The sequence below is a fragment of the Triplophysa rosa genome, linkage group LG18, assembly GCF_024868665.1.
Source record: "Triplophysa rosa linkage group LG18, Trosa_1v2, whole genome shotgun sequence".
In the NCBI taxonomy this organism is placed as follows: Eukaryota; Metazoa; Chordata; class Actinopteri; order Cypriniformes; family Nemacheilidae; genus Triplophysa; species Triplophysa rosa.
The window spans coordinates 10253365-10314312 of record NC_079907.1 but is presented as its reverse complement, the minus strand read 5'-3'; the positions used below and the strand labels follow the sequence as shown (position 1 = coordinate 10314312).

General features: G+C 38.7%; 1 protein-coding gene, 2 long non-coding RNA genes and 1 other non-coding gene across 4 annotated transcripts; 2 read left to right on the top strand and 2 right to left on the bottom strand.

Annotated features, from left to right (window-relative positions):
• The first annotated feature begins 1414 nt into the window (after positions 1-1414).
• trnai-uau (transfer RNA isoleucine (anticodon UAU)) lies at positions 1415-1508 on the top strand. Its single transcript has 2 exons — positions 1415-1452; positions 1473-1508. It is a non-coding gene; the product is annotated as a tRNA-Ile (tRNA).
• A 24214-nt stretch (positions 1509-25722) lies between these two features.
• On the bottom strand, positions 25723-42736 carry LOC130568836 (uncharacterized). The gene is made up of 3 exons (XR_008964758.1): positions 42449-42736; positions 42081-42192; positions 25723-26174 (listed from the first exon to the last, which is right to left on the bottom strand). It is a non-coding gene; the product is annotated as an uncharacterized LOC130568836 (long non-coding RNA).
• Positions 35329-55990, top strand: LOC130568837 (uncharacterized). Its single transcript, XR_008964759.1, has 3 exons — positions 35329-35456; positions 35741-35778; positions 55837-55990. It is a non-coding gene; the product is annotated as an uncharacterized LOC130568837 (long non-coding RNA).
• zfp36l2 (zinc finger protein 36, C3H type-like 2) lies at positions 50130-52973 on the bottom strand. The gene is made up of 2 exons (XM_057357927.1): positions 52725-52973; positions 50130-52500 (listed from the first exon to the last, which is right to left on the bottom strand). The coding sequence occupies exons 1-2, from the start codon at positions 52764-52766 to the stop codon at positions 52144-52146; spliced, it is 399 nt and encodes a 132-aa protein (XP_057213910.1). The 5' UTR covers positions 52767-52973; the 3' UTR covers positions 50130-52143.
• Positions 55991-60948: the final 4958 nt, after the last annotated feature.

Here is a 60948-nt window from a genome sequence, read left to right as displayed (position 1 = left end):
GTCCCAAATTGTTGATTTGGCCACTCTTAATGTTCCTGGCATCTTTCTGACGGATGTGTAGTGTTTTTAAAATCTAACTGTTTCACTTGCATGGAGATCTCCCTGAACCCCATGATGTGGGTTCACAGCAACAGCTTCCAAATGCAAACACCACATGTAGAATCAACTCCAGACCTTTAACATGCTTCATTTATGAAGAAATTATTTAAGGAAAAGCCCATACCTGTGAATAAAACAGCTTTTTATTCAACTGTCCAATTACTTTTGGTCCCTTGAAAAAGGGGGGCGCTACATATTAAAGAGCTGTAATTCCTAAATCCTTCAGATAATCTGGATGTGAATACACTCTAAATAAAGCTGAGAGTGTGCACTTTAAGACAATATCTATTATAAAACTGTAACTCGAAAACATATTGATACACAGCTAAAATAACAAAAAATGGGCCTCTGTCCAAATATTTATGGCCCTAACTGTATACTTCACGAAAGACGTACTGTAGTTCTGTCAGATGTTAAGGCAACTCTAAAAGATAAGCGCATTATTGTTGCTGCTGTTCTTTTTTGTTGTTGTTCTGTTGTATGTATCAATGAATTGCACATTTTTGGCTGCCGTGGTGTGTGAATGAAGTTCATGAACGAGTGGAAAATGCCCACTAAGCTTTCCGAATCCGATTAATTATAGTGAGCACTTTTTGTACAAAATGTGATTTTTGAGGGTTAAAGTCATTGGTTAATTTCTTGATTGTCTTTGAAGTGGTTTCTAGACATATTAGTCATATTTTCTAACTCTCTTTAATATGTTTGATCCGTTTGACCTGTTTTCCTGGTTTAATTATATTTTTTTATCTTGTCATAGTTCGTTTTAAGGAGGTAAAATGGACATTATCATCGTTGATTGACATTGCAATACATTTCTATCACATTATTTTGGCAGTTTAAATTTGGGCTGGTTTTTGTTGGAGCGGGCGGGTTTTATTGAGTCTTTGGGTTGATCTGGCAACACCGACAACTGTAGGCGGAGTGTTCTTCGTATGATCAGTAACGTTACATCTCGTTCAACAGAGCAATGCTTTTTAACCCTGTTTCGCTAACATTCCATATAAAGCACCCCGAACGAATTATTGGTTACGATCATATTCCATTTACAAGGGCTTATTTCCCCATTACACAAACGTTACTCGCATATCAAAAGAAGTGTGGAAATGACTTCCTTTTAAAATTTTACTTCAATACCATGGATGTCAGAGTAACGTCCTTATGCCACATAGCATTGTGGAAAGCAATATTGAGAACAGGCAGAAAGCATAATACTTTGATTTTCGATTTTTTTTAAAGACAATTAAAAACCAATGATGAACACGATGTATTGCTTTGTCTTCACTCTTGAACTGTTTTATTGTAGTGAGACACTGGAGCTCCAGTGGCGCAATCGGTTAGCGCGCGGTACTTATACAGCAGTACAAAGCAGAGCAATGCCGAGGTTGTGAGTTCGAGCCTCACCTGGAGCAGTGTTTTGCGCGGTCATTGTTCAGGGAGTAGCTCAGTAGAAATTACATGGGAAATGAGTTTGCTCTTGGTGTGAAGAAGAGCTAAATCGAGTAAACACTAGGGTCCATAAAGTTAGTGCTACGTAACACAATTTTGAATATGTGGTGGGCATACAAAGTACGTTGTGTGATAACAAGAAGGCAGGTACAGTACGGTAAAATTAGCAGTGTAGCAAACATCTGTTGCTTTTTTGTTTATTTGATTCAAGTTACCACTAGGGGTCAGAATTGCCTCGGTTTAAGCACAAAGTAATTTTACTTCAGAGAAATTCACCACGTGTTAAAACAATTGTGATATCTATTCTTTTGAGGTGTTAGAGAGACAAAATGTGACAAAAATGTATACAGTTCAGAGGTATACAGTTAATTGTACATTTTTGCCATTACTGTTTCAAATGCCCTGTTTTTAGTCATGCAGTCTGTTTTGGTCTGCACGTGGTGAGAGGTTTGTTTTGATGTTTATGTCAGTTCTCCATGAACATTTGATCTCATTACATGTCTTTGGCACATTGCTGCCTTCACCTGCTCTCGGAAATTCTATAGTTCCCGCTTCAACCCGGAAATAATTTATGGAACGGTGCCTTTTTAATGTTAACATACTTGCAATGTTTTAATGCTACTGAATCGTTAGTAACACTAAAGTTTTAATGTCGCTAAATACTCTGAATGTTACTAAATCCAGACGTTAATTCCGCGTATATCCCACTTTTGAGGTGTCTTGAAAGCAGCATATTTACATATAACACAAAATACCTAGCAAATCTTTTAGCTTGCAACAGGTTTTACATCTCAGTCCTGCCATGTTTTACCTCTGAAGAAATAAGGTCAGTTCAGATTCTGAATGGGGGCTAGCTAGAGGATGGGGCCTTTTGTATGAATAGGTCCCAAAGCTTGTTTTTATTGCATGTTTTGTATTTGTTTTAGCTTCCAAGCTTGGGCTTGGAAATGATCTTTGTAAGATGAATTTTGGTGTTGTTGCATTAAATACTTTAGCAACACAGTTCATGGGTTTGATCCCAGGGTCCACACATACTGATAAAATGTAGGCTTATACCTTGGACAGACTGTTAGTTGCTTTGGCTAAAAGTGTTTGCCAGATGTAAATGTTAACAGTAATCAAAACTAATTCATTTATACATTTTTAACCCGTTAATACTGAAGATGAGAAGCATATGACAGATAAGAGGGTTCAAAATCCCCTGGGAAAATTATAATACTAACAGAACATTATTTATTTATTTGCTGTAATTAGCTTTATTGACTTTACATTGAATATTTCTGTTCTTTTTAGGGCGTTGTATTTATACCAGGAAAAAAGGAAAAATAAACCTTCCCCCTCCGCTTTTATGTGGCAGAATAAACGACCATCTTTAACTTCTCAAGTTTTATTTTATTGCCTTGTCACGGCTCATGGGTTACCATTAAAACACAATCAGCGAAAGAGTCTGTATGAGCGCGATGTGGCGCTTGTAAAGTGTGTGTGAGCATTATAGTGAACACGTAAAAGTAATCAGTGGTCGAAGAACCAAGAAATTTGTGGGAACAAAATTTGATAGGTAGATTTAAGCACATTTTTGGAGAGATTATAGTAAGAAAGTGGATAGAGGATGCTAGATAGCAGATAGAACACACACACAATGAAGAAGGGTGAGAGGATTGTCTGGATCAGATTTCTGTGGTAATGGTTGGGTGGGTCAGTGGTTAAACTGCTCTCACAAACACATTCCAGAGCTGAGGCAGAGCGCATCTGGTGTGCAAGTGCAGACAAGAGTAGAGCCAAGAGGCTCCTTGCTGTGTAGCACCTCTCTCTCTCTTTCTCTCTCTCTCTCTTAACTAGGAAGGTTGTGTTATGCTCTGGTCACATAGCTGTCATAAGATCTTGGCCATCATAAATTTTCACTGTGAATGTAGGGCCAGTAACCAATGTTGTGCATCTTTAAGCTATTTGTGCCATTCAGTGATTTGTCCATAATGTCTGTTTTAACCAATGCATAAGATTAGAGTTGTAGGTTATGTTTTATTGTGATTAAAAGTAATACAGATGCATGGTTATAGTCAGAGTTGACCGTCAGCTTCTTTAAAGCCACAATATGGAATCATTTTGTTGTGAAATATCCAAAAATCACTTGCACAGTGTGATATATTTCATGCAGTTGTGTACTTACATTATCCCAAATGTTCCCAAGAATGTGCAAATCCAGATAAATTCCTATTTTAAATAATGGCCCGTCCCTTGTCTCCCTTGTATTTGTCGCATATCAGTGACTTAATATCTCCTGCTCCGCACTACCCTCAGTTTCCGGTTGTAGAAACTACGGCTAGGGCTGTCACGATTATGAAAATTGACTGACGATTAATTGTCTAATAAATCATTGCGATTATGACGATTAATTGTCTGTTTTAGGGCTTTGACGATTATGACGATTAATTGTCTGTTTTTGAGATTTGACATTTAATTCTCATACATTTTTGATTCAGGGATTGAAACGACCATATTGTTCTGAATACAAGACTATGTTTTTTTCTTGGAAATACATCGGACAAAATTGGGTCATCATATATTTAAGGTTTAGGCTTTTACCTGTCAATAATACAACCACCAAATACTTGTAAATTAAGTATATTGATCAGGAGGGAATTGAAGCCACCATTAAAATGGTATCAGTCATAGAAAAGCTTCTAGTCTGTTTTTTTCTCACTTGGAAGACTACAATAAAAATTTACATGTATGTTAATGAAAACATGTTGTTTGGTAGACTGGTTTTTACACTGAGATTTGCTTAAATAATATTAAATTGTACTGCAGGTAATTTGTATGGTATATGCTTTATTATATATTTTTTTAAAGTGATTGTGTTGTGGTGGTACATTTGACAAGTATTACAATGCTTTAGTTACAATATATACACTAAAATATGCAATATGCAGATGCATTACAGCTCCCCCTAGTGTCTTCTATAGAGATGTGCAATAATTGCGATGATCTGAAACCATCGCGATGAGGTCAAACAATCGCGATGAGACGATTATTTAATAATCGTCACAGCCCTAACTACGGCAACACGCAAATGTGGAAGTGGTTATACAGCATCTGGGGCATAGCATCTGTTGTTCTGTTATTATGGATCACGATTACTCTTTGTCGAGTAAAGGAAACCCAAAAAAGCGTAAACGTATGCCAAACGAGGCAAGCAGGCTTATGGACAAACGAAGAAATAAAACAAGGATTACTATTGGCGTGGCATTTTCTAAATGGAGAGAGCATGGCGACCAACTTGGACTCGACAGAGACTCCGCTCTCGCATGTGTTTTAATAAAAAAATTTTTATTGTACACAAAATACTCATGCACAGATTATTTGAATAGTTATGAGTGCAGTTACCCTATGAAATACAGTATATGTTGCACAAAAATATGTAGCCAGTAACGTTACTTGTAAATACTGTGGGTTCGTTCAAATTTACTTTTTAAACGATGACTGTATGACTGTTTTAAACAGGTAAAACTGTGTAGCATTACGCTACCAAATCAATTGACAAAGTCCAATATCAGTCGCAGGCTAACGTAGCATTACATTCCAAGTTTCTTGCAAGCTAATTAATTACGATGACAAAATAATATTTGTATCTCCATACGCATCTGGATGATGAGAACAACATATCCCATAATTCCACTCTCCTACATAACGTCATTTAGCTTCGCGTATTGTTGTTGTTTCGAAAGTGCACCATCTAGCGGTCCAAATATTCCATATTGTGGCTTTAAGGACACATGTGTCATTACCCACAATGCCATTAATTTCTTTAATATCTGTTTCATCTTGAGCAGCCTTGTGGAGTTCACGGGGAAGGTCACAGCGTGTGCGTTTCAGACTGATGATGAATAGGCCTGAATGTGTGTGATTATGTTTAGTGGTTTTGGCTTGAAACATCACTTTGCTCATTTGAGCATCTCCATATTAATATGAAACTGTTACCAGTAACTCACTCTTACTCATTCCCATTCATGCTGAAAACGTCTACGTGTCTGCAGGAACTTTCGATATGACATCAACTTCAGTTCTTTTATTTATTTATTTGACATTATCTCAACATTAATCACACACTTGTTAACACTACTTGTGTTGTGTTTGTAGCTCACCAAAAGTAACAGAACCCCTGGAACTTTTTTTTGGTTCTGTTTTTTCTCAATTTGGCATAGTCTCCGAAACAGCTGTTTCTAAGATTTGTGCATGCAACATTCTGTTCCTCCCCCACCAAGACATCCTTCGCTATTTCATAGTCTTTCATGCTTTCTCAATTGTAGAGAGTCTTGGTTGTGTCACTTGTGTGTGTGTTGCTATCTCAAAGCATATGGTTTATGTCTTCATTTAAAATGCCTGTGTTTGGCTTTTTGGTCGCTATCTTTTCACATAATAGATGAAATTCCATCTCGTCGGGGGGCATCTGGTTTTTATTTGAGGTGTGACTCAGATAAATTAGACAACTATTCAGTGGAATTTTGCATTAAAAACCTTGGCCGCACTTTTCATTCTCTCATCACGTCTCGCCGAAAAAAATCTGCCTTATTTCCTTTAATCCTAAGCGTTAAGATTTGTGTTTGAACCGCAAACGAACGTTGCTTACCAAAAAATGCTCAACTCTTGCCCAGACTGAAAACATGACACAACTTGTATCTTGTTTGTTTTATATTAACATTTTTGGAAAGCTCTAAATGCTTCCTAGCGAAAAAGAATGTTAAACGTAATCTAATATTTAAACAAGGGGTCAAAAGAGACGTGCCAAACTGGCTGTATTAAACTTTGGTTGTACAAAATGCTATTCTCTTTATGATGGGCTTGACATGTTATCATAATCTCTCTATCATCTTATCTGTTTTTTTCCAGTGACTGAACCTCCCGCCTACACACCCTTATATGAGCCAAGATAACCTGCGTCAAACAGATCACTGTGGAATATTTCAGACTTTCAAATGTAGAGAGGACATGTAACCTTTAAATCAAAGAGAGAGAGAGCAGATGATAAAAATCATCCACATAATATTACATATTACACAACACATCTCAACTGACTGGTTGAGGTCAGTACTTTTTCATTAAACTTTGTGAAAAACAGTGCAAGAGTTGTAGTGATGGCATGTTGATTTTGTGGATCAAGCGTCTCAGGCCTTTATTCTTCTTATTCTTTGCATTTCCTGTGATGGATGATGGACGTTCTTCTGAACACCCAACTGCGTTGGATTGGTTTAGACTGAGAGTGTGTGAACAGGGGTGATGTTCCTAGAAAATGTGGTTTATGTGGTCAGCAAAAGTGGGCCTGAAGTAACAATGATGTTTCCAGAGGAGGACATGCTGTTCTTGTCCCTCCAAATGCTTGGGAATGAGTAGCCGCCAAACCGTGGCTGCAACAGACCATATATTCTGCCTTTTTTCACCCCTCAGGCTGCAATTACAACTAATTTTAGATCCGCTGAGTAACAGACAGAGAGGTCAAATGTCCATAGCTCACATTTTAAGCTCTAAATAAATGTTGGTCATATGAGAAACCACAGTTGCCCAAATCTCCCTCTCTCACTAGTCTGCCATTTCTCCTCATCTCACAAGGGATATGAATGGAACAGTAACTGCGTTTCCATTACCCTTGAAATCTTGACCAATAGAAATGCATCAATTTCGCAAATCACAAAATCTCTAAAGTTTTTACGCTCACATAATGTGTTTTTACAGGCAGTTCGATAAAGGAATATAAAACTGCAATGTAAAAAGTTTTTGTGGCATACGAAACCGTCACAATCATTCTTTTACGTTGGCGTGGGATGATTGCGCTAGATTTCTCTTAACAACTCCTCACAGTAGGTGGCAGTACGCACCTCTAAAGTGGTCCGCAACCCACCATAAAACCCAAAGAAGTTTGTCAAGAATGACAAAAAGAAAAAATGACATTTCGGTCGCATAACATTGTTTCATGGAATATTATTTTTATTGTCATTTTGAAAATATCACATACGTTTTGTGCAGATCTGTAATGGAAACCAAGCTACTTTTGCAAGTCACACTTTCTATACATTCAATGTGAATTAATCTTATTAAAGTTTGCTGATATACGTTGATAAATAACAATAAGGTATAGGCATGCATTGTGTTAGATGGGATGCAGATGGGATACTGCAACACACTGGGGGGCGTGTTTCGTCTTGGTGAAGAGCAGAACAGATAAGTAGATATGAATTTGTCAGTGAATGAACACGAACGTCCTATGCCTGCCTGTCTTGCCCCATGTCTATGACTTCTGACAAAAAATTGTAAGTTATCAAAAGATCAAAATAACTTATAGAGAGTAATGATTCGTGACTGGATCCATTTCTTTTAGTTCAAGAAAAAATTGATCGGATGACAACATATTGTACTGTAATATATGTGCACACATAGCCTATTAAGATTTTCACAACTGTAATGAGTTAAAGGGGTATCTATCTATCAAATCCCCAGGGAAAGGATAAGCAAGCATCCTCTATTTACCTTCCTTTCACTAATAACAAAGAGCCTAGACGGAGACGGAGCACAGATGTGTAAACACCGAATTCAAGTGTTGTGTCGGCATGTGCCACTATTTAAACCCTCGTCATGGAATATATTCCCTTCTCCACCCTATGATCACTTTCAGGTGCTTCTGGGCCCCAAAACTGTGTCACAAGAAGGACAGTTTATGACCATGTGTTTCTTGTATGGGTTCTACCTCCCTCAAAAACGACCTATATTGTCAAATCCGCTTAGGTTGTTCTTGCCATTGGCTATATTTAGAGAACATCAAAAAGCAGTATTGAAAGTGTTTTGAAACATGGACTGACTCATGGTAATGCATTGGTGCAAAGCTTTTTACATTACATTGCGTGTCAGTCCTGAAAACCATGAACATGTCTGGAATCAACAGACTTTTAAGATGAACTCACTTGAGGTTTTTTTGTACTATCATCTGGAAAGCTTCAGTTTGTAGCGGTAGGGCCTACCCCTCCCTCCCACCTCTCCTGCTCCCATATGATACTCCCTGTGCTCATAAGTCTAGTAATGACATCACAGCACACATCCTGATAGACGTCAAACATTTTTCACCGCAACCAGCTCAAATGGAATGGTTAATGGTCTCCATATGAAGCATGCAGGCGATAGAAAAAATCAATTTGGTAAAGAGAAGGGAATAGAGCTTTTTGAGAAGCAAATGTAGCACTTTATCTATTTAGCAATTGTAATCATGATATAGATATGCAGCATAAGCATGGTCTTTTCTTTTCTTATTTACTTGATTTGAAGATGTATACATGTCTAAATCCATATAGATGATAACATTGAGGACAGTCACTAACTTGTCATGTTAGACTCCTCTATGACGACCAAGTTGTTTTAATGAGCTTAAAAGATGTGATGTGCATTCGAATGATTTTAACAGGAAAAAATATTCATAATTTCATATTTTTTATCTGTTTTCAGTTACTGACACGGGAAGTGTTACCTCAAAATGCAGATTAGGAAAGGAATTAATATTTAGTTTATGTAGACAATAACAAGAAATGTTCCTAAATTATGTTGCAAAAATTAATCTACCACCCCCCTTAAATTTTTTATAATTTGACCACAGAGTATATTGTTTACTTTAGTAAACTGAAGTAAATGTGCTGGTAAAATTGTGCTACTTATCACAAAAAATAGAACTTGATTAAAAAATAGTACTTAAATTTAAGTAGACCTAAAAACAAAAGAAAAAAAGAAAATGTACCAGTAAGATACTGGTTTATTAACATTATTGTAGATTATACAGGCATCGGTTATAGGTATCGGTATCGGCGAGTACCAAAAAAAATATCGGTACTCGTACTCGTGTCTTTAAAAAATGGTATCGGTGCATCCCTAGGTAAATAGCCTATCCATGGGACAAGATATTTGCTTCTCATAATTATTTAACATTGATCATGGTTTCAGAACATAACTTGACATGAGAATTTTTTTTAGCTGTTGGTACTCAGAATCACCTACTGTTTTAGAACCACCTCATTGACACAGTTCATGTTTATTGAGTCACTTATGAAAGTTTGTGGTTTTCTAAAAAAATGAAATTTGTATCAAAATTATTTGTAACAAAAAGACTGAACATTGTGGTTTTCTACTGAACATTCTGTACTCCACTGTCCTCTTGATTGCTACATGTTATTAAATGTCAAAACTAACAATACTGTTTTTTTCTTTTGGTCTAGATCCAACCCAAGAAAATGTAAAATCATCATTTAGCAGTTCCTTTTCTTCAGGATTACATATCCAAGTGCGTATACACTGTGTAGTTCACCATTTCAAACGCAGCAGTGTGTAAAATTACGGCTGTTGTTTTAAAGTCAACGGCACATACAAAGAGAGTTTTCAATAATTTAGTTAGTTAGAATGTCATGTTCCCATTAGCTAAATATGTGTGGGTGTTTGCTTTTATACACAATATCATTTATGTTTAATAACACAAGCCTGAGGTCTACATGCCACGTACCTCATTCATCATCATAAGCATTCATCAAGAAAAACACAGCAAATGCTGGAAAATATGAGTGTAAAGTATTAATGTAATTTTCTTATCTTTAACGTTTATATACATCTCACATCACAACGCCTCCCTTAGATTGTCAATTTAGACCTTGAAAGAAAACAACATAGTCAGTCCTCCTGAGATATAATGTGCTTGATCTTCTTTTACATACATTAGCACTGTGATATTTTATTTTATGCATTTAATATTTATGGATTCAGTTTTATTTTTTCTCTACAAGCAAGCCACAAACTGTATTTAATACCATAAAACAATCCAATCTCGACTTTTATATGAACTATTTGTCTTTGTAGCACAACCCTCATTCTTCTATTCATTGTATTTATACTAATAGTTCACCCAAAAGTGAAAATTCTTCCTCTTGTCATTTTAAACCTGTATGACTTTCTTTCTTCTGCAGAATACAAAAGTTATTTTGAAGAATGTTGGTAACCGAACAACAGCGGTACCCATTCACTTCTATTAGACACAAAACCAATGCAAGTCAATGTTGTTTGGTTACCAACATTCTTTAAAATATCTTTTGTATTCTGCAGAAGAAAGAAAGTCATACAGGTTTAAAATGACAAGAGGGCGAGTAAATGATAACAGATTTTCCCATTCAAAAGGTTGTTAACTGTTGCAAAGTCTTTGCATCTGGACAAATGTTATATTAGCATATTATTCGCATTAGCATTGTTGATAGATTCAAACTTGTTGATGGAGATTCCAGTGGATTTTGAGAAGATCCATCAATGTCTCTGCCTGTGCTGTGAATGTTTTAGTTTTGGAATGGCTTGTGTTATGGGCCACCTGTGATTGAATTGTTGTGTGAACAGTGAATAATGAGAACACATTGTGCGTTCTTTGTTACATTTGCGAGGATCACTGCAGGCTTCTGTACCATTAGTCTACATCCTCAACCATAATGGTTCTGCATAGAGTGACACACAAAAGAGTATGAGGGGAGACTATCTTCACAAACCTTTTGTCCCTCCAGAATAGTTTCCATCTCATGGCATGGGGCACTGTTGGGTCTTGAAATATACTAACTAAATGTCAGAGAATGTAGTGATATCAACTCAACTCAACTTTATTTATATAGCGCTTTTTACATATTTCATTGTTACAAAGCAGCTGTACATAAGACATATTGACTATAAGCAAAACAATTAAAGTTGTACCTGCAAAAACAAGAAAACGTTGAAAACACAGAAGACAGACATACCCACATACAAAACACTCCACACACACGTACTAACACACATAGACATAGACACACACACACACACACACACACACACACACACACACACACACACAGACTCGCACGCACACACACACGTACACAGACAAGTACGCACACACAGACACGCACGCACGCACACACACACGCTCAGTGAGAGCACACATTTAAGATAAAGGAGAGAGAAGCACACGTCAAATATAACCGACTATAAATTCCTATATGCAATATTAATTAAGTAAAACTTTAAAATTCTAAAGCAGCCCCCCCGGCCAGGCAAATAGTGCAAAAAACAGTAAGCAAATGGTGGCGAGGAACCCAAAACACTAATCGAGAAAAAAAACCTCAGGAGAACCCAGGCCCAACCAGGGGATTCCAGTTCCCCTCTGGCAAAAGCTGCTGCCTCTGCACAAGCTCCAGAGAGCTTGCACAACAAGGCTAAATAAAATAAATAAATTTACTAATAAGGTAAATTACAGTTTAAGATTATCATTCATAATCTAATAGAATTTGAAATTTTGTGGTGAAGATGTGTCAGGTGACCGCGTCCTTCTTTATCCAGCTCTATCATCTCAGCTCTTGTCAGGTCGCCGCTTCCCATTCTCCGCTCTACCATCAGGTCAGGCCATGAACTGCATCCTGCTCGCTGTGGTAACCTTGGAACAATGAGACAAGACTGGCTGAGAGTAGAGTACTGTTCTGTACTCTTTGATGCAACAAGTACATCAGTTGTGTTTTTGGTTCCGGTTGATCTAACTAATGCAGCCTAAACCCTCTGAAGATTTATATTATGGAAGAGTAGTGTATGCAAGATTAAAAAGATGCGTCTTTAGTCTAGATTTAAACTGACAGAGTGTGTCTGCCTCCCGGACAGTGCAGGGAAGACTATTCCAAAGTTTAGGCGCTAGATAGGAAAAGGATCTACCACCTGCACTTGATTTTGAAATTCTAGGTATTACCAACTGACAGGACGCCTGAGAGCGTAATGCACGTGAAGGACTGTAATACAAAAGGAGTTCATTCAAGTACTGAGGAGCTAAACCATGTAAGGCTTTATAGGTAATAAGCAAGATTTTAAAGTTAACGCGATGCTTTATAGGTAACCAGTGCAAGGTTGACAGAACCGGGCTAATATGTTCATACTTTTTTGTACGTGTAAGAACTCGAGCTGCCGCGTTTTGGACCAATTGGAGTTTTTGTAATAAGCCTGCAGGGCAACCACCTAACAGTGCATTACAGTAGTCTAGTCTTGATGTCATGAATGCATGAATTAACTTCTCTGCATCTGACATTGACAGCATATGACGTAGTTTAGATATATTCTTAAGATGGAAAAACGCAATTTTACAGGTGTTGGCGACGTGGCTCTCAAATGACAGATTACTATCGAATAGAACGCCAAGATTCTTTGCTGACGACGAGGGTTTTATGGAACATCCGTCAATAGTTAAACAGTATTCTTGGTTGTTACTTATAGCAGTTTTCGGTCCAATAAGTAACACTTCCGTTTTGTCCGAGTTCAGTAATAAAAAGTTGTTACTCATCCAGTTTTTTATATCGACTATGCATTCCATTATTCGATGGAACTGCTGTGTTTCATGAGGCTTCGAGGAAATATAAAGTTGAGTATCATCAGCATAACAGTGAAAGCTAACTCCGTGTCGCTTTATTATATCTCCTAGAGGTAGCATGTATAATGCGAAGAGCAGAGGCCCTAAGACTGAGCCCTGTGGTACACCGTACTGGACTTGCGATTTGCGTGACACCTCATTGTTTATTGCTACAAATTGAAAACGGTCGGATAAATAAGATTTAAACCATTTCAAAGCTATTCCTTTAATGCCGACGTAATTTTCGAGTCTATGTAGGAGTGTGCTGTGGTCAATGGTGTCAAATGCAGCACTAAGGTCTAGCAGCACCAATAACGAGATACAACCTTGGTCGGACGCCAATAGCAGATCATTTGTAACTCTGATCAAAGCAGTCTCTGTACTGTGACATGCTCTAAATCCAGACTGGAATTCTTCATTGATGTCATTCCTTTGGAGGAAGGAGCATAATTGAGTTGAAACTACTTTTTCCAGAACTTTAGATTTGAAAGGTAGATTCGATATAGGCCTGTAGTTCCCTAGTTCTCTAGGGTCGAGTTGGGATTTTTTGACAAGGGGCCTTATAACAGCCACCTTATATGCTTTAGGCACATGTCCTAATGTCAGAGATGAGTTAATAATACCAAGAAGAGGATCTATAATTTCTGGGAGCATCTCTTTCAGTAGATTTGTAGGTATAGGGTCTAGTATGCATGTTGTTGATTTAGATGATCTAATAATTTTAGACACCTCATCTTGATCTACGGTATAAAATAATTGCATTTTCTCCTTAAGGGCGCTGTATTTAGTTTGTTCAGCAGGTTTCACTTATGATTGCATTGTTATAATTTTTTCTCTAATATCTTGGATTTTATATGTGAAGTAGTTCATAAATTCATCACTGCTATGCTGATATACAGGATCAGAAGTCACTGACGATTTATTTTTTGTTAATTTAGCCACTGTGTTAAATAAAAACCTAGGATTGTGCTGGTTTTCTTCTTTTAGTGATGAAAAGTAGGCGGATCTAGAAGTTTTTAGGGCTTTCCTGTATTTTCGAATACTATCCTTCCATACTGTACGAAATACCTCTAATTTAGTTTTCTTAAATTTGCGCTCCATTTTTCGGGCCGCTTTCTTTAGAGCCTGAGTGTGTTCATTATACCACGGTGTGGGGCTGCCATTTTTAATCTTCTTTTAACGTAGAGGAGCAACTGTGTCTAGCGATACCGAGACGGTGGAATTAAAATTTTCAGTGGTAATGTCAAGATCTTCCACGTTATTTCTCATGCTAGCGATTTGAGACAATTCGGGCAGATTATCGAGAAACGCATCTTTGGTAGTTGAAGTTACTGTTCTACCATATTTGTAACAATGAGTTTTATTTGCAGCCGTAGGCCAGTGAAGCAAACATAATACCAGATAATGATCCGAAATGTCTTCACTCTGCTGAAGGATTTTAACATCGTCCACATTTATACCGCAAAACAGTATTAAATCTAAAGTATGATTACGAAGGTGAGTGGGTCCTGACACATGTTGACTAACGCCCATGGAGTTAAGAGTGTCTTTGAACGCCATTCCTAAGGCATCTGTAACGTTATCTACATGGATATTAAAGTCACCAACGACAAGGAGTCTATCTGCGGCCAGTACTAGTTCTGATAAGAACCTACCAAATTCTTTAATAAAATCTGTGTGGTGCCCTGGAGGCCTATATACAATAGCTAGAATCAATTTAGAAAGTGTTTTATCTTTAGTATTAGGTGTTGAAACATGAAGAACCATGACTTCAAAAGAATTATATTTAGAGTTCGACTTCTGGGAAATGCTAAGAGAGTTATTGTAAAGTGCTGCGACACCTCCCCCTCTGCCTTTTAGACGAGGCTCGTGTTTATAATAATAATCTTGGGGGACAGATTCATTTAAAGCAATATAATCATCTGGTTTTAGCCATGTTTCTGTCAAACAGAGCATGTCTATTTTATGATCTGTTATCATATCGTTAACAAAAAGTGCTTTATTAGAGAGAGATCTAATATTTAGCAATCCGAGTCGTAACAGTTGATTATCTGTATTTTGTTCATGTTTAGTTTGTTTAACGTTTATTAAATTACTTTCAAGAGGTTTACGCATTATTTTATGTTTGCTAATCCGGGGGACAGACACAGTCTCTATTTTGTGATGTTTGGGAGAACGGATTACTACATGTTGTACATTTTGTGTATTCTGCGACGTGAGACGGCAAGCAGACAGTTGGTTAAGCCATACTGTCTGCTCCCTGACCTGGGCCCCAGCGAGTCAAGTTTTAGCATTAGCATTAAGACTTTTTGCCATATTTCTAGACAGGATGGAAGTCCCAGCCCAGGAGGGATGGAGACCATCTCGTTTCAACAGGTCAGGTCTGCCCTCAAAACTCTTCCAGTTATTTATAAAAACTATATCATTCTGCAGGCACCACTCAGACAACCAGCCATTTAGTGATGATAATCTGCTATAAATCTCATCACCACGATAAGCATTGAGGGGGCCAGAGAATATTACAGTGTCTGACATCATGCTTGCGAGCTCACACACCTCTTTAATGTTATCTTTTGTGATCTCCGATTGACGGAGTCGAACATCATTTGTGCCGACGTGAATGACAATCTTACTGAATTTACGATTAGCCTTAGCCAGCACATTTAAATTTGACTTGATGTCAGGCGCTCTGGCTCCCGGTAAACATTGGACTATGGTGGCTGGTGCCTCTATGTTAACGTTCCGAACAATAGAATCACCGATAACTAGGGCACTTTCAGCAGGTTTCTCAGTCGGTGCGTCACTGAGCGGGGCAAACCTGTTCGAGACTGTAATCGGAACGGTCGAGTGATGTTTTGTCCTGCGACTACGCCGTCTCACAGTCACGAAGTTTCCCAGCTGCGGAGGATTTTCAACCGGAACCGAGCTGTGTGCGCTAATGTTGCTCGCATCCAAAGTGTTTTCTATCGTCGTTAAACTCTTACTATCCTCAGATAAAGATTGGATGCGAGACTCTAATTCTAAGATCTTCTCTGTCAGCCTAACTATTTCCCTGCATTTATCGCATATAAAACCCTCGCAGCTGACAGAGAAGGCTAAGCTAAACATATGACATGAGGTGCAAGTAACAATAATAGGAATAGAAGCCATAACTCACCGGATTTGAAGTGCAATTCCAACTTACCAAGGTTGCTCGATGAATCGTAGTATACTCGCTTAAAAAGAGAAACAGTTAGCACACAAGACAAACCAGAGGCAAGATGATATTCCACAGTGTAAACAGAAAGCAAGCTAACACGCTATTGCTATGCTAACGGCGTTAAGTTAACTATCACTTTTGGTTTAGAATCTTCAAGTAAATAACAAGAACAGGGTTATTGAGATATCAGGATAAGTTAGCAACGACAATAATAATTAACGATAATAAAATATACTAATATTAGAGCGAAGTGTAAGTGCACTGATACAAACAAGCCGCCGGCAGCAATGCAGGAAACAGGAAGCCCAAGTGCAACAGTAGGTGATTAATAATACATCAGTATATCAGTATAGAATAAGAAAATAAAATGCAAGAAGGTGTAAGGGAGGAAAGTTACTGAGGTGGAGTAAATTGTATCCTGCGCTTGGTACATTGTAACTGCATCGGGAATTCCCCGTGTTTCTCTAGCCGAACATTTGTTTCCTCTGGGACAAATATGAGATTGGTTGTGGCTGTTGTGGCATGTGCTTGGCCATGTTGACCCTGAACTGAAATGTATTCCTTTATCACGCCTACAGTATATTTAGTTAGTGGTATGGACTGATGCAAAGATTGGCAGTAGTTCAATGTATGGTTGGATCCCATCTGTAATCTAAACGAAAAACATTCTTATCAGTCAACACATTTAAATCAGTTTTATTGCTGTTATCTGTTCTGTCTGGACTTTTCCAGTTCTCTGAGATGGTTGAGAGAAATTATGCAAGAGTCTTCAGGCCTAAAGAGAGAACACAGATGCAGTCTGTCAGTCTGTCAACATATAGTCCAAATTTCAATTTTTTTAATGTAATTCTACCTGCCTCTGAAACAGAATAATGCAGCCTCAGTCACCTATGTCTCATAACAGTGTTCATGCAAACACAGACCTGGTTTTATAAATAGCCCTCGTCTAATAAATGCAGATGAAGTGGTGGGTCAGGGAGGTGAAGTATGGGGGAGCACAGAACGGATGGTTACGGGCTCAAGCAAACACGAGCACGCTCAAAGTTTGTTTTCATTGAACGACTCAAGAGTCATGTCCGAGTTGATTGGATCTCCAGCAGATCCTTGTGGTTGTTTACGTACATGTTGTTTCATTTATGAGCTGTTTACACTGGATGCACCTAGATGGTTTAAAGGAATAGTTCACCCCAAGAATGGTCCCCATTGTGTTTCCATAAGGTCCAGTCAATGGGGACCATTTTTGGGTCAACTATACCTTTAAATGTTAAAGGGATAGATCACTCAAAAATGAAGATTCTGTCATTATTTACTCACCCTCTTGTAATAACCTGTATGACTTTCTTCTGCATAACACAAAAGAAGATATTTTAAAGAATGTTTGTAACAGAACAACGGCGGTACCCATTCACTTCTATTGTATGGACACAAAACCAATGCAAGTGAATGGGTACTGCCGTTGTTCAGTTACCAACATTCTTCAACATATTATTTTTTGCAAATTTTTCATTTTTGGGTTAACTATCCCTTTAACTCACATTTTCTGTGCTAATGTTAATTTAAAAACCTTAAATTAAATTAGACAAAATATGCAGTAAACAAGCCTTCTGAGTTTTAGGGCTTTTGTCATAACATTATATTGCGCTTGTAAACTTGCACATTATTAAAAAAACAACAAGACTTTATATGATGAACAATTATATAAATATATAGCCTATATTATAAGATATATGAAAATATATCATTCTGATCGAGAGAGACACGATTCCTCTGTGAGTGAATGCAGAGCCAATCTCACCGGCGAGCTGCTGGACAGCAGATAAATATTTGAACAGAAATGAAAGAAGGAGGATTTAAGCCAAGTCCAGGGTAAAGTAAGCTTTCCAAATATTTAAGGAGTTCTACAGTGGAAACACTTCTCTAACTTCAAATAAAATGCTTGGAGAGCTTGCTCTAATAAAAGCATGGGAGGATTATTTATCTTCGGGAGAGATTGGATTAATGAGAAATAGAGAAATGAATGTGTTTGCATGTTATTCATTACCCCACAATAACTGGGCTCGGGTATCTGTCCTGGTTAGATAGCTGTCTTCTTCAGTGTTGACACAGCACCTGCGTCCACTAGGGGGTGGCCTTATGTCACAGGACAGCAAGACAAACAAGGTTTTCTTTTCAACAAATTGTACCATATGGAAAACACGGAATTGCCCTTTACATAGCGTATCGTTTATTTCTATAATCACTGCACAAACCACCATAAGAATGATTTAGTTTCTGATTTAAGTTAATAAAACACACACATTTTAGTGAAACTTTGTGCATGCACTATCGAATCAACTCAATCTGTGCATCAACACGAGGTCCTGGCGGTGAGGGTGAGGTAAAACTGTCTTCCAGCTGAGCGTACTAAAGCAACTGAAGGACCTCCACTCCGTGACCACTGACCACAGGGGTCCCAGCAATCATTATAAACTCAACAAAGCAGGCGTCCTGCGGTGGAACGTTCCGGAGTCGTGTTATCTGAGAGCATGGTGCTGGTCGGCCAGCTGACTATGACAAACACAGCAGTGCTCTCCTGCCAATGTAGGGTCAATGCCTCTTCCCTGCTTCTTATGGTTATCATAAGAATCAGAAGCAACATTCCTCCTTATATCCAGTCATCACTTTTTCATCTGTTAAAGGGTAGGGCTGTGCAAAAATATCGATACATGTAACTATCGCAGTATTTTTTTTTCGATAGTGTATCGATAGTGATACCTCTACTATCGATAATTTTTTTAATCTTGTCATATACATATGGCCAAAAGTAAGTGGAAGCGCGCATGGTGAAAAATATAAGAACACTTGGAGCTCTCAGAGCTGATGTGGGAGTGTGCTCTGGTTTTCAAAATAAGTCATTGAGTAATGAGTTATATAAAATAATGCTGTTTGTAGGCTTCGCAAGTCATGACACAAGTCACTTGGCTACTGCAGTGCATTAGACAAAAATTTTATTAAGAAAAGTAACAATGACTTTTATTGTGCTTTCACGGATGTGACACCAGCGCATTTAAAGCACGGATGAAGCAGGGGTTTTATTCTGCCCATGTTCACTGTTTTAACTGTAATCAGGGCTCGACATTAACGCTCGTCCGGGCCAAGTGAATGTTTTGTATGGGCAAAGTGAGAGAGAATTTTACTTGCCCGACCGGACAAGTAACTTGAAGAAAATAACAGTGCGACATATATGTAGAATAATAAGAATATATGCATTAGACAGAGCTGCGTGTTTGTTGTGCTTGTTTGTGTGTGACAATAATCAATGGCGCACCGCACTGAGTCCACGCGGACGCGGAATCCTGTTATTTAACGTTAAATGTCATCTGGCTGTTCTGCGTGTCTGAGTGAATTATGTGCACAGTTTAACATACAACACGAGTGATGGTCGAGGATTTATCTGTGCTGCACTGTATGAGGACATGAACACATGCACTTCATCTCTAGAGCTGCTCTGAGAGTTTATTTTACGAGCGCTTTACTGTTCGTTTGAGTGAAGCTCAAGCTATCTGCAAACAAGCGTCTTCCCGAAGTCCCGTCAAAATAAAAGTCCCGTTAAATTGAACACTCAGACAAAAAATACTGTAGTGTACTATTGAAAATTGAAGTGCCCTTGTAGTAAATTGATAAACACTGTATACTATAGTAAAGTTCAAAAACAATATAGTAGGAATTTTACTGCAGTTTACTATAGTAAATACTATAGTAACCTACAGTAATTTATGTGGACAAATATACCACTATTGTATAGTAAAAAAGGAAAAACACAGAACTTAGAAATATTAAAACAAATTTAGGTAATCTAAAAATGATATGGCCCTAATTTATCCATCTGTATGTAACATTAATGTCTTTTGTCAGTTATCTGCTTATTCATGTTGAACTACACTTGCACATTTCTGCCTGTGCTACCAAACTTTGAACCTCTCTAGCACCACTATTATGTGCAAAAAAAGTTAATTTACTGCCTTAACACTAATAATAATTACTGCTTGCCATTGTTTTATAGCAGTCACGGAGAGTAGGCCTATAACCAAATTCAGGCGGCCAAAGCGGACACTAGTTAAAATGCTTAGAAGCAAACGTGACCAATCTAAATCTGAAACAATTATATTGATTATATTATATTATAATTCAAATGAAATATCATTTTTCTATCTTTGGACAAGTAATTTTTGTACTCGGACAAGTGAATGTCAAATTTACTTGTCCGAAGGACAACCACATGACAATGCTTAATGTCAAGCCCTGTGTAATGCACCACAACAGCCAAGTGACTTGCGTGAGCCACCTTATTCCCCTGTGCTACCCACTTGAGGGGCACAATCTACAGTTTGAGAACCCAAACCTCTGATCTAAAGGTCCATGCATCGCACATCATGGCCACTCTGCAGAGGTAAGGGATGTTTTTACACTTATTCTTACAGAAAACCCTAGGTGGTGGACAGCATGTTGTATTTCTAGCTCTACTTTTTACATTTTCTATTTAAAGTATTGCAATACAGTATATCGCAAATGTGTATCGTATCGAAATACATAGCAATATATTGTATCGTGACCCATCTATCGTGATATGTATCGTATTGGGAGGCACTTGCCAATACACAGCCCTATTAAAGGGATAGTTCGCCCAAAAATCATCACTTATTGGCCCTAGTGTTGTTAAAAACCTATTTATGACTCTTTCTTCTGTGGAACCAAAAAAATGATATTTTCAGAAATGTTTCAGTAGTTTTTAATCGTACAATGGAAGTAAATGGGGTCCAGTGATGTTTGCTTATGTTCTTCATAATTTAACCAAAGAAGAAAAGTTTTGGAATGACATAAGGGTAAGTATGTGATTAAGTAATTTTTTTTATTTATACTATACATATAGTATATACTAATGCATATTACAGTGAATCTCAATCCTTTTGACCCCCCATTATCCGTTTCTACCCAAGATCATGTGTATACGTTATGTTAAAAATATATATATTTTTCACCTTATTTTAATACTTGTATGTCTTATTCAAAATGCTGTCTGATTTTATGTCATGTCATCTTGAGGCCCCTTTGAAAGTTTGTTGAGACCCCTTGGTGGGCCCTGGCGCCCTGAATAAGGGACATGCCCTTACCATACTTTTTCTCTCTTTCTGGGTGTTTTTGACATACTTAAGACTGTAGATGTGGACAGTCATAGTTGAGTGTTCAGTTCAGTTAAATTTTTTGACTCATGATCCAGACAATAGGGTATATGGTGAACGTCACATGACCAAACTCGGAAACAGGTTTTGTTACATCTGCTTGTTGGAGAAAGTCTTAACAGCACTATGAAATAACAGCGGTATCTACTGATTTTTGAGGTAATCGGGTAATTTAGCTAGTTGTTTTCATTTTTGGCTTTTTTTCTATTTTTATATTCAGTAAGAAGAAGAAAAACAAAGAACATTTATATTTCAGTCAGCACATATTATGGACATCAAATTAAGCTCATCTTTGCTTTCTTTTTGCCATTTTGAGAAAAACATGTGACATTTTTTTGCTGCAGGGAGTTTACATTGAGGTTTTTTTAAAGAGCTACTTCTAGTGTTTTCAAAATATAGCATTGTAGTATGATTAATTTAACATCTAAGACTAACACTTACAATATATACAGAGTAATATAAGTTCAAAAGTTGTAATCAGACTGACAACTCCAGGACCCCCCAGTGTTCATCTCCTTCAGAAACAGGAAGGGCCATTCTCATCAGTTCCAGCCTCTCCTTCCCTACCACCTCTCATCTTACATCTCTCTATCTTTACCATCTTTCCACAACATTGTCAGAAAAGGCGGATGTCACTTCTTCAGAAGACTAACGTAAAAGCTTTTGAGTGGGGGTGGTGTTCATCTGTGTTGTTGTTGTTGGTCTTACACTAGTGCTGTGCTCTGCTCAGTGTCCTGTGTTCTTTCAAGCGTTGACCGATGAGAGGGGAAGTGACCCTGTTGTCGACGGCTATGCTGGTGCTGGTTGCTCAGCTGGAGTCTAGATCTGTCCACCTGGTAAGGGCAGGGGGCATTGGGGAAAAGGTCAATGATGATGTTCTCCGAACAGTTTCCTGTGCTCTTTAACATCTGCTGCTCACTGGGGTTACATCACTCAGGGTCATCTGCAGCTGTCAACCCCAGCACATCAGCTTCCCCAATGTGCCCGAATCCTGCTCCCAACCCCTTCCTGCCGGCCCCACACTGCTCCGTACGCCCCAACTGCGGAGATAAACTGTGGCGAGTCCGATTACCCAGAATCCCCACTCCTCTGAAGCAGCCCATTCACAGGCCCCTGGATAGCGATAAGAGAATGAATCACAGCACTGTTCTTAGAGCTTTGTTGAAGCCGCCGGGCTCCATCTAAGAGGCTGTCTTTGTGTGTTGAGGCTTCAGCTGTGTGTATGTGTCCATGTGCTAGCATGTGTGTGCATTGAAGGACTTTTTTTGGTGGCCACAGATGAGATGAGTGACTCTTGAAACTTGTCTTTAATATATATAAGAATCACCATTCCTTTTTGGATTTCTTTTAGTCATTATGGGATTTTCTGAGCCAGGTCAGATGACTGATGTTCACATGAGTCTGATAAGGCCATATATCCATAAATACATAGGCCATAGATCATAAAAGCCATGAGGATTTTCATTCTGCCGGGCTGGCGTGGCTAGCACCTCACGCAAAGCTATCCATGGGTCATTCAACCGCTTGCGTATATAATTACATTGCACACACACTCTAGAAAAGTAAATACCAAATAGGCAAATGATACAGTACGACATAGTCTCCACATAGAACAGGAACACATATTGAGTAACATTACCATTTTGGTTAACATATTTAAATATACCGGGTTGTCTTGACCACGCAAAACAAACACGACCAATTGTTTGCCACAATCTGTGGTGAGCTAAGTAAAGGTCACAGTAGGTACGGGGTCTAGACAGACTTTCAGTTTCGCTGTGTCACTCCATATTTAGCATAATGTTTTACGAGCCACTGTTGGGACCGCAGGTTTGTGCAACCATAAACCAGGGACCTGCATGTCACTCTCAAATGTTCACTTGGCAGCGAGGTACGGTTTGCGGATGGATGGAAACTCTATTTACAGATGCTCTGTCAGGCCAGGCCATATTCTGAATGCTGGATTTCCCCTCTTGCACTGGATTGCTGTTTATAATCAAGTAATTCTTCCAAAGGGTTGGAGTCACTCTCTGGCATCTGGTCATAATAGTTCCATTCAAGTTTTAATCTTCGGTTGCTTCACTTTATTATATAAACTTGTACTGTGATCTTTCACTCACGGTTTTTGTTGTTCTTTGCAAGTTTACGTGTTTGTTCACTTTCTTGTAAAAAAATCTGAACTATGATTCAGCTAGTCATTTTGAGTCACTTGTCATAAAACTTAATGGCAGGTTTCAGTGAAATGAGATTCCACACCCAGTCTCACCTGAGTCCTAAAGGCAAGCAGGGTTACTCACCTATTTTCTATCTCTACAGATGAACAGTAAATCACATAGAAATGTAGACCGTCCAGATATTTTTATGAGAATGTTCATATTGTACATATTGGTCATATTATCTCTGCAGTTTTTTTTGCAGTTTTATTTTTAATTTAACTGTTAGAATTTTATTTCATTTTATTTGTACATTTATGCAGTTTGAAATCTCTATATTAAACTCTGTATTCTTTTTCTCAGGATAAAAATCAGCAAGGCACGAGACTTTAGCAGAAGTCAGCAGCTGACAGCTATGCTCAGTGGTTAGAGCATGGCGCTAGCAACCCCAAAGTCATGGGTTCGATCCCAGGGATTGCACGTCCTCAGAATCCAATATATAGTATCATGTAATGTAAGTCGCTTTGGATAAAAGCGTCTGCCAAATGCATAAATGTAAATGTGAGTCTCCATTTAAAGGTCCAGTGTATGAAATTTAGCGGCATCTAGCGGTGAGGTTGTGAATTGCGACCAACGGCTCACTCCACCGCTCGCCCCTCTCTTTCAAAGCACTACGGTGGCTGATACAGGGCTATGATGTTGTCACGTTTTCGCCTCTTTGACAAAGAAGATAACGTTTTTACGAAACATGCTCTGTAGTAGGGTTGCACGGTGTACCGGTGCTACGGTAGCATCGTGATGCTAAAGCTTCAAAATACCCGCGATGCCTCTCTATTTTTGAAATGGTAGTATCGTAGTTAATGTTGCATATGCGCATTAATATTTATTTGAACACTTACATCTGCCTTTTTGCGGTGTTTATCTCCTAAATGAATGTGTGTTTTGAATGTCTCGGGAGAGTTGATGATTCAAATTGGCGATTTGAACGAGTTGGTTAAATGATTCACTAACTCAGTGGAAAATTGACGCCACCTACTGGCCGTTTTAGTTCTGCATTTAAAGTAAGCCTAATATTTCCCTTTATAAAGACTGCTGTATCAATTAAATTTGTCCAACATTTGAATTAGTTCCTACCTGAAAAATGATCTAGTGTACTTCAGTATTTACTACAGTAAACTACTAAAACTCATAGATACTAGTGTTTTTGAGTCTTATCATAGTAAATATTTAAGTATACTACAGTATTTATAGTATTTACAAATGACTAAATGTAAATGTATTTGCTACAATTTATCCAATTACTACAGTTAATACAAGAACATATTCTAGTGCAAAGTATAATACAGTTTACTATAGTAAATACAAAATGTTTAATCTAAATCTGTGTTTTTTGTATAGATTTGAATTATATGGCACAGCATCGTGATACTACTTGGTATCGAGATACTTCAGCTGGTATAGTATCGTAAGACATGTTTATGGTACCGTGACAACCCTACTCTGTAGAGCAGTTTGTCCTTTAGGGCTACTGTAGAAACAACATGGTGAATTCCAAGGGGGACCCGCGGTGTATGTAGATAGAAATAGCTCATTCTAATGTAATAAAAACATAACCCTTCATTATGTAAGGTCATCTGGAGAATATATATATTTTATTGCATTTCTGTCAATAGATCCTCAAAAAATTACACACTGGACCTTTAATCTCCATTTAAAATATCAGTGTTACCTTGGAAATGCAATTGAGATTTCAGATTTTTTTCATCTAAACAGACTGATGTTATGAATCCCATTGCTGCCTTAACTATTACAGCAGACACAACAAACCTGATGACAGATCAGCATAAAAACAGGAATTTCTTTTCCTGCATGAGTCCTGTGCCACAGATCGGCAAAGTCCGCTTTGGAAAATAGTTTCCATAAGATGGCTCCCATGGGTTTATAAATACAGCACATACTGAGTGAGTTACTCATTATATCCTCCATGAAAAATCATCTCTGACTTGTTTGGAGAGAAGTTGTGTGGGGGTAACAGAATATTGTAAATCGTGCTAACTTGTACCATCTGTAGCTATCCCTCTCACTCTCAGCTTTTGTAAACCTTGTGTTATTTTTGGTCTGGACCGTGGCGCTGAAAGACATATGGATATCGGCGGTGAAGATTAATTCTATTGGTGTTTTCCCCTTTGAGATGTGTTTAATTTGAGACGTCATGGACATTAAATACATATTTTAACAGCATCTGTGACATTGTGCAGATACTTTTGGAAGATTAGATCTGCAGTAACTCTTAACATAAACACACAAAATATACAACAAAGCGTGAAATGAGAGGAAATGAATCAGGTACACAGAAACACAGAAGTCTGGAAACGTAAGGTTGAAGTTATACGAGCTGTTAGCTATATTTGTATCACACAATGATGTGGCAGAAATGCACGGGCTGGAGAATCTTCTCTCCAGATGTGTTCCATCACAGAATATGTCCTCTCCTCTGACCCGATTGGCCTCTAACTCCCTCTGATGCCGCAGGCCATATAAACGCCTACTCTCATAAATATTATTTCAAAATGGGATTTAATAACCTGCCCATGACACACTCTCTCCTCTTGAGATCCATCAGTGGACATCAGAGAATTCTGTAGAGGAAAGAAGAACAGAGCCACAGATATATCAATGTATCGAGTCATTTTTAACATCGGCTACGGCATCAATAAAAAGAACAAATAAGTAAATTTATAAAGTAATCAGTATAGGTTATGTTAAACAACTACATATCCTTTTACGGACACTTAGTTTAAAGGTGCTGTGTGTGATTTCTTGGAGGGTCTATTGACAGAAATGCATTATAATATACATAACTATGTGTTCAGATGTGTCTTTAAAGAACTTACATATAGGTAAGTGTCATGTTTTTATTACCTTTGAATGAGCTATCTCCAGTGCTTAATTTGTCAATTCCGAGGTGCCGGAATAAGGGGGCTTGGCAAATCCGGCAAGTTAGTGGGGTGGGGAGAAGTAACAGAATGTGCAATCTCTGATGGTTTATTATCTAACTATTTAGATGAATTGAAAATGCGCATAAAAAAGCCTAAATGCAAACGGACATGCGAAGATAATCTCAGAATTATCAAAGAAATTGAACGTGATTTTATCTTGAGTTTAATGTTAAACTTAAATTACACCTGCGGGTGCAGGTGGAGGTTGCCGTGTATAACGTTAGGTATATTAAGCATTTAATCATCCGTTAACCGTATTTCATCAGTTCTTCTGCGTCTCTTCACAGCATTTGTCCAACAACACAAATCTCTCTCTCTGAAGTGTCCATCACGACAAGTTCCCTTCAATATATAATGCAAAACATGCGACGCGAATAAATATACGCGGAATATTTGACAATTAAGATTAACAAAACGAAAGGGAAAAAACGGTGACAATATGCTGCTGAGTTTGGTTCAGTTTGTGAGGCGCTGCACTCCACAAATAGGAGATGACAGAGCGCATCCTGTAAGTTTTCTTTATTTTGCAAAAACACAATGCTCTGTTTTTAGTGCAAGTGTGTACACGACTAGCTAAAAGTAGGCTAGTTAACTTTGTAGTGTAACTTTTGACCATAAATCATCACAGAGTTTTTTTACATTGTTTCTACCGTAACAGATCAAGTGATTGTGCCGGCACCTTATGCGCACACAATATTCCAGCAACTTGACAGCCTGTTCATTATCAAAATAAAATAGTTATTGCCATTATAATTATTATACGGGCTTTTAATTAAATATATGGACGCAACAGGTCAGCAGGAACGTTTTCCATTAGCGCTTGAGGAGCGGGATCTGCCAAATGAGCTGCCGGTTTGTTCCGGCACAAATTTAGCCCTGGCTATTTCTATCTACATACACCGCAGGTCCCCTTGCATGGAATTCGCCATGTTGTTTCTACATTAGCCCTAAACGGAGAAACTGCTCTATGGAGCGTTTCATAAATAAGTTATCTCCTTCGGCAAAAAAGCGAAAACGTGAAGACATCTTAGTCCTTGGTGCTTCAAAAGGAATGGTGGAGGGGTGGAATGAGCCGTTGGTTGCAGTTCGCAATCTCACCACTACATGCTGCTAAATGTTTTACACTGGACCTTTAAAGCAACATACGTGCAGATTTAAGTATTTTTAGATAGTATTTTTGTGAGATTTGTCCTTAGCATTACAGTGCACTTTGCTCTATAGTTGAGCTACAAACATGCTTAGGTCCTGCTGTCGTTTTATAAATTTAGAAAGCTGAAGATTAAAAACAAACTTGAAGCGTGTTTGTAGACAGACTGTAGACATCTGGATTTCCCTTTACATCACCAAAAAAAAGGTTACGCCCCATCGGCATTGAACCATCAAATATCTAACGCTTTCTCTCTTTTTCTTTTTGCTCTTTTTTCCCTCTACCTTTGTCTTTCCTTCCAAGAGTTCATTCTTCACACAGTAACACATTAAACTGACAGGCCTTAAAATGGAGGCAGACGCAGGGAGCTCTGCTATCCTCACACTGTGCGTGCTGACTGAGAAAATGATGAAGTCCAGGCCTCTGAAAAAGACTCACATAGGCAATCCAAGCAGGGGAGGGTTGTGACCCACAGCCTGCCTAATCTCCAGCTGAATTATCCAGAAGAAATATGTTAGAGCGCTGCGTGTGTGGTGTGTGCGTGTGCGTGTGCGTGTGTGTGTGTGTGTGTGTGTGTGTGTGTGTGTGTGTGTGTGTATGTGTGTGTGTGTGCGTGTGTGTGTTTGGAGCAGGAAAAGAAGGGGGCAGGTCAGTGGAAATAAGTTATGTAACCGACTCGAGGGACACAGAGGAAAAGAAGGTCATAGGAGGAGCCAACAGGGCAGCAGAAGAATGGAAATGGGAAGAAAACTAAACACAGAGCTCCTGTGACATCTAAACATGGCTTTATTCGACACATTAGCCCTAAAAAACGTCAATCAATGGATTGAATCCGTGCAAATTTTCCCCCTCCGGCTATTGTGTACCAAAGCTGTTCAATTCGGAAAAGAAAAGGTCCACGCAGCCACCAGCGTAGCAAAATGAGCACAATGTTCCTGTTTACAAAGAGCTCCTTAGAAAGCAAATTGATTTCTCACACTCTTTATGGGTTTATGCTTTATCCATGTTCTTGGCAACTGGGTGTGCATGCTCCAACCTCTTTTTCGATTTATTTAAGAAGCAATTCAGGCCGGTATTCATCCTTCCACCCGTGTACCTCACAAGCTCTCCATCTCTTAGAAAAAGCAAAAGGCTTTCATAAGAGCCGTGCAGCTGTTTGTCTGCATAAGACTGCACATCAAAAGAGTCTTTTCTCTAGTTGAGGGGAGAGCGGAGCATGCAGGGGTTTGGGGCTACATTCCACTAGATCATTGTTCCCAGAATGCACCTTTATCTTCTACTTGGGGGAGCCAAAGGAAAGAGGGTTTTAATCACCGCAAAGCCTTTTCAGTAAAATATTGTAAGAGCTTGCGTGCACATGGGGGAGAGAAAGAGACGAGGGAGAATTAGTTTCGTTCTTTTTTTCGTTTTTACATTCAGGTACCATAGCCATCATTACTCAGAGCAGTAACAGTGGTGGTAATAGCTGGTAAGCAGCAGTGGTTTAGACCTTGAGCTTGATGCTTATGTTAAGAAACCTCATAAGTGACTTAATGAGCAGCTGTGCTTTTAAACCGAGTGAGAAAACACACCCGTGTGTTCTCTGGATGTTGTGCGTGTACGATGTAACATCACGTACACCTGTGACATGACCACGACGTGTCATGTGAACTGCTGGTAAATGCTGCGTCTGCATGGTTTGCTATGAACATGAACTTCACAGCGGAAAAGACATAAACAAGTGTGTTCCAGCGTGTTAGTGAGGACTTAACGTTGCATTTCATGTCATTCAAAATCTGTGTATGACTCTTTCTTCTGTGGAACACAAACTGTATTTTGAAAAATGTCTCAAGTGGTTTTGTGTCCAAAGACTTGCAATAATACCAAGCATTATGTATTCTATAATACAATAATTTTCATGTATACGTGATTATATAAATCTTTCATATGTATAAATAAATATCAATGGAATCTGATGGGAATTCGTACCTATTTCACGAGGTGGCTCTTTCGTGTTAATTAGTGCGATCTCATTCGGATGTTTTATTATGATTTTGCGTGATGTTAGGTTTAGAGACGGGGTTAGGGTGGGCCTTTATCGTCGCTTTGCCTTGCCACCTCATAAAATGCGTGCGTTTTGCAAAATGTGTTGTTGCGCCTATGATTTTAGGGCTTTGGGGTGAGGTAAGGGGTGACGTAAAATATGTAAGACTTCCCAAATGTACTGTATATACACACGCAGTCTGTATACATTATATTGTGTATAAGTGACTCAAAAGAGGAGGGTAATTCGTGTCCATGAACACGAATCGATAGATTTGAAATTTTGTAACTATGTCACGAACTGCCGTTAAACTGGGTTCTGTATGCTTACCATTGCAAATCAGGGCAAATCTCAATAACAGTTTTTTCCTCCGTTTTCTTTGCAGCTTTAGGAGATTGTAACTGAATAGCAGGTGAAATGTCATCAAGTAATTTGAACATTTCACTATGTATTTGAGTATTTAAAAAACATGTTCCTATTAACCATACCGGTACACACACACACACATGCACGCACACGCACACACACATACACGCACGCACGCACGCACGCACGCACACACACACACACACACACACACACACACATATCATCTTCCTAGTAAATCACTTATAAAAGTGTCATATTGGGCCTGTTTGACCGGTCTTTGTCACCGCTCACAGTAATAAAAAAATACACAATTAATTTTTCTTTTAACAAACACAGTGTTCACAACATCTCATGCCAACAGTTTAGATCTTTATTTGTGTTTGTTTGTGGGGGGGGGCAAGTCTCAGCTGGTTGGAGTGTGACTGATAAAAGCAGGTGTGTGCACGTCTGTTGCATTAGGATCAGTCGCAGAAATCTTTCAACATACTGCGTGTGATTTCAATTCCAACCAATCTCAGCTGTTGCAGGGCAGCTCCGAGCAGGGGCCCAGCCTTTAAAATCCAGTGACTGTTTGTTGCATATGTACATAGAGGTTAGTTAAAGCTATGACACGTGCTGGTTGTCTAGGGTACATTTGATGGCCCACTTTAAGAATTTGTCCTTTTCAAAGTTTCTACGTATTTTCTTGTGAACTCCAGTGTTCCTCAGTTAAAGTGATAGTTTACCAAAAAAAAATTCTGTCATAATTTACTCACCCTCTTGTATGACTGTATTCCACAGAACACCAAAGAAGATATTTTGAAGAATGTTGTTATCCGAACAGCGACGGCACCCATTTACTTGCATTGGTTTTGTGTCCATACAATAGAAGTGAACTAAAGCCACCGCTGTTCGGTTAAAATTCTTCAAAATATCTTCTTTTGTGTTCTGCAGAAGAAAGTCATACAGGTTTGAAATGACAAGAGGGTGAGTAAATGATGACAGAATTGTCATCTTTGGGTGAACTTTCACTTTAAGAAGTATATTGGGGTTCCCTCATGTTTACATGTGCCCACATTGATAAATAGCACTCAGGAGACAGTATGTATTTCTTTTTAAAGTCTTGTATAATTGTAATGGTCAATATGACCTTATTGGTTCCGAAAGAAGGAAAATAGTCAAATATGTTCTTGTGAAACTTCAATCTGGCAGATTTAAACAATGTTTTTGTAGCACGCCAATAACCTGCCAAACATGCAACGTGAAGCTTCTATTTATTGCCCTCTAGCGCTGTAAAGCCTCTCATATTCAGTTAGATGCTCGATAGTATGAAATGTTCTCCACGCCTCTAAAGAATGTGTCAGTTATTTGACATCTGTTCTTGTATGTAAACTGAAGTGTGTTGTGATCATTGTATCTCCCGCATGTGACGTGGGAAATTCTTTATGAAACGTTCACTAAAATTCACATAGATTACATGTTCAAGCATGTTGTACATTCAGGAACCTGTTTTACTCTGACGTCTTTATTGTTATGGTTTCCTGCCACCACCTGGGAGGAAAACTGATGCCGTTTAAGACAGTTACTTGTCAGATTCATGCCTGTTTGTTTACTTTGGCAAACAATGTAAATTCACATGAGGTTTATCTGTTGATGAATTTAGTGCTTAGTGTTTGAATCTAGTTTCAAGCATGGATTGTGATGTTTGTAAAATTCGCTGTGACAAATCAAAAGCAATTTCATCTCTCTTGAGTGGGTTGAATGTTCATAAAGCCGCGACGGACTTTCATGTTTGCTTGTAGATAGCTCTGGCATTTCAGTCTGCTCCAGACCAGAGGACCTCATAGTGGATTTATATCAGGGTGCTTTTGATGCTTTATTGGGCTGCAGACCTGTCCAGATGGGCCTTGTAAAGAGACCCCAACAAACCCACACACCTCCTGCCTGGTCAATCTCCATAAACCACCAAATGAGATTCACGACACAGGCAGCAGCAATGGCGGGAAAATAAACCCAGAACGCAGACCACAAAAGCCTTGACCGTCCGTCCCCGCCCCCACCACCAAACTGGACAGCAGGAGATGGAACAGGAGGCAAGAGAAAGCGAGCTGTAAATACCCGCATGTCTGTCTCCATGACAGCCTGTGGAACATTCAAGGACAATCCCATGAGGCTTCATTGCCAAGGCCTGGTGCACCCAATTGGCATTGTGGGCTGCTGGTGTGCCTGCTCTTAGCTGAGCTATCGAGAGAACAGAGAATCGAAAACTAATAAAGTTTACTGTGACTGCAGTATACTACACAAGTGCGATTTACAGTTTTTACTGTACTCTGCTTTGGGTTTGACTGTACTGTGCTCTGTACTGTATTTTTTAGTGAAGCTTGGATGATTAGTTTTCAATCATAAAAGTTTTGTTATCATTTACCAAGGTTATTATAGATTACCTAAACTATTCAAATATTTATGTGTATTGAAATTAAATTAAAATATTGCCCTAAATATTATTTGAGAAACTTAAACTTAAAATACAAAAAGCACATAACAAATTGCAAAAAATAAACTACAATTAACCTAAAAACTAAAAACAACAAAACTATAATAACTGTCATTTACTCACCCTCATGTCATTTGAAACGAGCATTTCTTTCTTTGCTTATCATTTTTCATCTATTCCAATCATTTCCAATCCGTAAAAAAATGACAATTGGATATTTACAGTAAACAACTTTGTGCATTCTATTAGCTGTCATGACACTTCATGAAATGAAAAAAAAAAACTCTGTTACAGTGGCACTACACTTCTGAATGTAAAGTACATTCAGATTCGGAAACATTTAGTTTGTACAGTTTTACTATAAATCATGCATTGTATCGTTGCTGTCCTTCTAGAACCTTGTATCGCTATATTTTGTGATTTTTATTGTTTGCCATCAAAAACAGCGAATACGGACATACAAGGTTTCTGAAGGACAACGACCTATGCAGTTCCTAACATATTTGGCCAATATCTCATTTTATGATATAACATTTGACACTTGGTGATGTCTGGGACCCTGATTCCTGCGTGATGATGAGTTAGCAACTGCAAAACGTACCATATAAACATTATATACTATACAGTATATATATATAAAATATATTACATAGCTCAGCAAATCCCAGGCGGGAAAATAGATGCAGGAGAGCTGAGATCTTAATTCCGTCAGGGAACGCATTCAGTGGAAATGTTAATGACAGTTTTGTCATGCAGTTCATTACCGAACCCGTGACTCTTCCAGGCCCTCTCTCGGATGGAAAGAGAGGGAAGGTCTTTAAGCTTGAAAGAGGGAAGAAAAAAGGAACCTTTTTGAGAGCGGGCACAAAAGACACAGGGACGTTCTGAATGTGGTGGCTGCCAAGCGCTGGGAATTCATGATTGGGTTTTCTTCGTCCTCATTGGCAGTGGTTCTTGCTTGAAAAGAAGGTCGAGGGGGTAATTTTGCTTGAAGCGACAGATTGCAGATGTCTGTATTGGAGTCTTTGAAAGTGTGCTCCCTCCTCTCCTGCACCCCCGGGAGAAAAGCTCCATACAGTAGACTGTTCTTTACTCATTCTATCACAAGAGCTCAGGAGGACCAGACACTTCTAAAAGAGTTACCCTTGAAAATCTTCTGAGATGTTGTTGGCCTTCCCAACACGATGTGGGTTTTTAAATTACATATTCATGTTTTTTTATTAACGTGTATACTTATACACACTATACATGACTATTTTATTGATATTTAAAAGATATATGATTCCTTCTGCTCTGTTTGGTTTTGAGTGGTTCTCAAGTCTGTTTGTATGGCACATGTCAAGTGCTGACAGTCCAACCTAGATAGAAGAACTGGAACACAGATCACAGTTGACCTTTGTCCTTCTTACATACACAGACACACGCGCACACACACACACACACACACACACACACACACACACACACACACGCACACACACACGCACACACACACACACGCACACACACGCGCACGCACACGCACACACACACAGAAATTAACACCCGTCACTTTTATGGAAGTTTGTGTAAGCCAAACCTGTACAGAGTTGGCGTAAACACTTAACTTGTGAGTCATCATGATATCCCTGCTGCCTTTCTGAAACCTCGTATCTCCATATTTCGTGATTTTTATTTTTGCCATTAAATATTATGATTAGTTTATCTAACTGATATAAAGTCTTAAAAAAGTGCTTGTCAACTTTGACAACACAGTATTTAATCATGAATTAAAACGGTGAAAACTGTGAATTTGGACATCCGAGGTTTCAGAAGGACAGAAAGCACACAGGTTTGGGGCATTTTTGACTATACCAGAGGTATTCAATTAAAGTTCCAAGAGGTACGGTCTTTATATTTTCTTCCAAACGGAGGTCCGGACAATGTGTTTTTTGAAAATAAATAAATATTTAATCAATTTAGCCCAGTTGGATATACAGTACTGTATAAAGATTTGATCTTTTATCAGTCCATTTATTTTATATTTTGATATCCACAGTATGTATTGTAGGCTCTGTGGCTTAGGGGAATACCCTCTTAATGGAAGTCTGATCATTCATATTTGTAAATAAAAAAAACTACTGACAACATACAAACAGCAAATGTACTGTAACAATTAAATTGCTCTCATCATAAACAGAAAACAAAGTAAATTAGCTTTTCCAAGCAATTTATACAGATTTGGAACAACTCGAGGTAAATGATGACAGAATTTTATTTTTGAGTGAACTGTCCCTTTAATCTGTTTTAAATGCCCTGTCACTTTAAAGTTAAAGGGAAAATTCTGCCATTAATTACCCTCAAGTAGTTTAACATCCCTAGGACCTCCGTTTTTGGAGTAAGTGAAATAGTTCATTTCAAACCCTTGAACTTCAAACCAAGGTGAACTAATTAAATTTATTTTAAAATGTGTCATTTCTGAATAACTAGTGGCACCAAATTGAACTCTAATCTCCAAATGGACCAGCAATAGCATTGGGTTCACCAATGCAGGACGACCTGTCCAAACAATGCAAACAGTTGCTATTTTTCAATTCTGTTCTTGACAAACATCATCGTGATGTAGTATTTTATCAAACGCAGCTTGAATATTTATAAATAAAAAGGAAAATAACATCTATCAGTGGTGGGGGTTAGCTGTGTGGGCTGATGTGCAAAAGCCCTGGGGAGGTAACCCAAAATGTTACACCACACTTCTTCCACAGCCTTTCGCAACTGTGCTAGCTGAAATGACATAGGTAAGGAGAGTAATGGCAGCTCACAGAAGTTCTACAGAGGGAGTCCAGATGGTAAGACACCTCTGGGAGGAGAACGTTAACTGTTCCACTACATCAATTTGGAGCTGTCACACTTCCCCATGGGTCGTGAAATGTAAGTATTTTTATCGAACTGCCACACAGATTCTCAAGGGGTTTATACTTCCTCTTAACTCAGTGGTGATGTTGTGTCCACAGTCCAGGTTCTGATTTCAGTAATAATAATTCTCTAATCATTTATTAACCTTCATGTCTTACACCTGTAAATGATGCTTTCGTATGTAGAAACACAAAGTAAGTTATTTTGGAAATTTTTGTGTCCATTCAATGGAAGTCGATGGGGTTTAATGTTGTTTGGTTACTAACGTTCTTCAAAATATCTTCTTTTGTGTTCTGCAGGAGAAAGAAAGTCATAAAGGTTTGGAATGACAGAGAGAGTAAGTAAATGATTAATAATTTCCATTTTTAGATGAACTATCCCTTTAAGGTTGTCTCTTATAAGGGTTACTCTGTTGAAAAGGTTTCGAAGCAAAGTAGCTGGTTTGAAGAAGCTGGTCATGTGCTGGTCCTAAGCTGGTCCCAAGCAACTACCTCCTAGCTCAGGACCAGCTCATAACCAGACCAGCACATGACCATCTTAAACCAGCTACCATGCTTCAGAACTTACTTAACCAGCACATGTTTTTGTTAAACAAGGTAAGGCCTGACTGGTCTCATTATCCACACAAGTTGGTACAAGAATGCATAGTTGTGCTGGTTTTGTTTTGGTTTACTTCTCATTTCAAAACTCAATGAAAGGCAAAGGACGCAGAGATAGAGACTGCATATCAGAAGTGTGGACAGAGGAACAAGAGCCTTTGATTTAAAAATAGATCCAGAAATATACACAAAGTGAGGGCACGCAAGGTTATGAAATGGCTCCCTGAACTCAACAAGTCATCCATGGTAAACGTGTGTAATACCTCCTGCTGTCCATATGTGCCAGAAAGACAGAAAATACACACCGACACCAAAAAAACCTGTGTGTGGCAGAATCTCTCATGTGTTTTTCATAGAATGAGAATCATGTACAATATTTTCTACCCCCACATAGCTTTTAGAATTAAACTAAAGTTTGATTCCAAACACAAGTCTGTGAAGAAGGATTTTGTTGACATAATACCAGGATTAAATCCATTGTGATGCAGTGCGTTACTTACTACAACAGTTTATGACAGTAACAATCAACACTGTGTTATTTTCAAAATAAAATTCTTTGTTTTAATTTCTCCTTGATGAAGAGGGTGGTGGGTCTGTGCTTTATTTACTTTTTTAATAAAAATAAATACAAATCATTTTTTAAATAATTTAAAAAATATTTTTTCATAAATATCATAAACAGAACTATTATACTAAAGATATATTACACTTTTAAATAAATAATTTGTCATTATTTATTCACCCTCATGTATTTCAAAATCTGTATATGACTTTTTGTGAATGACAAAAGAAGATATTTTGAGAAATGTCTCTGTGGTTTTGCTTCCACACAATGGAAGTCAATGGGGTCCAATGTTGTTTGCTTACCAACGTTCTTCAAAATATTTTCCTGTGTTTTTCAGAACAAAGAAAGTGATTTAGTTTAGTAACCAATTAAAGAATTTTCATTTTTGGGTGAACTATCCCTTTAAAATCTTCAGAGCAGCCCCATCTGTATCCAGTTCCCATCCTATTCACTTTAATTACTTACATGTCAAATCATCAAATTCGATGTAATTTGACTGCTAGTGATTGGCTATCTCTGTCATGTGCATTTTCAACAGATATTTTTGAACATACACCAGAGACAGCACGTGGACTCAGATATCTGTGCTGTTTTGGACGTGCCCACGTCCACAGAATTACAACCATTGAGCTGTTGACCTGTAAGGTTTACAATTCCATTATCTCATGGTCAACCATTAATCATGGTTTTACGGCTGGTTGAGGTTTTAAACTACCAGGCATACATGAGAAACCAACACTATTCGTTGCAGTATACGTCTTTTAAAAACACGTCAATGTCAGTGCTGAGACAGAGCTTGTCAGTGATTCATGCTAATGCCGCATTGCACAAATGCGTGTGTGAAAACTGTACTTATGCACAGCTGTTTCACCATTTTATGGTACTGTGATGACGGCACTGTGAAATCTTTTTGGTCTGGCCTGGTGCTTATCAGGTGAGGGACGAGGGCCTGTAAAAACAATTGAGGCAGAAGAGCAGCAAGATACAACCTAGAAACCACCCAAAAGTCAAGATACAGAGTGTTGCTGCACTGTGCAAATCTTATTTATTAGTAATCGTAATTGGGGGAGAAAATGGAACGTGTTTTAAATACACTGTTGCTGTTGTAAGCCTTTGTTTATAGCACACAACTGAGTGTTTTCTCTCACATAGCAATTGTGCAACACCAATAGTGCAACAACCCTCACAGTTATGCATTTGGCACATACTTACAGTGCATTTGAGATATGCATGGAATTAGACCTACTACTTTTATGCTTTTTATGCGGTCTAGTGACACTTTATTGTTTTTCCAATAAAATACATTAGAGTGTTCAATAAAACATTGCAAATACAGTCAGTTTTATTGACGAAGACAAAGTCTTTACTTCTATTGTACACTTTCACAGCCTGCTTTTGTTGTTTTTCAGAGATTTTTTTTTCCAAGTTGTGAAGACAAGAGCTTGCGGTTTACTCCATAAACATTTCAGTGTGTTTTTAATCCCTTATCATTACATCAGATTTGTGGTTTGTGAGCCATCCAGTTCACCATAAGAATCCTTGTCAGCAACTTTGTTACCTCAAGTTGAATCCAAAATTTTTAAGAACTGGTGTTTAGACTCATATTTTTCTGTATTTTCTCTTCAGGGGTAAGGTGTTGTGTATACATGTCCTACTTGTAGCTCAGGTCAGATTTCTGATTGGCTGATGCGAGCTGGTGGCCTTGAGGGTTTTGCCGATCTTTGTAAATGTGTCTGCTTGAATAAATAATAAATATAATAAAAAATCATGTGTATTTATTACCCTGCCCTCAATACTTTAGATTTTTCTACGACACTTTCTTTCACTCTAAAACCTTTCTTTTGATGATACACATTCTGTACCTCAACTCGTGTAGTATTGCTCTATTAATGCCAAGATTATCACATCCCGTGAGACTTGAATGTGCTATAAATTGCTTTGGAGTTAAAGGTCCAATGTGTAATATTTTTGAGGATCTATTGACAGAATGCAATATAATATACTGTACATAACTACAGTATGTCTTCAGAGGTGTGTAAAGATCTTACATAATGAAGCGTTATGTTTCTATCAGCTTAGAATGAGCTATTTCTATCTACATACACCACAATGCAATTCGCCGTGTTGTTTCTACAGTAGCCCTAAACGGACAAACTGCTCCACAGAGCTCGTTTCATAAATATGTTATCTCCTTCGACACATCAGCGAAAACGTGACGACATCTTAGCCCTGTGTCAGCCACCGTAGTGCTTCGAAAGGGAGGGGTGGAGTGAGCCATTGGTTGCAATTCACAACCTCACCGCTAGATGCCGCTAAAATTCACACACTGGACCTTTAATGATATACGATCAACTTGTGTAGTGTTGCTCTATAAATGCCATGATCCTAAGTTCACATCCCATGAGACACACAAGCCTATCAAATTGAACTTGATTGTGCTATAAATTGCTTAGAAATTAAGTGGATGCCAGGTGCATAAATGTGATGCATTGTTGTTTATGTACAGCATTATGCTCTTTACTTGCTGTATGAATATAGAACCCCGCTGAGCTGTGTAACTGATATGTTTGTGTTGGTGTTTGGCTGTTTACTCTGTTTGTCTCTGCCATGCTCAATAGAATATGCTGGGAGGAAAAACAAGGGGAGCAAATTGGGCATTTTAGTGTGAAAATTATGGGTGTTCTAGTACTAAGCACTATTTAGAGAGGGCATTTACTGTAGTTCAAACACAATGACTTGCCCAACTTCTGTGTGAACCCACACATGCAACGTCACATGTGCGCTGGGCTCTCTGGCCACACCCACTACAAAATAAGCATGAACTTATGTTTTTTAAGCAAACCGTTGGGGACATTAGAGGTTATGCCTCAGGACACAGAGTGTAGATGACAAAAACAAGATAACATCGAAAGTACAGTTCTCAGAACAAAGGCGAAAGAAAATAATCTGTTGACTTTCAATACAAGAGTACATGTGTTAAATAATCAGATTACTTTTTAATGCTTTGTAAAATGTACACAATGTCAAGTTATTTTATATATATATATATATATATAACTATTTATATTACTGTAAATATTTATTTTTAGTTTATTCAATTTAATGTGTGATCATACAGTATGTGTTTTCTACACTATAAAAAAATCCCTTTAAACTTTTTTTCTGGCAGCTGGGGCGCCAGAAATAAACCGTAAAATAATCTTTTTTTCTTTTTTTTCTACGTAAATACATGAAAAATCTGTTTAAAAAACAGAACGTTTTGTAAAATTACGTTTTTTCAGTGTAATTAAGGTCAGAGGCATGCAGAGACCTTCAAAGGGGCAGGTGCTCAAAGTATAAAAGGGCACATGGAACAAGGCTTTAAATAGGGCTGTGCTCAAAACATCAATACAGCAATACTGTATATCTTGATGCATTCGTTGCTGATACTTGTATTAATACGGATGCTTTTGCAGTTTTGATAAAGAAACAGAACAGAAAATACCATTCTAATGTTTTATAGTTAAAAAATATTTTATTTGCAACTATTAATAAGTCTGGGATTAGAAACTGAAGTGATTTAAATTGTCCAATCTTCAAGGTTTCCCCTCTGTTATACAGAATAACAGATGCTATAGTGGTCACTATTGGAAATAAACCTGTCCACTATATCATGACATATTGTATAAGATTGTAGGCAAGGAAGTTATGTCAGCCCACAGTGTTTTTAAACATATTGCCTACAATCGTATACAACAGCTGGGCTGCGTTCAGCCCTGACAAAACGTTGCAAAACATTTTTTAAACGGAAACGGTGGTGCGGTTGAACACCCTGTTGTGATGACGCAAGAGTTGAACTATGGCAGCTGAGAAGGCCATTCTTTGTGTTCTTTTTGAAGAATTTTTAGAGCCCGATGAAATCGGAATAAATGCGTGTTTAACCCTTTAAAACCTACGGGAGCGTTTGCGTGTTCTCTGTTCAAGAGCCAATAAAAACGGAATCCAAATGGGTTGCAGAATAATTCTTTTTGCATACAAAATGACAGACGTTACACTTTCAGATCAATCCTACAACACGATCCTGTTGCGTTGTTTTCGCCCTCTAATGAGTCTGCACAAATTGTGTAAAAATCTATAACAAAAAACTGTAAAAATGCATCGCACGTCTTTGCGCACATGTTCTATAGATCTAAGGTTACTAGTGGTTGCGTGGTTACCTTTTCCTACGACTCCCATGACGTAGGTTTGTCGCATGTGGTGACATCACAAGCCGCGACATTGGATCTCCGTTTGCGGTATGCTTTACGTTCTACTCGTCGTTGCGTCTCTTTATCATTACAGTCCTTTGCTTGATCATTTCTTTCACACATGCACATTTACAAACGCAAGTGCAAACACACACACTTAGATGCATAACGTTATGACTGCACTGAAAAAGAAGTATACGAGCGCGGAGGTTTTGGAGCTACTACTCGCGTCCGACGAAGATGAACTTTCCGACTGCTCATCTGCTCCAGTTTCAATCAATTTCCATTCATGTGCGAGGCCTGCCAAGTGCCCCTCTGTGTTATTATGGACAGGAACTGCCACAAGTCTCATCACAGCTAGGCTGTGTATATGTAGCGGTGTCTTTCAGTATGTTTAGGTTTGTTTTGGGTTATTTATGGTTTATTTATTTATTTATCTTTTTGACCCCACAAATTCAAATGCACTCCATTTATGTGTGAAACATGTCAAGAGCCCCTGTGCCTTATTCTGGTCAGGAACTGTCACAAGTGTCATCACAGCCTTTTTGCATCTATAGTTCTGATAAAGTACAGATATTAGGGTAATTTATTATTTTACATGGTCTGTTTTAGCTGTTCAATCAACATTGCTCTCAAAAGCAGTATTTTATCTGTTTTATTTCACAACGCACTCTTTACAAAAATTATTATATCTCACAAACTATTTTATGTAAACAGTCCAAATAAATTGTATGTGATTTTGAAGTGTTTGATGCAAGTTTTTACATTGACAAGTTTGAGGTTGATATTTGTGATAAATCTGTATTTAGTCAAATATATTGGTGAAAAAAAACAATTTTCCTTTTTTTGGGGGGTTTATTGCACTTTTGACCGGTTTACCTAGTTACTATGGATCAATTACATACATAGCCTTCAAATTGGGGGTGTAAGGATTGTATTGATGTATGGCATGTGAAAATACTCAAAAGCATAACAGCACGGCATGTAAAAATACTAAAATGTACTCTAGCGGAATTGTTAAATGGCAGGTCATAAAGGGTTAATACTGCAAAATACATGTCTTCTAATATCTTCAATTGTTGCGTATACCGAGCTGCAGCGAACACATTTAAACGACTTTACTTGGACCCATTGTGCGAGCTGTCTCTTTAACATCGCGTGGGTTATATACACGTTGCTGCTGATTGGGCCGACATTCTTGACACGCCCACCAAACAAGAGAAAACGCATCTCAAACCCTGTTACACACCGTTGCGAACCGTTTCCAGGAAACGTGTCGTCAACCCGGACCATAGCAAAACGTTGCGCACCGGATGTTGAGGGGGCTGCTGAGGATGTTGCTGCTGCAGTTGCTGTCTTTGCTGTTGTAGAAAAAATAGTTTTGTCATTTTAAAAATATAATTCTGTTCTAACCCTCTTCTGAATTTATTCATTTTTTAAAATGATAATAATAATAAAAACAGCATTGATAAGTATAATTTGGAGGATGAGAAAATCAGAATAAGCCTGTTTTACCAATGTTTTGATAACTGTTTTGAAGGCACTCTGTAAATACTGTAATAATATCTTCAAAGTATTAATAGTTTTAGTCTTATAACATAAAAATACATAACTTACTGGTTAACTATCATAGTACGATACATCGTTGGGGAAATTAACGATGTAGTTACAGCTGTTTCCTGAAACCGTAGAACTCTGTCGGAGATCAATTGTTTGAACCAAGTTGTTCAGCAATCTAGTTGATGACGCCACGCAGGTGGTGGAGTAAGTAGTCTGCTAATAAATACGTTCAGATAGAATTAATGTAAAATTCTTGCTTTAAATAACATACATTGCATTTAAGGACTACTTTATCCTGTTTTTGTTATCTGTCGTTTTATTTTACGATGTCTAATTCATTCAACTCAAGTGTCCTCCTACGTCAATCCGCCCAGGGATTCCCCAGGGTCCTAGAGCACGCAGGACATGCGCATGCGCACTTAAAAAAAACCCGCTTTATTTTCTTGCCAACCTAAAGTTGTCAAATTGAATTTGTATATATTTAGAATGATGGATATGGAATGCACTGCATGTTGCTTTCTTACTTTGATCAAAAGCTTGATGCATGTAAGTCTACATGTCATAATAATAAGGAACGATGCTTCTAACCACAGCTCTAGACCTGTAGTTCCAACCACGCAACTTTGCGATGCTGCTTGCGATTGATCGTTGGAACGATGGTTTTGGGAAACACTTAAATCATTGAACTATGCTGGAACGACGGAACTTGCGACCATAGTTGGCTAACGATTTTTTTGGGGAAACGCACCCCTGGTCGGGAGCAGGTTTCGTTTGGTAAACCCAGAGTTTCTTTCGATCGCCTCCCCCTTTTAAAGCGCAAGTGGTGTAACTCATTCATTCATTCATTAATACAGTCATTCATGGGACACATTTTGATCACACAGACACCATATCAGTGACTAAAATGTCATATGTGCTTTTATAGAGGATCCTGTTTGTGAAGAGGCTACATTAATTCATTGGGGTGTACTTTGATTCCTGGAGAGCAATTTAGGACCCGTGTGGAATTTTTGTCATTTGCCTGTGCATTTTTATTAAAACTACCATTTTTCTTTACAGTGAATTAGATATATCAAAACATATCGTCAATCCTTACATCAATAACACCAGCCACCGTGGCCGTGTATTACATCAGAGCCATTCTTTCAAATTACATATTCTCAAAAATGGTACACTGTAAAACTTTTGCCAGTAACTTACTGTAGATTTGATTACTACTTAATATTTTCCGATAAGTACTGTTTTCAATTTGAGTTCAACTTTACGTTAATCAAAATTAAAACACTTTGACTTCTGAGATTCAAAATGAGCTAGAAGAGACTTGTCTCAATACTGGCATTACACTGCAAAAAAACGACGTTTCTTCCTAAGCATTTTTGTCTTGTCTTTTAGTCAAAATATTTAAAACATCTCAAATTACGGTACATTTATATAACAAGAAAAGCGACCTTAGATATTTAGTCTTGTTTTATGAAAGAAAATATAAGAACTAGGTAAGTTTATGTTTATAAGAAAATTGTGAATTAAATCTACAGTAATTTACTGGCAAACCTGCTGTAAAACTACAGCAAAGTTTTACAGTGTAGTTTTTTATGGAGGATGAGAAATGACTTAATACACCATGACATCTCAAACTCATCACTAGAGCACTGATGGGATTTATTATTTCTGTTTTATTTCTGTTGTTTCATTCTTTTGTTCATTCATTTACTGATTAATTTGTTTGTTTATCGGTACCTATTTATTGATTTAAACTTAAGTCATTTTCAGCACATTAGTAAATCCACTGTATGCAGAGCTGAAAGTGTGCTTCGCTCTCAAGCACTTTTGCCACCATGTTGCTTTTTCCTTTGGTACCGTTGCCATGGTGAATCGTAATATCGGAGCTCCATTGATCATGGCTTGTGTGCGTGCTTGACTCAAGGCCCAGAGTTGATAGAACTAACTCAAATCAGCTGTTCTGAAACCAAAAACTCAAAGTTTCACATCTCGGTGTAAATCAACTCAGAATTCACATTTTAACTCGGTGTTGGTTGAACATCCTTATTGAAACGGGCCCCAGGGCAGACTACACACAGCAATATAAACAACAGCCATGCTTTACATCACATGGGTCATTTTATTTAGAGCTAAATTATTATTCATTAATTTGACTAATAGTTAGATTGAGCAGGTCTTCACCAAAGGGCCTTTTAATTACAAAAATAATATTTTTTTGTCTTGACAAAAGGGCACTTTTGGCATTAAGAGCCGAAGAGGCCATAATAAGGTGTATTATTTCAGTAATGTACAGAGTGTGATATATTTTCTTTGAGACCACCTCTAGTTTTAAAAAACATACTTCAAAATACTGCAGATAAACAAAAAAGTCCAGATGTTAAATGTGTTATTTAAGAACCATGTGACCGTCAACCCAAAGCTACTGAGTTTACATAAATCAAACATCTATAAATTAATCACAGGGAGTTATTGTCCAGAAAGGATTTTTATAGGACAGTGCTGCTCACGTCTTATCTATTTGAATTTTGAATGCAAACTCAAAGTGCTATAAAAGTGGTTCATCCTTCTTTCCTGAAGGAGCAAAGTCCCTGACTGTGAGTCAGACAGGAAATCGTTTACGCGCTGATATTCGCTCTGAGACGATTTGTCCTCTGGCTGCCTCATGCCTTTCTGATTTGTGAAAGCCAAGTCACAGTGCAATGACTGTGTGGTGTTAGGTTTCTTTCCAGTCCCTGGAGTATGCGAAAAATGAAGCGCACATACAGCGCGCTTCCAGAAGAACAACCAAACAGCCCCGGCGTTGTGTAAACAAGAACCGCAGAAAGGATGGAAGAAGTATCTGAATGAAGCTTCAAATAAACATCTGTGAAGTGGCCCAGACTCTGTGTCTTCAAACCTCTCTGATGGTTTTCGCTGCTGAAGTGTTGCAAAAGCTGTGGGCGGCAATGCGGCCTTCGGCTGGTGACTGTCTTATTGTTCAGGGGAGTTGAGAAGAGAGTTTGTCTAATCCTTGGTTGCATTTTGGGCTTGTGTGTGTGAATTAACAAGAGAACCCTAATCTGTGTAAAGACACCTGCAGTATTTGCAGACAGGTCCATAAGTCTGTTTTTGACATTCAGAACCTGTGCATCACACATGCAACTGTTGCCTGGTGTTGGTATGCGACTGTCATGAAATATTTTTTACCTTGTCAAAATAATAATAAGAGTTTTACCATGAGCCAGGATGGATGTGCATTTTGGGATATCACGTAAGATAACGTTGGATGGAAACTCTAAGATGTGCATAAAGTGCATAAAATACTTCAGTGCTCATTTAAAGGGATACTTTACCCAAAAATTAAAATTCTGTCATAATTTGTTTTAGTTCCAAATCTGATGAACACAGAGAAAGATATTTGGAAGGATGCTTAAAACCAGATAGATTTCCCCCCCCATTGACTATCATAGTAAGAAAAAATACAATGGTAGTCAAAAGTGCCCCAGAACTGTTTGCTGTCCTACATTCTTCAAAATGTCTTCTTTATGCTCAACAGAACAAAAAAATGATAAAGTATTCTTTCCTACTATGGGATTCAATAAGGGTATCTTCCTGTTTACTGAATAAATGAAAGTCTAGAAAGATTCATACACCGATTCTTCATGTCGAACTGATTCAGAAATATAACAGTTTTGTGAAAATCATTTATTCTGTAAATTGTCCATAAAACTGCTTAAATCTTTTTAAACTGTGTCATAACTCCGCATTCACATATTAAAAACATAAGATAATTTATAAAACTTCATTGTGATGAAATAACAATCATTTTCTGATCCCACTTGATCTTAGTTTTCTTTGCCACAACATGTGTTAGACAGTAAAGAAAACTTAACATTAAACTCAAGAGCAAACACTGATCACAATAATGATGATTTGTTGAAATTGCAACATTTTTTCAATTACATTAATTGCAGGTGCAAAAGTGATATTGATTCAATGCAATTAACATTCACAAATCAGCAATTTTTTTACATTGATTCAATGGTTGCTTGCTTTCTGGGTATCCATGTGGAAAGGTACAATATGTGTAGGGTACTGCCCCAGTGACAAGCCATTGTACCCCTAAAAGTACAAATTTGGCACATTTTTTCTGGCAGTGTATTCGTGTGTGTCTAATTTCAGTTGGATTAAATGATGTGACATAACACATTTTCTACTCGTTTATATAATAATAAATAAATCAGCCCAAATAATAGGCCTATTTGATATCATTGAGAGCCTAATAATTTGTCGCTTTACTTACATACATAAGACAAACATAAAAATCTGTCCATTAAAATACACATTTAAATATTTTTTTAAAAATCGTTGCGGCTATGATGAACCAACCCACTTTTTTTAATACCGCTGGTCCGCACTGAATACAATTTATTTTACATTGCAGAAAATAAAGCAGTGTTATTCTATTCATAAATTCTTTATTTTTGGTCTATATTGCTCTATATTTGGTCTTATTTTTTATTAAAAAAATATATCCATAAGCACCGATAAGAAAACCGTTAAAGTACCGGACCGAACAGCAGTATCGATAAGAGTAGTAATACCGTTAAAAACGATACCCATCCCTAGTCCTGTTCAGTCAATATTTTATTTTATGTTTGACAACAGAACAGATAATATGTGAAAATAGTATTCAGTCAAGTTAAAATACAATATGATGTGATAGATCAGAGAGTAGAAGTGAAACAGATTTCAAGTGCCAACACTAGACCAAACGCTCGTGATGACGTCACAAATATGCTAATTAGGGTGTGACGTCACCAGCGCCACAGTCTCTCAAAATCCTGTGGGAAACACTGAGAGGTGTAAAGACCTTACATAATGAAGAGTGATGTTTTTATTAGCATAGAATTAACTATTATTACCTACATACACCGTGGGTCCCTTTGCACAGAATTCTCCATGTTGTTTCTACAGTAGCCCTAAACTGACGAACTGCTCTACAGAGCGCGTTTCGTAAATACATTATCTCCTTCGGCAATGAAGCGGAAACGTGACAACATCTTAGTCCTGTGTCTGCCACCGTAGTGCTTTGAAAGGGAGGGGTGTAGAGAGCCGTTGGCTGTGATTCGCTACCTCACCACTAGATGCGGCTAAATTTCATACACTGGACCTTTAAAGAACCTTCCATTATTGGTCCTCTGTTAACATTATAGTTGTGGTGGTATTTTAAATTACTTTTTTAACTTTATATTTTACTGTGAAAGAGCCATTACTTGTTACTTAAAAAAAATAATTTCATTGGTTTGTTTGATGGTTTGTCAAACTAGATCTCCAGTCATCTCACAGAAGGAGGTCTGTAATGATTGCACGTGAATATCTCATTTCCAGTCAGGTGAAACAAAACAGCAATTTTCTCTCATCACCCTCATGCTCAAGGTCAGTTTCATGTTCGCTTCACACTGACGTCAGTGTGTGTTTGACCTATTTAGCAGTCAGGTTAGCAGGGGGCTTAGCTCTGTATGAGTCAACATACATGCTGCTTCATTAAAGCTAAGTAAATTTGAACTGACCTAACTTATAGGGTAAAGAAGCAACCTTGGATTTGAAAGGCGTATTTCACTTTTGCATACTATAACCAAAGTTTTAAGTCATCTCAAATTTGAAATCAAAGCACATTGTGAATTCTGTAGAGTTAACCGGCTGAGTTAATGTTCTTAACCCAAAAGAGGCTTTTTTGCTAAATGTCACTCTTGGTGTAGACCTCACAAAGTCGTCTTTAAATGTATTGTTTTGTACTATGTGACAAGACAGATTCATCTCGCTCTACTGTTTATTTCTGTGTCCTTGATTCTATTATTTAAGTTAATCAATAAACTCCAGAGTCTTCCTGTCCTCTTGGTCGAGTTTGTCTTCTGTCCAAACATCGCTGTTGCTTCATTGGACTTCAGCCCATCTCAGAGGAAACTAAATCAAGGAGGGTGGTATCCTTATCAGGCCTGTAACCACCACTCGCATTTTGTGTTTATGGATTTGATGTGCTTAGGCTATTCTTATGACTCACTGAACTATTTTGTGTTGGCTTTCCCCCGGTTTCTCTCAGATAACGCTTTAAAGACAATACAGCCACTGCAATGGCAGTACACACGGGGTAAGGGGTATAGGACTGTTTGCTTAAGGAAGGAAGTGTTCACTTAGTGCATTTTAGGGTCTAGCACTTGAGGAAAAGGAGGAGGAGGGTGGGACTTCCTTGCCTTGTGCATGGAAGCAGTGAAATTTCTTCCAAACCAAAATTTCTGACAACAAAACAGGAAGGCACAGTCCAGTTGGTTTGTTTGTCACAGGTGCTCAGCTGCTGGAGATAAGCGTGAGCCAAAGTGGAGCCTGTCCTCTTTTAGTGTAACAATTTTGTTCCTCAGAATACGAAAGCTAAGTGCCCTCGTATTGAAAACATGGCCCCACCCAAATAAAGGGTTTGTAAACTTTTATACTTTTCCTTGGCCTTGGCTTTAAAAGTTCATGTTTTACTCCTTGGTGCTTGATTATCAATAGCCACTAATAAAAGCTAAAAACCTCTGCAGAAAGTTTACTTAAAGGAACAGTTCGCCTTCAGATAAAAACTCTGTCATCATTTACTCACCCTGTTGTCATTTTAAACCTGTGTGATTTTCTGCAAAACACAAAAGATGATATTATGAAAAATGTTGGTAACCAAAAACCTTTGGTCTCCATTGACTTCTATTGTATGGACACAAAACCAATGCAGGTCAATGGGGACCAACGGTTTTCTGTTACAAACATTTTTCAAAATATCTTAATTTGTGTTCTGCAGAAGAAAGTCATGTTTGAAATTACAAGAGGTCATCTTAATGATGACAGAATGTTCATTTTGACGGTCCAAAGAAATGATTCACACTGACTAAAAGTTTGACTAAATGTATGCATATCTGAAAAATGGTCCTGTGCCTCGAGCACACATCACATAAATCAGAATTGAAGGGTGTAGTGGAAAAACGTCCAAGAGGAATAGCTCGGCTCCCAAGAGCACCTAATCAGTAAACAGAGCGATTTCCTGCTATTGTGAGATGTGGTTCATTAATGGCTGATGACCTTTCTTTCGCACATGTAAATATACACGCTAAAGCCCCCTCCCCCATACCCTCACATGTGCATGCGTTACAACCAGATGTTCAAATCGTAATCTAAACATTTTTGCCTGCAGTTTTACCACTCACCATACGTTGTGATTCCTTCAGAAGTATTAACCAGCTTCGCCTAAAAAGTTCTTAGGATGTAAATATTTGCATAGCACCTTATCTTCACAAGCAAACCCTCGACACCGATACACTTGTCTGCATATGTTGTTCTAAATGCATTTCCTATGTGAAGTATTGACTTAGGTTTGAAATACTGGCACATAGGGAAATATTTTTTTCTTTTAGTTCATAACCAGATCAACAGTTTTTGTATTTCTTTGTATTTTCACTGCTTGACAAACTAGGAGTCTATAAACCCCCCAGGGAACCCCCCCCTTCACTTCACTATCTGCTATTCACACAAAAATGGTCTCTGTTGAAAACTCTGCCAGGAGAGGAGACCGAACTCCAGGACATTGTACTATTTGTACTTCATGTAATATTTTTCCTCAAAGAAAAGCAGGAGGACAGAAAGGAGACAGAATAGAGAGCAGACATTCATTTACATTCCACAATCCACCTGCTTCTCTATTTCACCGACTGAAAAATATGACATGGAGATCTTGTTCAAAAATGCCTTTATTAAGGGAAATATTAGAAACATACAGTACAAATTTACTCTGCACTCTTTGTATGCGCAGCACCCAAAAAACCCAGCTGACTTTTCTCATTACATTCAATGTTGTTTGATAACTTCATCTAAAACTGTATGGTTATGAACCGACTAAACCTAATGTCCCCGGCTTGCACATTTTGAGAGGAACAGTAGCAAGAGTATTTTTCATTAGGAATGGTGTGAACAAATGGTCTAAAAATAGACAGCATTTTTGTCACCATTAAAAGGCATCTTGATCTATAAGCTACATTCGATTCGCTTTAGCTATATACCAAAGCAACTGCTTTATTAGGTTAAACTATGCAGGATCTTTGACCCCAGCAGTTATGTATTAGCTAGTTATTAACCTCAAGATAAGAGAGTGCTACATTCTCTGACACTAGACTGCAAACATTACATAACTGTGTGCAAATTGACTTTTTGGTTGTCTTTATCATTGCTAGTTTAAAAACAACAAAACCAAGTCATACTGTGAAGTCAGTTAGTTCTTTACGGTCGAAGACCTTAAGACAGGCTACATTCTACAAATGCCCATTGATCCTCTATCATCCCCCTCCCAAACAAGAAATCACAGCGTGACCTCATCAGGCACTCCCACTTTTTAATATATACAAAGTAAACAAAATTGAAATAAATAGCATACAATTTCTTAAATTATTTACCTATTTACAGTAAAATAAACGAGTTAACAAAAATATATTATCGTGAAACAAACCCAACCGTTTCCAGATTAATATTGGAGATCGCAAATTTAAACAGGAATATAAATGTATTGCTTTAGACTTGATAAATAGCATATGGACTCAAAATATCCCCCAAGGCTATAGTTTCACATGACAATAAATAAGTTAAATAGATTTCAAACCATGATGCAAAAATGCAATGATACCACTCAGTTTAAAAAAAGAAACATATGCACTGACATTCCATTGTCAAACTATGGGTCCCCACAATCCATCCACAACCAGTGCTTGTGCTCTCTTACACCACTGCGTGGCACTTTAGGAATGTTTTCCAAGACACTTTAAAGGTCTAGAAAAAGGCCTATAAAAGCCAATATCTTAGTTTATCATTGTACGAATAAAGAAAATATTAGATCTCAATCGTGAGAAACACTTGGAACAAACAAACAGCTAACAATCAGTTGACCTGAAACACACGTTGGCACTACTGGGATAAAAGGCTATAAGAATAATAGCAAATTAATCGTCTGAAATCGACAGCCTGCTGAAGATTGGCAAACGTCTATTTGCGTCCATGCTGGGCGACTCCGAGCCGCTGATTGTGCCAGAGGAACAGCATGAGCCGCTCAGGTATCCCTCGGGGTCCGAGAGGGATTCCGGTGGGCTCGGAGGGGAATCGAACACGGGAGACTCGGAGAGACGATGCATGGAGGGCAGGTGGCTCATTCTGAAAGGAGGTGACGGAGGGCAACCATTGGTCTGGATGTTGCCGTACAAGACACCGCCGGCCTGCTGCGTAAACGCGCTTTGAGTCTGAGGGATAATGGGCGCGAGAAACGCTTTAAGATCCTGCTCGGGGAAAGTGAACGCGTTCAGACAGGGTGAATTCGGAGTGAGCGCGTCCTCGTAGAAGCCGAGTGCGCAGGTGGGCGGCGGCGGCGTGCGGGAAATCGGACAGTCAATCAAAGTCGACTCTGTGCCGCGGGTGCTCGAGAATCCAGAAAAGCTCAGGCTGTGGTGCAGCTTCGGTCTCTCCCTTTGTGTCAGAAACAGGGTTGTCTCTTTATCTCCCAACACACCGATCTCCCGGTTAAGTCTCGGCTGAGGGTTACTCGTGGCGGCTCTGCGCTCGTCCGCGTTATGAATGAAGTGGCAACGTGGGCCGTACGGGCAGAAACCGATAGTGTGGAATGTGCGGCACGGCTCGGTCTTGTACTTCGGGTGGCGGGACAGGTTTCTCAGTTCGTGATAGCCGTGAGCGAACTGACACTTCTCTCCTTACTTGCACGACCCGTTTTCCTCGAAAGGTCTGCAGAGCTCGGTTTTGTATCGGGTCGAGTTGATCTGCGAGCCGGCTTTTTGCTGAAGGAGTTCCTGAAGTTGTTGACTGCGTTCTCCCGTCTCACTGAACGCGCGGTCACGAGGTTTGTTTTCTTTATTCATGAAGGCAGACGTCGAGTTCTCAAAACCGACTGTGAGTCTGTTGCTCATGTTGAAGTCCATGTGGTTTGTTGAGTTACTCCTGAAATAACCGAAAGATCTGTTGTTGGTATTCGAGGCGGCAAACGGGACTCCGACATTCCTCTTTTCCAGCATATCGTGGAAATAGATTGCATTTGAATTTGGGAGTTTTTCCTGGAAGAAAACAAACGAAGGATTTTAACCAAGGATGTCAGATAAATTTGTATCGCAACATGCCACGCCACATTTATAAACGGGGCGCTTTTATGTGTTTCCTAGCGCGACCACCAAGCGTGATAAGTCAACAAAACACTCGTTTACGCGTAAGCAGAAGTTCACTTAAAAAGACAAACTTAAAGTTTCTAGCATTCGTTCAAACACAGAAAATATCGCCTTACCCTGTCGAAATCATATATGGATGACACGACCGAAGCAGACATTTTCTACGGTGAGTTCCAGCTTAGGGTAAAAGTTGTTGGACCGAGAAAGATCCTTGTGTACTCCGAAGCTTTGCAAAATCACGACTGAATGGGGTTTGCCTCTTCAGCTGAGCTGGGAAAAGGTCGATGGAGTTGAGCCGCGCAGGTTTGGGGAGTGTCGTACATGGGCAAAGTTTGCACATGTGTATAAATGCGTTGCAGCTGTTAAAGGGGAGGAGTTCGACAAACTTTCAACAGTGCGCTCCTAGAAGCCCCGCCTTTCCGTCACGTGGTTTCGGTAACTTCCCTAGTTCCCTTCTACACGTTTAACAGCCTTGGTAGGCACTGGAGTGCAGCTCGAGCACTACACAAATTCAAATCAGATTCTTCTTTGTCCTCATTTAAGCCTTTAACTACTCACAACAGGAATGATAGATTCCTCCTTTTGTGAGCTCATCATTATCAAAGATAAGGGAAAAGCTAAAATGCTTACATTTTTAATGTCTTCTTTCAAACTACTTGAAAATGCGTTAAAGTTGTAATATTGGCTGTATATGTATTTATTTTTTATATATGGCACATAAATCATCAGTAAGAAGCAACACAGACCTACAGTGTCATATGCATTGCCTTTGGGTTAACTTTGATAAGCTGTACTTTGAACTCTTGTAAAAAAATATATTTTCATAATAGACCAATTAAACTGAGTAGGTCAGGCTGATAAGTTTTTTAAATATTGTGTAAATAATCTGCGTATGTCTCATCTATCCTGGGGTGTACCCTGCCTGTGGCCCAAGATGCTGGGATAGGCACCAGCCCCCTATGACCCTCCATAGGATAAATGGGTTTGGACGATGGATGGGATGTGTATGTCTGATTTGCTATTATTATTATACGTGTATAATACGGGTATACGTATACAGTGCGGACTAAAAGTCTAAGACCACTCGTGAAAATGCTTACATTTTGTTAGCTTAAAATGTGTTATACATTTTAAAAACCATATTTTCAATGCATATAAAGACTTATATAAACATTTGTATGTATAAGTGCTGTTTGTTTCTGTACAAAACCCAAGTATTAAAAGGAGAGCTGAATCCTCATTTGCTGGATCCCGGTTCAGTGGCTATTTAAGTTTACTCCATGTGAAATTCCCATCACTTCAAATTGCCAGTTTCAGTTAGCAATCCTTACCACATTGGCATCCCATATGTAGGATGATTAGACCCACAGATTATGTAATATGTTACATGAGTGCCTCATTGTGTGTGATTCAACTTGTGTGTGCAAACCAAGGATTAGCTGCTTCTAGTTTCATAGCATATAGTAAAGTGGCAAAGCACAAATCATAATGCATGCACCTCCTGGCTGCAAACCTTCAATTTAGAGTTTGAAATTGCACAGAATACTCATATTGAAAATCTCAACCAAACTGAATCAACCCATGAAAAAATATAAGTCCAAAGCCCCAAACAAAACTCTGTCCACAGAAACCACTCATCCATTACACTGACTCCAGTTCTCGCTGGGCAGTTCTGATCATTCCAAAACATTACATCATTGCACACAGAGGGAACATCGCTACTATGGCCAGAGCGGCTGCCAAGGCGTCTGCACAGGACTGTACACTGGCTCCTTTGTGATGTCCACAATGCGTATCCAAGGCAACCGCTAGGTAGAGAGGATGGCCATAAGTGAAAGCTGCTTGTCTTCTGCTGCCACACACACGTTCATGTCATTCTTTCCCTTTCGTTTTAAGTCACTTGCACTGACTGGACTGGCATTTTGTTAGCAGGTGCATGTGTGTGCAGCCAAAATCTGTCTGCAGTAGGTTCACACATGGGTGATTTTTTAATGACATGTGTACAATGTAAAAAAACACATTGACGCAACTCATCAGAATATGTATCTGCCAGATGCACAAATGTTTTATTAAATCAAATAAATGTATGCATCGCGAATATTGGAATTTTCTGACAGGTGACCTCGGTCTGTGACCCCAGAATCTTCCCTACAGACAGCAGTGCATCCAGAAGCCATGTTTGAGGTTTGCTCTGCTTGTTTATGTACGGTTACACCCAGAGCTGAATTTAACCCCAGCTTCCATATGCTGCAGCAGGCCTCTGCACGGAGATGAGACTGGTTTAGGTCGGTTTGTGCCGCTCGCCGGCTACTAAGCACAACTTGCCACTATGTGTTATTATCGTCAGAGGCGTCTCCTCTGTGGCAGTATTCTCTTTTAGACAAGTTTTTAAATCTTTTTTTTCTATGCTTACGTTGACTGGAGTAGTTCACCCAAGGATGAAAATTCTGCCATCAGTTACTCATCCTCACGTTGTTCCAAACCCGTCAGACCTTTTCACTTCTGTAAGAGAAGTTTTAAAGAGTGATGCTGCTTTTCCATACAATGAAACCTAATGGGGGCTTAAAATCATCCGTCTTGAAAATCTCTCCTTTTTTGTTCCACTACAGAAAGTAATTTATAAAGGCAAGGAATGACACAAAGGTTTGTAAGTATTTTGGAGAACTAAACCGTTCTTTTTAGAAATGTAAAAAAAAGCATATAAAATTCACGTTATGTAAATATTTAAGCCAAAAATTCCCCAAATCTTTTTTCTTGTCTTTGAAGAAGTGTCAATCTTAAAGCACCTTCAAAATGAAAATGCTGTCATTATTTACACGCCCTCTTGACATTTCAAACCCGTGTTTCTTCTGCAGAACACAAAAGAATATATTTTGAAGAATGTTGATACCAATAAACCGTTGGCCCCCATTGACTTGCATTGGTCTTGTGTCCATACAGTAAATGTCAACGGGGCCCATCGGTTACCAACATTTTTCAAAATATCTTCTTTTGTGTTCTGCAGAAGAAAGAAACTCACACAGGTTTAAAATGACAACAGGGTGAGTAAATGATGACAGAATTTTCATTTTGAAGGTGAACTATTCCTTTAAGACTTTTATCAGAATATCAAATATTTTTTATATTCACACTAATGTATCCGCCCTTGTGAATTTTGTATGTTTGTGAATTACATTTCAGTATTTACTCCTAAACTGTTGCTGTTCCTCCCTCTTCACCATGCCACAGAGCTGGTATTCTGGGTTTCGACTTGCCCTATTGGCCTAGCCACAGCCAGGCAGCCTCTCATTACACTGGCCGAGGGAGGTGCCCTGGACATCCCCACCGAAGACAGCCTCACCACACCCCAACGACTACTATAACAAGTGTGCCCGGCTCCTTGGATCCCTGTAGAACTTTGACAAGAGAGAAACGACTTCTCAACTTGTGAGTTGAGGCATTGCAGCATGATATGATCATATTTAGCTAGGTCCTTAATTACACTTAACAGACACTTTTATCTAAAGCAACTTACGTTCATTCAAGGTAGACATTTTTTTTATTAGTATGTATGTTTGTTCCCTGCGAACTAACCCATAAACAATACGCCACCCACTGAGTTGTAGGAACACACAATTGTTGGCATGTGAAAAGGATATTGTGATAATTTGTTAAAGGTTTATTTAATACGAAAATACTTTGAATATGTGTGATTGTTATAATTACATGCATACGTGTTTCAGGTCATTCATAAAACCACGATTGTCGTTTCAGACATAATTGATGGAACCATATCGCCCCCTGCTGCTAAAAAATTACTCAAGGTAATGCAACGTGTGTGTTTTTTTTATCTATCAACTTGTCATACAGAATATACGTTTGTGAGTAATGTAATACTATGTCAGTGAATTACATTGTGTGATATTATAGTGTAATATAATATTAGGAGCTGAGAGCTGTTTAACTTAGGACTTAGTGTGTGTGCTGCAACTTTGTTAACAGTTTAACAGTCACAATAAGCTATTTTAGGTCATTTTAGAAGGTAGATTTGTGTTGTTTTTTATTTTATCATAGTTATTCAAACAATTACGTTTGAGTTAATTTAATCTGCATGCCAATATTACACTGGCCACCAGAGGACAGTATCGTCACGTGTGTGGCTCAAACGTCCCACAATGTTAGTAAAATCCAGAATTCTTCTAAATGATGTGACCAGCCAAAACGTAGATGCAAGATCATGTTTAAAAAGGAAATATAAAAAAACTAGTGGGGTTAGTAGATAAAAAAAATATTAACTGTTACCTTTCAGATAATATAATGATTGTTCATTGCATGCATTATTTTCACATTTACCAATAATTAAATTGACATGTCATTATTTAATAGGTAATACAAATACGAAGTATTTAATGCTTATTTTTTTATTGTCAACTGGACATTTTTGGAGAGGCCCAAGAAAAATCTGAGGCCAATGCTTCCCCTAGCCCCCCAGACCTGGCCCTGACTATGGTCAAACCATGGTAACCACAAATTACACATGCTTTTGCTACAGTGACTTTAGTTTAGCCATTGTATTTGTAGTAAAACTGTGTAAATGAAAAAAAGAAGAAGATTTATCTGCTAAAAACATTGTAACAACACTTTTTTGTACTACAGTATACCATGGTTAATTTTTTATAAAATATTAAAATTAAGTGTATTACATAGATATAAGACATAAGCATGTCAGTGTGAACAAGTATGTTCTAATCATGTAAGTCTGAGTTCAAAACAAGTCTGAGTATGTGGATCTGTGCATTAGTGCTATTTAAGTGCTATTGGGCCACCAGGACCCAGATTCGTATATGGCCTGAGTCATGCCCTGATTCATGCCCATGCCCATGGAGTGGCCCTTCACTCACCGCTGCTAAGGAAGAGGGAGAATTTATAATATTCTAATTTGCACCTTTGAAATCTCGGGCGGTGTCATATGTACGCTCTGCCCCATGGTACAATGATCAGCTGCGCTCTAAGAAGGCAGCGTGCCGTAAAATGGAACATAGGTGGCGTCTTTCAGGTTTGTGTGTACACCACCAAGCTTGGAAGGACAGCTTAATTGAGTATAGGGCAGAGATGTCTTCAGTTAGATTCAGCTAGAGAGGTAGTAAACAATCAAAGCAATCCCAGACAATTGTTGCACATCATTAATAAGCTGTTAAAGGGACAGAGCTGTCATACACCTATTACAGCTGATCTCTGTGATGGGTTTCTGGACTTATTTACTTCTAAGATTGATAAGACACGAAGTAATATGAGTATCACCCACGGGCTGGCTGATAATGCATTCGGTGCTTTTCATTTTTCTGGCACCCCTCTTTCAAACTTCTCCACACTAGACTTATTCTCCCTGGGCAAGGTATAGTCTCTAAATTAACGAGTTTTGTTTTGGCTTGCATTTTAGATTTCTTCTAGCTATTTGGGGTTAGGAGGAACCAATAAATATAATAACCAAATATTATATTTGAACACGAAGCACATGTGGACAATCGGTCTGTATCCACAGAAAACAGTCAAGACACCATTGTGTAATAAAGTACAAATCTATTTTATTAACAGCCTGAGTACACTGGGGTAAGTGTGGGAATGCTGTGGGTACACTGTGGGAATGCTGTGGGTACACTGTGTGAATGCTGAGGGTACACTGGGGGAAGTGTGGGAATGCTGTGGGCACACTGGGGGAAGTGTGGGAATGCTGTGGGTACACTGGGGGAAGTTTGGGCATGCTGTAGGTACACTGAGGGAAGGGTGGGCTAGGTGTGGGTACACTGGGGGAAGTGTAGGCTGTGTGTGGGCATGCTGTGGGTACACTGGGGTAAGCGTGCCATACACTGGGGTAAGTGTGGGTACACTGGGGGAAGTGTGGGCATGATGTGGGTACACTGGGGGAAGTGTGGGTACACTGGGGGAAGTGTGGGCCGTGTGTGGGCATGCTGTGGGTCACTGGGGGAAGTGTAGGCTGTGTGTGGGCATGCTGTGGGTACACTGGGGGAAGTGTGGGCATGATGTGGGTACACTGAGGGAAGTTTGGGCTGGGTGTGGGTACACTGGGGGCAGTGTGGGCTGTGTGTGCGCATGCTGTGGGTACACTGGGGGAAGTGTGGGTTGTGTGTGTGCATGCTGTGGGTACACTTGGGTAAGTGTGGGAATGCTGTGGGTACACCGTGGGAAATATGGGCACCCCGGGGGAAGTGTGGGCTGGGTGTGGGTACACTTGGTAAAGTGTGGGCAAAGTGTGGGCTTGGCCCCATGGTACTGCTTGCAGTCGTTGTGTAAATTGATGTTTTCAAACAAATTCTTCCCAAACTACGTTTTCACAGTTATTTAAAAACATTAATTATTTAATTATTTTTTAATACATTTTTACATTTTCAACTTTGCAAAGTCCCATTGTCCACATGTGTGGACATCAAGTTTAGAGGCATAGTACATCTTTACTGTTGCAAAAATGTGTCAAATTTGCATGCCATATTAATCATACAACACTACTATGCATAACTTAACAAGAAGCAACGATGACATTTTATTACATTTTTTACCTTTTGGACGTTTTGGCCTGACATAGCTGCCTTTATTTTTCAGATGTGTTCGCAGCCATCTTGACATTTTTATGTAAAGTGTTTTTCTCTTCTGACACCACCAGATGGCAGTGTAAAGGTCCATGTTTGTGAATAACAGGTTCCAGTTACATAGCATTAAGTATTATCGTGCACACAACCAAAAATGTGATGTCCATACGTAGGTCGTAGGAGGTTAAAGGACACCACCTCCATAATAGACCCGGTTCCAGCATGTTTATTTAGGTTGTGCTTTACCAGTATTGGCCCGATGTTGCTGAGCATTGTAAATGACTCGCTGCGCTTGGGAGTTGTGCCAGCCACCTTCAAAATTGCCGCGGTTACTTCTAAAAGGACAAATGCTGACTTGGACAGTTTTAATAACTACCGTCCCATTTCTAATCTTCCCTTTCTATCAAAAATTGTTGAGCGAATTGTGTCGTCTCAACTGCATACCCACCTCACATTAAATACATTGTTTGAGCCCCTTCAATCTGGCTTTCGAAAATTTCACAGCACAGAAACGGCATTGGTGAAGGTTACTAATGACTTGTTACTTGCTGCTAACTCTGTCAATTTGAATTCTTCTCGATCTCCGTGCAGCCTTTGATACAGTCGATCATTCCTTGTTGTTTACCCCTATGGAATCTATGTTTGGCATCACTGAGGCCGCACTACATTGGTTCAAATCTTATCTTTCAGACCGTATCAGTTTGTATCTATTGGCAGACACAAGTCCAACATTGGCTCAGTAAAATATTGGGGTTCCTCAGGGATCAATTCTGAGTCCATTGCTTTTTAGTACTGTGACAGAAAATCTGGCGCTGACCGAGCGTAAATATGTGACGAGTAGGGAGTGAGAATGTGTTGGATCAACGCATTCGTTTTTTCCCGTATCGATTATTGCAACGCTTTGCTCACTGATGTCTATGTCTTATTTGAACTCTTTTATGTAAAGCGCTTTGGGAAGCAACATTGAAAGGCGCTATAAAAAAGAAAGTTTATTATTATTATTATATTGATTATACTGATTGAACAATAATCTGAATCAGACGTACCTTCAATATCTATGGTGGCCACGTCCCCGGTTCACACAACGGCTTATACACTGGCCTTATTTGTGCTTTAAAAGCATTGACTATTTGCTGACTATTCACACATAAAACTTTCATTTGACATATTAATGCTGCTGAGTGGATTAATGTGTGAGGCGCAGGGAGCTGGTTGGCCGAGGCGCCCTAACGGACACTGGAAGTGAAAAGCTGTCTCATGGTTGATTGGTTCTAACCTCCCCACAAGCTCACGCAGCCTGGCAGAGTGAACTATGACCCCCGTCTGCGCCTAAGTCGTAGTGACACGGTCAAGGTGACGCGGCAGAGTGGAGCTGACTGCGGAAAAGGCTGTGCGCTGGTCTGCATCCCAACTTGGTCACATTAACGGTCCACCAGTAAATAATTCAGACCAAGCAGTCGGAACAATGCAAACGTGTTATTATTAGTGTTCCACTTCAATATTTATAGCTAGGAGTAAGGCTTAGGATGTGGAAATATGGTGGACGGAGAGTAGTGATGCGTTTATGCATGTGTGGTCTTATTTGTGTCTGTTGAAATTGGGTTGTGGGAGGGTTGGGCATGGTGTCAGGCCGTGTTCTTCACAAATACCACCACCATAACCCTGTTTAACTCTAAACTGTGCTAATAAGTGCAAAAATAAATACAATTCAGATGTTATCAAAAGAATAAGTTCACCAAATGCAATTCTTACTTTT

Bases quoted from the DNA above. Each gene is read 5' to 3' on its own strand.
- zfp36l2 (XM_057357927.1), bottom strand. From the start codon at position 52,766: ATGTCTGCTTCGGTCGTGTCATCCATATATGATTTCGACAGG. The intron at 52,501-52,724 runs GTAAGGCGATAT...GTTTTCTTCCAG, and splicing joins CCATATATGATTTCGACAGG to GAAAAACTCCCAAATTCAAA.